The following is a 63,045-nucleotide window of genomic DNA, read 5'->3' as shown; positions in this document are numbered from 1 at the left end:
CTTCTAAAAATGATACCAGGGATATAAATGATGATACCCGGGAAATAAATGGGGTATTCCTGTCCAGTTTTTTGTTTAGGAATGAATATTTCTTACCCTCGTGAATAAATGATGACCTATCAGTCCATCATTTATTCCCTCGAGGGAATAAATGATGGACCGATAGGTCATCATTTATTCACGAGGGTAAGAAATATTCATTCCTAAACAAAAAACTGGACAGGAATATCATTCTCATTTAAACAAAAACTCATTTTTATGCTAGTAAAATGTGGTTTGATTTTGGTTTTTAAATTTCATTTATTTCCCTGGTATAATTTTTCTTTCTTTTAGTAATTAATAAAAATTATAAAATCTTCCAAAAAAAATTAAAAATCTTCTAAAATCATACCAGGGATATAAATGAGATACCAGGGAAATAAATGAATATTTACATCCACTATTTAAGGGGTTGTTTATATGGGAATGAATATTTACATCCACTATTTAAGGGGTTGTTTATATGGGAATGGGGTATTCCTGTCCAGTTTTTTGTTTAGAAATGAATATTTCGGTTCCATTGGAATTCAGCCCACATGGGATTCAACCCACGGAATTCAGCCCAGCGGGATTCAACCCAACGGTATTCAGCCCACACGGGATTCAACCCACGGTATTCAGTCCACACGGGATTCAACCCACGGAATTCAGTCCATACGGGACTCAACCCACGGAATTCAGTCCATACGGGACTCAACCCACGGAATTCAGTCCGTACGTGACTCAACCCACGGAATTCAGTCCATACGGGACTCAACCCACGGAATTCAGTCCACACGGGATTCAACCCATTATATATGTAAAATTACCAGTTTGAAAAAAAATATTTTTTTTTTAAATTTGAGAACAAAAATTTTTATGTAAATTTTTTTATTGTAGAAATTATTTTATAAAATATGCTTTATAAAAAAAATGAGAAAATGAATTATTTTCTAAAAATTTGTTTCTCAAATTTGAAAAAAAAATTATTTGTTTTTAAAACTGAGAATTTTTTATATATATTGGGTTGAATTCCGTGTGGACTGAAACAAATATAAATTTTTTTCAAATTTAAGAAACAAATTTTTAGAAAATAATTCTTTTTTTCTCAAATTTTTTTATAAAGCATATTTTATAAAATAATTTCTACAGTAAAAAAAATTACATAAATTTTATCAAAACTTATTTTTAAAATTTTCTAAAAATTTAGTTCTCAAATTTTAAAAAAATATAATTTTGAAAACTGGTAATTTTAGATATATAATGGGTTGAATCCCGTGTGGACTGAATTCCATGGGTTGAGTCCCGTATGGACTGAATTCCGTGGGTTGAGTCCCGTATGGACTGAATTCCGTGGGTTGAGTCCCGTATGGACTGAATTCCGTGGGTTGAGTCCCGTATGGACTGAATTCTGTGGGTTGAGTCCCGTATGGACTGAATTCCGTGGGTTGAGTCCCATGTGGACTGAATTCCGTGTGGGCTGAATCCCGTGGGTTGAATCCCGTGTGGGCTGAATACCGTTGGGTTGAATCCCGCTGGGCTGAATTCCGTGGGTTGAATCCCATGTGGACTGAATTCCAATGGAACCGAATATTTCTTACCCAAGGGAATAAATGATGGACCGAGAGGTCATCATTTATTCACGAGGGTAAGAAATATTCATTCCTAAACAAAAAACTGGACAGGAATATCATTCTCATTTAAACAAAAAACTCATTTTTTTATGCTAAAATGTGGTTTAATTTTGGTTTTTAATTTTCATTTATTTCCCGGCTATGATCATTTATATCTCTGATATCAAGTTTCTTTTAATAATTAATAAAAATTCTAAAACCTCCACAAAAAAAATTAAAAATCTTCTAAAAATGACTACCTCCGGGAAATAAATGAATATTTACATCCACTATTTAAGGGGTTGTTTATATGGGAATGGTTTTTTTATGTGGTGAAATAAGGAATGGAGGGGAGGGGACATTGGACTGTAAATTACAAAGGTACCCAAAAATTTTTGACCCAGTTATCTCATTCGTTGGATCAAAAACTTTGAGTACTTTTATTGAATATTGATTGGTTGGTTCAAAGCAAGTAATGAGCAAATTTTTCAACCAATAATTTTATGTAAAAGAATAATTTTGTTTATTATAATTATGGATGTATATCAATTTATTGCCCATTTTCTTATCCCTGGATGAAACAAATCTCAGTTCCTGTCTGGAATACTTTGCCACACTGTGTAAAGATGCATAATTCTGACATATGTCCCACAGAAAGTGGAATCTTCACTAAAAAAAATCCTCCCACTTACTTATGGACGCATGTGCAGACAGACCATAAGTTAAGAGTAGCTGCGCTACTATCAATACATATTTCATTGATAAATTGAATTCAGAATCTTAGAAAAAAATCATGTCTAGTAAAATTGTATTAATGCCATAAAACTGACAGGATCAGAAATATTAAAAAAACATAGGTGGTATTTCTATTATGGGAAATCAATTAATTTCCATTAAAAAGATTCTAAAAACTTTTACCATATTAAATTTATATGCAAGCTATAAAAAAATATTTATATAATTATTTTACTTGCCAGTTTTCGTTAGACAATTATACATTAAATTACAAAAATACTTGTAAAATAACAACTTAATTGGAGGTGAATGGGCTTTAGGGGTAATCCCACCCCCCAAAAAAACTTACAGGATATTTAGATTTAGATTCCCCTTGATAACATAATCAACCAATTTTGAATGTTGAACCCTCCCCCCCCCCCCTTCCCTTAAAAAATGGACGTTCCTAATGTACTATTTCTTAATTAAAAGTATTCATAATTATACAAAAAAATATACTGCAATTATTGTATTTTTTAGTTGTTATTATCTTGTTTTTCAAAGAACATGAAGTCCAGCATAAAGGTAGCTCCAAGAATCAAAACCTAAAAATAGAAGAAACAAATAAATTACAAAAAAACAACAGCCATAAAAGCGAGGCAAAACAAATCAGATAGACCAAAAAAATTTCATTTAGAAGTCTAAACAAAAAATTCCGTGTATCTATCCAAAAATTATTACATATAGATTTTAAGACTTGATTATAAAGAAGATTCGCTTATTACTTAGTGTCTAATCGTCCTAGAAATCATTATTCTAAAAATCAAGTTCAAATGGTAGCTAAAAAGTTATAAAAACGGACTTTCTGATAATGATTATAAAGTAGTTTTTCTGGAAAATGTTTTAACCTCCCATTAAAGTAAAACAATAGAGGATCAGGGGATTAACTAACTATGTTCCTACCCCGTGGACCTTGTGAAGACTTTCAATTGAGTCTTTGAATATCAACCAACAGCGTCGGAAATAGTAACACAGTAAATTCGCTACAAAACTGCAGGAAGCAATTGCTAGTAGACGAAAAAGGTCCCAAACACTGAATGCATGCAATCATCTGGATTACATATCTATACTTGTACATTAATTAAACCTACCTTATGGTTGATATCCATGTTAGGAAACTCAATGATAAATGTATCAGCATCAGTGAATGCCTCCTTGCAGAACCCTTTCCACATCTTTGTAATTGTTCCAACCTAAAGAAAAAAACGGGTTTAGTCCCTTTCGGGGCAACGCCTCTCGAGGTGCGTTTCGTCGTATTTTTACAGTAGCTTTTGATAGGTTAGGTGATTCCCCCCCCCCCCACTTCATGGGCAAGAAATAGGAGAAAAGCTATTGTGAAAATACGTCGAAACGCCCCTAAAGAGGTGTTGTCACAAATGGGACTATACCCCAAAAAAATTATTGGATTACTTATAAATCAAAATTATTATAAAACAAATAAATAAAATAATCAAGAAGTTTTTAAGTGTTTTATTTGTTTTTGTGAGGTTTTACCCAATACATTGTTGATTAATTATATTTTTTTCTTGATATTTACACAGTTTTATTTCAATGAAAAACAACTTTTGAAAATTTAAACTAATAGGCGCCCTCTCCCCCCCCCCCCCTATCACAACAGCCTCTATGAGTGTTTGAAATTAAGAATTTTTTTACAGTAACTTACAAAATTTAAAGAAGAGGGAGATATTTTGAGAGCTGATTGTTTCACCCAACAACACTGCGAATTTTAAAAGAAAAAAAGTTAACCCTTAAAATTTCACCTTAAAGTGATACTTTTCTAATAGTTTATAGTCCACTAAGTTGTAAGTAGTAAGAATTAAAATCAATTACGTCCCTTCTAACAAGATATTGGCAACTTTTTGCACACATTTTCGCAAACGGCAATTATTTCCTTTATTTGAAGTTTTGGTTAATAACATTTTCATAAAAGTTTTTAGTAATAATCATTTAAGATCCGTTGTTGAGAAAAAATAAATGAAAAAATGTGTTTCCATGCAAAATAAGCTTAAAATTTAATGATTTTAAAAATTTGCGATTTAATGGTAAAAAAGAATATTTTTTGCTTTTTGATAGCCTGAATATGTTTAATTTTGTTTTTTATATAATCTATTCTCTGAAAAGACATGCATATTCTTTTAGATTTGAAAAAAATTGGATAATAAAAAATCGGAATTAATCAAAATTAATCTGTAGCCTTTAAAAAATACTTTTGATATTTTTAACCTATATAATCAATAAAATCAATGGAAAATAAAATAGTTTTATAAAACAAACTTTTGGAAAAGGTTTAAGATAACTTCATAAAATTACCATTTAAGTAGGATATTTTTCTTGTCTATTTTAAAAATGCAATTTAAACATAGTTAACGAATATTTTATTAGCAAGAATAGTAATAAAATATTTCAATAACTACTTAAACCTTTTTGTGGCTATGTTATTTATTTAAACAGAAAATCTATTTTGTCAGAATTATAAAAATAATGAAGCATTTTCAATCAAGCTTGTAAAATAAACGTAATTTTATCAAACTTCCTCACAGTTTATAGAAGATATTGTTTTAAAATATTAACTATCAAAATAAAATCTTTAATTTACAATGTTTAAAACACCTAAAAGTAAATTCTAAGCAAAATTAGATTTATTCTCTAGATTTAGAGTAGCTGCGCTACTTAAAAACATCTAGTATTAAAACCTATCAGCTGATCAAATTTCAATAGTCATAAGTTGGTGGTTTACAGATATCTAAACATATATGTCTTACAGATTTATTTTTAAGATGGAATGTAAAGTATATTATACGAGATGCCATTAAATCAAATATTAAACAAATTTTTTTTTATTAATTCATTAACAAAAAATAATGTTATAAATTTAAACTCACAAAGAGACTATTGTGTATTTTAATGATATGTTCTTTCTGCAATTTTAATCAAAACAAACTTTTTCTCTTATTCAAGTCAGGGATGATTTTAGCACCAAAAAAATAAAACAAATTAAAAAACTTTTGATTTAATTTGATATTATCGTACAATATTTTTTTTATATATATAATTTAAGAAATATATTCATAAAATATTTACCTGTCATAAAGACGACATATAAAAACAACATCCTTATAAGGATATTGAAATCTAAGTTAAAAATTTTCAAATTCATTTTATGCTTAAGAAGGGACGAGAAGGATTTGAATCTCAACATTAACTTGTTATTTTGCTTGTATATTTATCATATTTGTTTACAGTTTATTGGTAAAGTGTGGTAATACTTTATTTCGAGTCTATGCCATTGTGACAAGAAAATGGCTGAAAATTATGGTACATTTTAAATAACAAAAGAATGAAGAACTTTATGAACAATGACACTGTTCAGGACGATTTTCGAACCCACCAAGATAGATTATCAAGATAATATTAAACCTGGTTCCCATCTAGATCCATAATTTGGAAAGGAATATCATTGCAACAGAATGTGAAACAACTGTCTCCACGAATCTTGTATATCTGAAATAGAAATTGAAACAATGTTATGACCTGATCTGCATTCATTGGATGTGATAGTTGACCTCATTAACACAAGCCCCATCGACATTCTGTTCATTTTTCTGCTTAGATTAGTTAATTTCACCTCCCCAAGTCCTAAGACCCAGAACCCCAAGAATTCGTTGCAAATATTCAGAGATTAAGAGGAAATTACTCTGTAAATTACACTGGGACCCAAAGTCTTTACAAACATGGTCTTTTATTCATTGCCTTAAAAACTTTGGGGACTTGATTTGTTTGTCTCAACTAGCAGTGTCCAATTTTTTTGGCCAATAATTCTAATCATCATTGTCTTATCCTTCAGGGCCCAAACTTTAAGAAATATTATTGTCTAATGATAATTCAAACTTCTGTATATACATTTTCAACAAATTCTTTAGACTTTATTTTTTCTAAACAAGGCTTCTTTTTAAATAAAAAGAAGCCTTGTTTAATTAATATGTTGACATACACTTGGTGTTTAATTAATTTGTTTAATGTGTAGAATTATTTCATTATGTTATAGTGTTTACTATACTTATGTGTATGTGTTAGACCTGATCAAAATTACAACTTTATCAATAACTTTAAAGGGAATTTCTAATAGAAAAAATATTTTTGTTTATATTAAACCACATAGGCATTTGACTATTGACTCTAGGAACGTGGTGACGCTTCGGGTAAAAGTCCTCTCCACGTAACCTTTGAACATACTCTGCAATTCAAATTGCAATGTAACGCGCTCAATCGCCTAGAGTATCAACACCCATCAGACAACCAAACCTTTTATTGCACGACCTTTGTCTGAGAAGTTCCAACTGTGCATGGTAATGAGTTGCGCCTGTCTTGGCCAAGGCATTCCTCCTACTCAAACTATTTAAGTCGCGCATCTGACTTACCTGCAGTAGGAACCATTTTTAACGTCTTTAGTTATGACGCGGTGTCACATATGCATGGTTGAATCCCATAGTACAGGCAAATAAATATTTACTTCCCATTGGATCATTTAGGGTATTGTTCGTCTAGTTCTTCTATACTTATTGTATGTAAAATATAACAGTATAAAATTGTAAATTATAAACAATGAATTGAACAGTTCTAAAATAGTGTGTATTTACTTGTTAAGGCCTTTTATTATAGGATTATACAGTCTTGACGTAAAGTAAAAATCAATATAATTGTGTTTTTCCCACATTTTATGTTTATAAAAAACCTCGAATAAGTGACATTTTTTCATTCTTATTAAATATTTTAAGGTTTAAACTGTTTTTAACCTATTTTTTATCATATATCAAAAATATACTATGACACCAGTAGGATCAGACTGCAGAGCCCAAATTTGAATTAAGTCCCCAATAAACTTTTTTGGGGGGATTTAAAAATCAATTTTATATGTTGCTGTGATCATTTTGATGGAAGCAAAAGCATTTTTTAGTTTGGGGTTAAATTGTTTCTTACAGAACAATTTGATGTGATTCAGATTATATCAATACAATAATAAAAACTCTACTCTGTTCGATGCAAATAATTTTTTTCTAAAACAATAATTTATATAGAAGAAATTTAACATTAAAATAAAACATATTATTCTGAAGTCTGAACCAATTAGAAGTCTCGTTTCATTTCAGTTTTTTACAATTCAAAAAAGAGTGTTTTCCACAAAGTGACTTATTTCCAATGTAGTTAAATAATTTTTATTTAATTAAAATGAAAAGAATGAAAACTATACACATAAAAGATACATGCTTTTTAAAAATATTAAAAAAAATAAGTTTGAATAATCTTTTATTTATTATATTTGTATATGTGACAAAAAAAAATTGTTGTATTGCGTAAACGTTTGTTGTCATCTTTCACTATTTAACCCTTTACAGCCAATTTTTTTGTGTTTTAAATAAGTGATGGAAAAAAAGCACGATAAAGTTAATTCATTGATATATTGTAAAGAATTAAGTTTTTAATGAATTATTTTATATGAAATCAAAAGGCCTAATTTTACTCTATACCAGAATACTATATATATGAAGCAAAACACTCTAAAAGCTACGAATTTTACCCAATTAAAAAAAGACCTTTTGCTCTGATCAAAAAAGACCACAGCAACAGTAAAATTAATTTTTAGATCCCCTCAAAAAAGTTTATCGGGGACTTAATTCAAATTTAGGCTCTGCAGTTTAATTCTACTGGTGTTATAGTATATTTTTGATATATGTTTTAAAAATAGGTTAAAAACAGTTTAAAGTTACTCTATAAATCATTGTATATGTCAGTTAGTCTGTTTATTGTCGTTCATAAGAAAATTGTGATTATTTCTGGGAGGGTGGGGACATTGGGCTGTTTATTAAACTAGTTCCCAAAGTTTTATAACAAGTTTCTTATTTGTTGGCTTAACAATTTAGATGACTTTGATGGAACTTTGATTGGTTGGTTCTTTGAGTTGAGTGTCCACTGTCCAAACGTTTCAACTACTGATTGTATTCTACAGAAGAGATGATTTTATATATCATCAATTTATCGGCCATTGACGTATCCCATTAGATCCCTGGATTTATGCACTTGTCATTCCCTGTTTAATGAGAAGTGGTTACTAGAGGAAAGGGAAGAAAAACTTAAGACCCGTTTTTAACTTTAGTTTTGTTAACAGATCTATAGTATAGATGTATAAACAGACAACTACCTTCCTTCCATTTTCAATGACCTTTTTCGTCTGATTCTTAATTTCTTTCTGCTACTTAGCTGTGAAAATATAAGCGGCACCATTGGTTGATTTTCAATGGCCCAATAGAAAGGTTGCACAAGGTGCTTGCAATGGGGAGATACAGTTATATAGTCCTTTCTCCCTCTAGTGTTTTACTCTAATGTTTTGTTTATATAGGAATGTTATTTCTAATCACTAACTAATCATACATTATTCCCTGTCTTATCAATGATCATACCTTATTCCCTGCTTGATCAAACACATTAACAACTTGATACCACCAAGTTGGATATTCCTCCACTTTACCAACGTCTTGTCCCTCGATTCTGACACTCATTTCCTAAAAATATATATTTCATTAATATTTCTGTGAATAAATCTATGATTATAGATGTATACTTCAAACAAATACCTGCCCTATTCTCCAATTACCCCTGGTATAGAGCAGAACAATAATTTTAAAGATCTTAGTGCTTGTTCACAAGCTTTTGAGAAAGTCGGATTTTTTTTCAAGAAAAGTGTAAAGTTTACTTAAGTAATTTAAGGAAATATCAAATAACTAATGAATTTTTTATTTTATATATTGATTCATAAAACGAAAAATCAAGCTTTTTGCTCGAATGCAAGCTGATAAATCTCATATTAGAGGTTGTGGTAGGGGTAAAGATATTTAAAACATCAACTCACTATCTTGCTATCCTATCTATGTATCTACCTGTGTAAAAGAAGGATAGCAACACGAGCAACAAGATCCCATACACTTCAGCGGACTATCTATCTCCCTATCTATCTATCTATGTATCTACCTGTGTACAAGAAGGATAGCAACAAGAGCAACAACATCAAATACACTTCAGCGGACTATCTATCTCCCTAATCTATCCATCTATCTATGTATCTACCTGTGTACAAGAAGGATAGCAACACGACAAACAACATCCCATACACTTCAGTGGACTATCTATCTATGACACTGTAAATCTATCTATGTATCTACCTGTGTACAAGAAGGATAGCAACAACATCCCATACACTTCTATGGACTATCTATCTGTCTATGTATCTACCTGTGTTCAAGAAGGATAGCAACACGAGCAACAACATCCCATACACTTCAGCGTACTATCTATCTATCTCCCTATCTATCTATCTATGTATCTACCTGTGTACAAGAAGGATAGCAACAACATCCCATACACTTCTATGGACTATCTATCTATCTATCTGTCTATGTATCTACCTGTGTACAAGAAGGATAGCAACACGAGCAACAACATCCCATTCACTTCAGCGGACTATCTATCTATCTATCTCACTATTTATCTATCTATCTATGTATCTACCTGTGTACAAGAAGGATAGCAACAAGAGCAACAACATCCCATACACTTCAGCGGACGGTCAATCTCTACAATTGGCTAAAAACATGTTTATTCAAAAGTCAATACAGTAAAAAATTGGATTCTAACTTAATCTAAGGATGTCAATATTTTAACAAATCAGACAAATGAACTTTAACCCTTAACGGTCGGGGGGGGGGGGGGCGTTGAACGCCCCCCCATCCGGTTTTTTCTATCTCATTTTCTGTGTGTGAAAGATAAAGAGCCCAAACTGCGTGACTTTTTAAGTTTGGGTATGACACATAACTGAGAGTTGGAATTTTTTGAATATCTCCATCCTGGCGGGCACAGGATGCCAGCAAACCTGGCAGGGTCATCCAGGTAAAGAGCAAAAAATATTTTTTTGACTTAAACAAAGTATTTTATCTTGCCAAAATACTAAAATATCCTCTAGTAGTACATCCTTATATGAAATACAGGTGTTCAAGTCACTTTCAGGTTCCAGGTATGATCCTGCAGGTCCTGATCCTCCAGGTCTCCAGAAATCTTTAAAAGGCTCCTGTGGCCTCAATTTTTGACTTAGAGACTTCAAATTTTAAACTTAAGCTTTTCTTACATGTCTACATAACGTATTAAAATTTCATAAAGATCCACCGCCGTTTTCCCGCCGACTGCGGCGGCTGGCAGCTGCCAAGTACAGCTGCGGCCGCTGAAATTTATATTTTGACATTTCAAATATAAAATTTACATAAAGATAAACATTTTCTGCAAAAAAATTGTTCTTCTAGCTTCAAAAATAAGAAAATTACAGCCGTTTGAAATTTTTAAGTAAAAAAGGACCTAAAAACAAAGGTTGTTAAATAAAAGGGTGAAGGAAGCGAAAATTGACTTTGACTTACTTAAGGTCGGAAATTCATCATAACACAGGGGACTTGTACAAAAAAAATTAGCCCTCTAGCTCTAATAGGAACTGAGATAATATGGGGGGGCGTTGAACGCCCCCCCCCCCCCCCCGGACTGATTAAGGTGCGGCAAGGGGCCCGACTGTTAAGGGTTAACAAACATATAAAGTAACTCACTTCACTTTTACAATACTATTTAAAAAAACTGAACAAAATTTAATGTAAATATTTTGTAAAATATAGTTTAAAAACAGGATATTTAAAATCCACGTACAAAGTTTTTCGTCTTCTATGATTTGCTACATTATTGTTTCAGGAATCAACATGCGAGGTTTGAAATCAATAAGACAATTACAACGTGCCTAAATTATACTGGTACCCAAAATTATATAACCACGTTATCTTAATCGTTGGCTTAAAAACTTTAGGTACTGATATAATTGTGATTGGGTAGTTCCAAACTTTTCAAACAATAATTTTGATTTCAAGACGTGGTAATTTTGTTATCATCATTGGGGATTTACATCAACTTATCGTCAACTGTCTTATCACTAAAGTTTCCAACTAATTTTTAAAATCATACCTTTCCAGTGTCATCTTCAATGGTGATTGTCAAAGGCCTAATATTTCCACAACATAACCTAAGATATTTAAAATCAAATGAGACAACAGACATGCTCTAATGCATACTTCAAAACAAAGATTTTAAACGACTATTCAGTTCATTCTTAGGGTAATAAATGTAAAGATGTATATCCCAGACAACTACCTGGCCCAAGTAGTGAGGACCTTTTTTTGTCTTTTTTGCTTTCTCTGTTTTGTAGGGGCTTGGCTGCGTTTATGATTCCCTCGCCATTAACTGATATTTATAGACCCATTAAAGTCGACATTGTGCCACCCCTTCCCCCATATTTTAAAACTTTAATTTTTGGTTATTTACCCCCCCCCGCCCCCCCCCCTATGATATTACCTGTCCCCAAGACTAGAATGTTCTCTACAGTGATAGATTGTTTCTCCCTCCGGTGTATTCAACCAAAATCTTAAAATATAAATAGATTATTAAATGGTAAAAATGTTAATTATAATTATTGAAAGATTTAAAGGATTTGCTTTTGCTATACAAAGAATTAATTTTTGATGCCTCTCATAGTTTCCGAAATGGTTTTAAACTATTTTAAGTCTTGAGATAGTATTAGTTTATATATCTGCCCTCTCTTCAGGGGCGATCTCTCTTGGATGGGTGGAGGTACCCTCCTCTAATATAGTTAAAACCTTCCCTGTACCTATGAGAAGCTTATCTGCACAAGATACCCATAGAAATCCAGCTATTATGGAGATCTTAAGAAACAGACACGCAGACAGACAGAAATCCTGTTACTTTCCAACAGGATTGAAAAATGGAAGAAGCGCTGGAAAATGTCATGTGTGACGTCATAAAAATAGGACTGTATCCATCTCTTTTGTAGGTGTTTCCTTTCCCACATCTCCTATCTTCCCTCCTATTAAGATGAATTTTCATGACACTTTCCAGCGCTTTCAAATGGAAAAGCTGAGATTGAAAGACAATACCTGTTTGCTATTTCACAACCAGACATAACCTCGCACCAGGAAATCTTCTGCTTCAGCTCAACTTTGTTCAATCGACTAAAATAACAAAAAACAAGGATGACAATATCCTTAAGTAGCGAAGCTCAAAAAGTATTGAACGATATCTGGAAAAAATGATCTATAGAGTATGTCATAAAAAATTAAATATAATATATAATAAATTAAGAAAACTTTTAAAGATGCATAATGGTCTTTTGAAGCATTAAGCTAATTTGTATAGATTAGATGAGCATATGTTATAGGAATCTTCACTAAAAATTTCAGCTGTCTATCTTTAACAGGAGCCGAGAAAATCACGTTTTCCCAATGGCGTTACGGACTGACGGAATATGTGAATTATAGAGTAGCTTCGCTACTAAAAAGGAATAATAAGAACATCCTAAAGTAGCGAAGCACTAAAAAATCATGGATGGACAAACGGATAAAGAGAAACAATGCTGAAATATTTCTGTCAAAATCTTGTGTAATGTAATTATGATGTCGATAAAATGACTGGATAAAGGATATACGTGGATATATTGACAGCGGAAAATTTGTCATCAATTTTACTTGCTAATATGGACCTCATTTATTTGTCAATTTGTTCGACCAGCAGGAGGGGAGAGGATGGGGTTTATCTTTATTTTGACAGTTGCGTGTACCATTTTATCAGAGTACATGAAAATCTGATACAGCATCCAAGTAATAATATATCGATTATAATATGTTAACCAATACCACTTTTATTGAATGCTCTGTAAGCAACTTATATAATAGACATCAATTCATATTTAGACTTTGTGTCCACTTTTTGTAAATAGTATACGGACATAGCCTAGTTATGTAGTAGCTTCGCTAATGATAATACTACTTACGCTAAGGCATCCAGACTTCTTGGGCCTTGAGACTTACTGAAACCTAAATCAAAATAAATGACAGTTTACTTACAGACTTACTTAACATACCACGTTTTCTAGACCGACTATTTACTATTAGAAGATTCATATAAAAAGGAGCAGGGTATCCGTCTATCTGAGTGTTTGTACTAAATGATCTCGGTAACCGCTAGTCCGATATGGTTCTCCTTAGGAGTGAAGATTCTTATACAGATCCAGAAGGGTTCATGAACACGTTTTGCATCCGGAAAAAAAATACCCCTACCCCCAGAAAAAAGGGCTAAAGGGGCGTAATCGCTATTTGTATTTACATTTGCAGGTATAGGGACCCATGGGAAAATATCTTCTGCAGGGTTTAGAAAACAACATATTGGAGATCCATAATAGGTATAAGTGATAACATCAGCTTTCACAAATAAAAAATGTTCAGACAATACAAGATATAGAGTTGCTAGGCTTGTAATTATAAACCTTACCATGATCGTAGGGCTGTGTCATTACAACGTCGTTCATCTTTAATCTGTAAATAACATCTAAATGTTACAGCATATTGATTTTAACATTTAACAAGGATTTGTATGTCCATGAGTAATAAAGCAATGATAATACTTAATGATAATTGATATTTATTTAATTATACTTTGACATGCCTAATATTTGATAGATATGAGATAAGTATATCCACAGAAAATCTCAATCTATAATACAAAGTAGCTTGACGTCCGTCCGTCCCTTAAGACCTAGGTAACCACTGAACTTATTGGATTTTACTCTTTAGGGAATATATCTACTGGTCCTGTGGTGGTTTTAGGCTATTTTCTTAAGGGATGGGTCACCCCCACCCGGCCCACCCCCCCCCCCCCCCCAAAAAAAAAAATCCTCTCCCATTTTTTTGTAGGCAGTTATTTATTTAAAAGTATTGGTTGCAGCTCCAGTAGTACTTAATTTTTCTTTTAAATTATCCCTTGGGGCAAAGCCCCTAAAGGCTAGGGGTGAAGCCGATAGTACACAAAAAAGTGATGAACTGAAATTAGTTTCCGAATGTGAACACATTTTCCTAGGTGTTTCCCAATCCTATCTCAATATTTGCTACTAGCTAAAAAACCTTCAAACTTCAAAAAAAAAAATCAAAATTTGAATGTATTAACGATTTCTACATTATACATTCAAAGTTTTATTTTTTCAAATTTAGATTTTTTTTTTGAAGTTGAAGGTTTTTTAGCTAGTAGCAAATATTGAGATAGGATTGGGAAACACCTAGGAAAACGTGTTCACATTCGGAAACTAATTTCAGTTCACCAAAAAAGTATATCATCTCAGATACTTAAAGCTATTTCAAAGAATAGCAGCTGCGCCCTTGGGATATCGTGGCTCAATATTTTTTAATTGGGGGGTGAGATGGCAAAAAATAGCTTAAAACTGTCACAAGATTAAAATCTAAAGATAAAGAGCTCGAAACCAATCCTGAAATGAAGACGTTTCTTCATAAATAATTAAATAACTGGGTAATAGAGTTGCTAAATTGTAATTGTGCAACCTTATCATGATTGTAGGAAAAATTTTAAAAGGTTACACCATTAAACTATATTTCTGAATACAAATGAAAATATAAGAAAATAATTGCTTGCAGAGTAGCTAAACTTGTCAAAACTAAATGCAAGGACATTTATCTTAAACAACGTAAAAAAAGTGCACTTGTCAAATCTGGAGAAAACCAGCTTTGGGCATTTTTTTGCACCATGCAGTTTCTACGTAATTTTATGCTCTGTCGATCTTGATAAATATGGGAAATGAGTGTCTTTTTGATTTTAAGACATCTTTGTATATTTTAGAAAAGCGAAGCTTTCTACATTTAGGGTAGTACTGGCCAGCCCTTATTGAAAATTTTGACATGTTATTGTTGTCGTATCGAATAAAAGGTTACGTGGATACGCCCCTAGTCTATATGGCCGGAAACCATTCCATGACTTAAATCTGAAAATAGAATGGCCTAAAACCATTACAGGAGCTATGTGAAGCTTACCTAAAAAAAGAGAGCTCAATTGGTTAAGTTTTCATGGTGATCTTTAGGTTCAGACAAAAAAAATTTACTACTTTATTCAATCCAGTTTACTTAATTTTTAAATTGACTCCTAGGACAATTAGACAATTAGACTCAATTAGAATCTCGCTTTTATGGATGTTGTCATCCTTGTTTCACAGTGTTTTTTAAGAAACCATTCCATATTTTGACAATTAGAGCTAATGATTTCAAGGTTTTGCTTGCACTATGGTTGGCTGAATCACCAATATTCGTGATTTAATCTAGATACAGAATGGTACAAGTGTGCTTATTACTTAATTACTAAATAATAGTTATTTCTCGCATCGTATTATAAACGGCTTTCCGCGGAAATAGAATGTACAAACTGGTTTTAATCTTATGATTGTACATTTTTATATTCGTAGAAAGCTGGATATAATACGATGCTAGACATAGTTTTTTCGTATGGATGAGAACCGATTCCTATCCACCGGATTCGAATGAATACGAGAAACAAGGATTACATTATTCATGAAAAATTGAAGTTCAACAAATCAGACGGAAAAAACCATTAACACATATAGAGTAACAACGCTCCAAATATTGAACATTTTTTAGAAGTATGAAAGAAAAAATCACAACACTTAAAATTACTTCAATACACTAGATACTTAAGCCCAATTGATATAGGAATCAAAAGTACAAAATCAAGGAACATCATACAATGAAATATCTTGATGCTCATCATGATTGGACATACTGACTTTCTTGTAATCAGTCACAGGAAGGACATGCTAAGTTTTAAATCGATAGGACAATTCTAACTAGCCTAAATTAACGATAAGATATATCTATAACGGGCGGACCGATCCTAAATTTAAAAAGCTTTTCTCTGAACAAACACAAATATGTCCGCAATATCTAACAACATTTAACATAAACATCGATTAAAAGCTTAAACTAGAATGACAAACGATCCACTTGTAAAGTGCCAGAACTGAATAATCAGACTATAAATGTATAAAAATCGGAACAAAATTGTAAGTAAATTTGTTTTAAAAAACTGATTAAATACAAAATAATAAACCCAGTAATAGTGTCGGACTGATTATGACATAAAAAAAATTAGCCAATTAGAGGCCATTAATGACCAATGGTAAAATTTATAGTGGCCTCTCATTGGCTAATTACTTTTTTACGTCATAATCAGTCCGACACTTTTTCTGGGTTCCAAAATAATGTTTAAGAACATACTTACATTTTTAGGACTTGATTATAGAGATGTTTCGCTTAAAGCATTGATCTTCATTGTCTTAGAAATAAGTATTCCAAAAATCAGACCAATCGAACAATTATATCCAATCAAAATTTGTTGTTAAAAAGTTAAAAATGAATATCTCTTAAAAGAACATACGGACATTCTAGTAAAGATTTAGAATAGCTTTGTTTTGAAAGCATTGTCAATAAATCACAGAATATGATAATTTCATTTTGCATGTTCCTACTTTATCATTTTAGTTATTATATATTTTTATCTTAAATCAACTTTGCAAAAAATGTTAATGGCCAATCGCCAAATTTTTTTTCATGTAATAATGCCTCGAGTAAGTTTTTAAGAAGTTAGTATTCAGTTCAAGAAAATTTTGTTAATTCGTAAAATTTAAAAATCATTTTTACATTAATCTTAACAACAAATTTGCATTTAAACAATTATCATTTTAATCTACAAAAGAGTATAAAAATAAAAGCCTATTAACGATAAATACATTATAATTATCAAACATATAAAAATCGCATTACAAAGTTTGAAATCGATAGGACAATTTTAACATGCCAAAATGAACAATAAGAGCTGTGGAAAAACTTGCAGAAGGACAGTCGCGCTAAATGTAGAAAAGCTTTGCTTTCAAAAACTAAACAACCAGTCGGCTGAATACGATTATTACAAAATGGTTAGATCATAAATTCCTTTTAGAAATTATATGGGCGAGAAATTTTGCCACTCCTTCATTTTATTAAACAAATACTTCACATGAGTGTTGAAATGCGTGGCTTCTCGTAATTTTATTTCATTATGCCTTTGAAACTGGTTGATATCCGCTTGAGAAGAACCGGTTTTCAGCCAAACTAAAAAATTATAGTATATAGCGTCTTATTACAGACAATTTTCCACGGTTATAAATGTAAAATCATAAAAATAATACCAGTTTTGTTAGACCGGGTCTCCGGTCCTAAGGGACTAGCCAAACTGGTTCTAATCTTAAATTTTTTATTTTAGTATACGCAGAAAGCTGTCTATAATACGATGCAAAATTGAACAATTATTTATTTTATATTTTTAAAAATCTAGCGGCTATCCCTCTTGCATCTATGGGCTTTGTGTACTTAAAGGTGCAAGAAGGGGACTTAAAATAGTCTAAAACCATCATGGGATTTATGTGAAGTTTCCTTAAAAAGGACCCATTGAAATCTGATGCTTCAGACAAAAAAACGTAGTTCATCAAATAATAGGATTGAATCATATCAGTTTTCTAAAAAATCTCCCAAAACCTAAAAAAAAATTAGGGAAGATTTTATCTTTAACCTTTAATTTAGTTCACTGACATAGAATAATTACAAGTCCTTTATTTTTTTACTAAAATTAAAATAGTAGATAGTTAAAACGAAAAAAGTCTTAATTTAGAATTAAAATCCATTATGGTAGTAAACAACACCGTAAAGCCTATGATATCTATATATTATGTAGTTGTCAATATTAATTTTGGGGTTAACTTAATCAATATCTATTTCTGTGTAATTATTATAAATTACAAATATAATATTTAAAATAACACATCATTAACTTTATAACGTAATCACAAATGTTTGATTAAAACAATGCCATAACTTCATTTTATCATTAATAAAATTTACAAGCACTATGTAAATTTTGTTATTTATGACTTCACTGCTGAAAGGTAGATGGTCAACTAAACAAAACAACACATCTACTAAAGACGCACAGCACAATGGATCTAATAATACTTGGATCTTACACCAGATTATCATGTACTCTAATAAAATGAACTTGTGGCTAGCTAAAATAATGACCCCCTCCCCCTCCTTCCTCCCCATTTACCCTATTCCCTCCCCTACTGGATAAACGAACGGACCAATAATTAATTTCATTTTAGCAACCTAAATCAACGTCAGATTTTTTGCTGTCATAATATCCACGTATATTCTATATCTATTCACGGCACTGTTAAGTATTGTAGTATTTTGTAGTCAAGCGAAGAATTCGACAATCTCTTCTCATATTAGCTTGTACCATAAAGAAAACCCCCCATGCATACTAATTCAATAATTCCAAAATTATAAAATACGTTATCTCATTCGTTGGCTTAAAACCATTAAAGTGTCCATACATTTTATTTGCCTTTATATTTTTTAGGGGGGGGGGGGGGGGAGTTTGGCCCAAATAGGACAAGCAAAGATACTAAAAAAAATCGCAAAGATTTCTACAACGCTCACACCCACCTATAACTTATAACTTAATGGTACAAAAATGTTCTAGATCAAAAGTGTGCTTTTAGTTTATGTACATTTATCTTCGTAGCAACATGGCAAGATTAAAATTATACCTTTTATCATTGAAAAATTTGTAATTAAAATTTTATCATGCTGAAAATTAAATGTTCAATTGATAAATGTCATTATTGATAATCAAAAATGTGTACTCTCATATTCAAAATGGTTGGAAATTATATACATTAAAACCTCTTTAAAATGTACACAAAAATCCAGGGATCTAAAGTTAGAGGACAATGGCCGATAAATTTATGTACATTTCCAATGATGATACATAAACACTACTCCTTTTCTATGTTACAATTAGTGGTTAAAACGTCTGGACATTCATCTTAATGAACTAACCAATCAAAGTTCAATAAAAGTCCCCAAAGTTGTTAAGCCAACGAACAACCTATATTAAAACTTAAGGGACTAGAAGGAAAAAGAGCCCAATGTCCCCTCCCTCCCTCAATGGAGAACTTTAATTAATTATGAATGTTTTTTTATGGAAACAGTCCAGGAATTACGAAATTTTAAAAATTGAGGAATAAGATAATTTTTATTTTCTTCAAAATTAAGGGGGGGGGGGGTTTTGAACAAAAAGCCTTTGCCTTGCCCTGCACTTTTCCTCCTTGCCGTTTTCCAGACATTAAAAAACTACCCCCCCCCCCCCCTTATTTTTGATTTTGCTCCAGTCTACCACATGTAAGCAAGTACCAATATATGTATACTGTACAAAACGGACCCTTAAGATGCCTGTTATTGTTTATGAACAGAGTGTGCAGCTACTATATCATTTTAATGTCTCAAAAGACTACATAGACAAGCTTGGATAGAAATGTTTAAATCAAATAGAAGAACGGATGGACAAAGCGATTTATAGAGTATTTGAGACGATGCTCCTTAGCAATGCAAATAAACAAAAATAGATTCAGAAATCAATCTTTAAAAGAACAGAGAAGAAAATTTAGATAATAAAATTTTAATTACTGAAAGAAGAAGATATTTCAGGGCTCGGCAGCCGAGCCTCAGCTGCGCATAAGCCTCAAATTTAAACCCTCTTGTGTGCCAAAAAAATGTATGCAAAAAGATGTATTGTATGTTTATTGTTTATAAAAAGGTTCAGAAATCCAGCTTAATTTTAAGGAATCCAGCTTAATTTTAAGGTTATAATATGACGATTTCACTGTGCTGGCTTACTAACGGTGGAAATGGCTACCGAGCCCTGACTTATAGTAGTTGTTAATATTCAATAGTCATGAATATAAAGAAATACCTTTAATATTATTTTTTTAACAGATAAAAATCATGATTACTTTTAATTGTTGCTGACGAGCAGACGTAAATACATAGTTATAGAGTTGCTTTGCTAGTAAAATAAAGTTTTAAAGAGAGAGATAACATAATCGTTCGACAAATACATTAACTCAACTAAACATTTTAAAGAAATTCATTCTATGACATTTAAATATAATGACGTATACTTTATATTTCTTCAGAAATTAATCTAAAAAAAGTGACTTTTATCTTAAACTTTTAATATTAATAAAAAATTCATATAATGAAGTAAAAGGATTTTTTGTGTGTGTTTGTACTGAAGGATCTTACTAACCGCTGAACCGATATGGTTCTGCTTTATTGGGTAGCTGCACACAGGTCCTGGGAAGGTTTATAACTATTTTGGAGGAGGGTGCCATCTCCCTTCCAAAAGATATCGCTCTTAGAAAAAAATTCCTCCACCCCCAAAACACTTATCAAATTAATCTTCCCACTCTTCCAGTGCCCCTAGAAGCCGCTAGGGGCGTAGCCGCTAGTAGAAGATATAGAAGAGAAAAGTGAAATTTATTAGAATTAAATTAAAATGTTGCTACGCTACAAGGTGATTTCCTAACCATCCCAGGTATCTTAAGGGATAAGACAATGATCAATATATTGTTATAGCCCACCTCGATTAATTGATAAACAAAATCAATCATCATGTACAGTAACGAGCAGATGGGGGGGGGGAGTCAACACCTTAATAAAAATTGAAATTTTACACACCCCTAGTGAATCACTGTGCACGCTACAACCCCCCCCCCTCCAAAAAAAAAAAATTAAAGCCAACAAAGAGCAGAACGGGTTGATAAACTTTTTTAGACAGTATAATTTACATGTTATTGTCCCTTCCCACCTGTGAAAAATGTATAATACAATTTGTTTTCAATAATGACCAATATCCTCTAAGATAAGAAATATCGGTTAAAATGTGTTTTCCCCCAAATTGCTTGTCAAGCACTGTCCCCCCCCCCCCCCCCGGCCCCCCTCCCCTACTTTATTTCTGAAACAAATTAATAGCTAATAAGGGAGGTGGTTGTTATTTTCCATACAACCACCCCCCTATCCCTGAGGGACAATCCCAGAACCCAATATAACCCAACCTAACCTGAACAAAAGTAAGAAACAAAAAAAAAACGAAAAACTTACACCCTAACAAAATATAAGTGGAGGGGGGGGGGGGGGAAGGTGTTTCTGTGAACTGCTAAACACTGCGGGAAATCGTCAAAATGTCTTAAAGATATGATTATTAACAGTACTAGTACTGAATTAGTTCATTAATGAATTGTTTTTAGAAGCGAATCTTTATAACATTAAAAAATCCGCCAGTATAACGTCTGGAGACAACATTCCTATTACAATAAGGTAAAAACTATTTTTTATAAATTTCTAGCGGCTGCATAAAAACCATAAAGGCAAAGCTTAAACGACCATAAGACAAACGAACATTAACTAATATATGTAAAGCAAATTAACCCTTTCATTTTCCTTTATTACAGGAATCATCCTGCCAAGTTTGAAAACGATAGGACATTTCTAAACATGTCTCAGCTATCTAACGGACAAACCTACCTTAAATATAAAAAAAGCTTTGCTTTAAAAAGTTTCACAACTTAGCACAGGTGTTTTTACGACAAACAGCGTATCATTACTGTACATAAAAAAAAATAACTTCAAAATCAATACAATATGAAACTTGTATGTTTTGCACTCTAAAAAAATTCACAATAATTTTACCAAAAAAATTTTCATTTTTAATCGTATTATTTATAAAGAATTTTGTTTGTCCATTAAGATTTATATAACTATTGTTTTATCTATTTGAGGAAAGCCTCACACACATCTTAGGATGGTTTTAGGCTATTTTACAACCAAATGAAAGCTATTAAGGCTTCTCCTTCGATTGCAGAATCCATAGATGCTAGGGGCGAAACTCCTTTTATTTAAAGCTTTTTAGAGAATTAAAATGACATTATGAAAACATTATTTTATAGTGTTTAGAGGTTTTCAATTTATACGTAGAAGGTAGAATAAATGTAGAATATACGAGCAAATTGAGTGCTTTAATAAACTTTGTCAGTAAAACACATTACAAAACAAGGTTTATTGAACAAGGATAGTTATGTTCAGAGGAATAAAGAATAAATATGTTTTTTTTAGTGTTCTGTTAAAAGGAAACCTAGACGTCTTATTTTGGTTTATCTCTGATCCAAATAATAATAATATAGTGCATGATTATTTGTCTCAACTAACCCCTTGATAGTAAAACCTTTGACTGGAAGTCCTATCTGTGTGCTGTAATGTGTTGCACCTGTTTTGAGCCAAGGCATTCCCCCACATGAAATATTAATTTCACTTATGTGACATAGCAGTAGTTTGAGCAATTTTCAAGATTTTTATGTTGTTTTATTGTTCTTTCAGAAACTATTATTCACTTAACACCTAAAAATTACCATAATTAACAGAACATGGAAAAAAATATCATTATAACCAAGCAACCTTGCGAGCAGCTTTCTAATATACAATAAAATAAATGTACATTATACATTCACGTTCTGCTATCAACATAAAACTATTTTGTTCGTGTTTTGTAAGTTTACGTGGATTTTAGTGTAGATTATTATACGTGTTCTATAAAACTTAGTGGTTGTCTATGTAGAAAGAATTTTTTTAGGTTTTTAAAATTAAGTAGTGTAATAAAGCTGGTTAACTTACAAGCTAATTATTGTGTTTTTCTTTCGTGCTATTTAATAAAGGCTTTCAGATTTTGTATAACCATTTCCATGAATGCAACTAGAATATAGTCTTTAACTCGCTTTTTCTTCCATGTATTGATGAGCTTTGTTACTTATGGATGTTGTCATCCTTGTTTTACTACAGCTACGCGCTGTACATATATACATTTTAAGTGTATGGCATTATTACAGGGATAAGACAATGGCCAATAAATTAATGTGCATCTCTATTGATACACAAAATTACCCCTTCTGTGGATTGCAATTAGTGCTTGAAACGTTGAACGTAATGAATCAACCAATAAAAATTTAATAAAAGTCCCCCAACTTGTTGAGTCACCGAATACAAAAACGTTATTACAAACTTTGGAGACTAGTGTAATAAACAGTCCAATGTCCCTTCCCTCCCTGCAGTATATGTATACTACAACTTCTGTATATGTATATTGTATATACCTTAGTTACGTATTTTCCCGATAAAAAGTTATTATCACTACAAAACATTAGAGCTTAGTTTCACATTGACAAGGACAATTATGTCTAAAAGTAGGACAAACAAGGATGACAACATCCATAAAAGCGAAGCTCTGAAATTGAAGGACAAACTAACATTAACACTTGGAGAGTGTCAGAACTGATTACTGAATAAGCAGAATATTAATGCATAAGTACACACAATATTGTAAGTAAATTTGTTTTAAAACTGCTTAAATACATGAAATTGTTTAAGGACATACTTACATTTTTAGGACTTGATTATAGAGATGTTTCACGTATAACATTGTACCTTGTTGTAATAGGAATCAGTATTAAAAAATTAAGAGGAATCGGATAATTTTAACATACAAAAAATTGTTGTCCAAAAAGTAAAAAAATCAGCATGTTTTAAATGGACGTAAGGACTTTTTGGTAACGATTATAGAGCTGCTGCGCTTTGTAATCGTACCTAATCAATAGGAATCAGCATGCAAAGTTTGAAATCGATAGAACAATTCTAACCTGTTTAAATTAATGAAAAAAGCTAACCGTTACGGACGTCCGGCGGTACTGACCAATCCTAAATATCGAAAAGCCTCGCTCTTAAAAAGACAAAAAAGATGTTTTATAAGAACTATTAAATATTATGAAGTAACTGTAGTAGTTTTTAGTTGTGAGAGGAAATGCATTTTTTGGGGGGGTAGATAATATTAACGAACACCCCTCTAAATAGACTAAAATGTTCCCTATATCAATACTTAACTTCCTTAAAAAATAAGAAAAGATCGGTTCTGCCATTAACGGTTTCTTTCTTGAGTATTTATCACTGCTTTGTTATAGTAAAAACAACAAATACATATTTTTTTTACATTATCAAACCCACTTAGGACTTAAACAAAACATTTGAGTTAAGTTGGATTTATAGCGCGCACAAAATAGTTATATGTAGCTCTGGAAAAAAAAACATTCTTTTAGACCATTTTTTATGAGATTATAAGGAACAGAAAAGATACAGAATTACACCTTTAAGATATAAGCAGTAATAATCTATTTTGTTCCATGTAAAAGAATCAAAAAATCCTGTAATATTATTTTCAAATAGCTAAATGACAAAGACGACATTTCCAAATCAGCTGATCTTTGTTTACATTTTAATAAAATATGGTCTGCTTGTTATCAAAACTTTTACTTAAGGCTAGAATTCTTATCTTAGACCCAAAGATTTGTTGATTTAATTCTTATTGTAATTAATAAATTTATATCTATTATGATTAGGATTATCAAAATAAAAACTAGCAAAGCTGTAAGTATAAAATAAATGAAAAAATATAGCCAGTTAAGTGATTTGAGGTTTTTTTAAACCTAAATATATATTATGTTTGGTCATATACTCAAGCATTCGAAAATATCACATTTTTAAATATAGAATTAATCTCTCTCACAATGAATGAAAGGATAGTTAAGGAATTTTTTTTGACATCTGTGCCTTTTTGGATATTTCAATCTTCACATAAAGAAAAATAAAAGTTACTTTTCCAGTATTAATTTAATTCAATGCTTTACTTTTGAATTTCAGAAAATTTAATCTATTCGTCAATGTATGTTTATAAACTTCTAAACAGATTTTGTGCTCCTAGGTTTTTATTTGACTTTAATAAATGTAAGTAAATGCATTAAGTTTTTGTTCTATGTGTAAGATATTCTAGTTTAACTTTAAGAAGGTGGCCATTTCAGGAATTAGGTAAAGCCAACAAGCGTAATAAATCTGAAATAATATTGGAGGGGGGGGGGGGGGGGGGCAGATAAAAAGGTCGGCTCTACTACGACCCGTTGCCGGCCCCCTAAAATCAGCTGAAATTATAAAATATCTAAAACAATTTTTCTTATTTGGCTCTGTCCGAAATTCTCTTATAAAATCAACATATCACTTTAGTTAAAATCGAATTTCTCATAACAACTATAGAGTTCTTACGCTTTCTAAATCACCAGGAAAAGTTTTAAATCGATAGGACATTTCTAAAATTCCAAAATGCACTTTGAAAAGTATCTTGCAAAAAATAGTGAAAAGAAAAAAAAAACCTTTTAAATAGGTAAATATTCAAAAATCTATTTTCCAACATTATTGGAATAATAGAATATTTGCAAACATTTGAAATAAACATTAAAATGTTCTAATTAAAGTCAAATGATAGGATTGTAGTTTATAATTCAGCATCTATAACAAGAACGAAAATGACATCTACAAGCCAAGGTTATATTTCATCGATTTTTTTACTTAAATCCTTTGGATCATGGAAAGAAAACGATATAGCGGGAGTCGTCGTATTTTCACAGTAGCTTTTCTCCTATTTCTAGCCCCTGCGGGGAAATCATCAACATTTAAATAACATAAAATAAAATGACCTATAAAAATACTACGAAACCCGCTACTTCATTTTCTTTCCATGATCCAATCCTTTTTCAACAATTCATTGATCTTTAGATTTAGCTAGGTCGTCTATAATAGTATTTTTCTTTGCTATAGAATATGACATATATTAAGCCATGTTTCAAAAAAGATTAAGAAGCATAAAATCTTTTTTTATTATTTTTAAATTTAACAACATCTCATAATAATAGGTATAATTGAACGGATCTTTTGGTAAATTTCTTCAATCCTTATTCCATTAAATCTGTTTTAAGTGACATTTTTTTGTTTAGAACCGATGCCTGTGAAAGGAACAGAAGAGAGTTTACCTGACTATAAAACTGTTGATTCTTGTATATTTTGTAAAATTAGAAACAAAACAGTACCTACGAATATTCTATTTGAGGTGATTTTTTTGTTTATTCATATTTAAATTAAAGAGTACCTACAGAATATTTTATTCTAAAGGTCTTTTATTAGGTTGAAATCTTTCTAAAAAGTGTTAGGTTTAAAAAAAAAAGTTTTTAGCCCCAGAAGGAGCTAATATGTGAAAAGTACATTACATTATATTTATATTTTTTTGCAGGATGACAAGTTTGTAGTGTTTCCTGATCACAAACCTGCCTCGGACAATCATTTCCTTGTTATACCCAAGAACCACATCAAGGAAAGTGTTTTAACAAAACAAATAAAATAATTCATAAAACTCAGAAGTTACAGTGCAGTGCAGTGGTGGGAATTTACATAAGTATCGGAGAAAATCTTTGATTTTTTAAAAGGATTCAATCCAAGTTTTTGATTTAGTTTAACAGATTTTCCATTACATATATCTTAATTGATATTCGCGCATCATACTGGTATTACGAATGCTAATATTTATATATCCGCGAAAATTATAACCCAATTAGTGTGTCCGTCTGTCTATAACGCTTCAGGATGATAGAATTTCTATGTGGTTAACTGTGAATTATACTGACTATATCTGTGGCCACATAACTGTCTTCATATACTCAGTTTATTTGTCTTTCTGTTCAATTTCAATGCTTTGCTACATTTGAATGTTGTGATTCATGTTTAAATAATTCAATACCTAGGTACTGATAAAACACTGAACAAATAATTAGAATATAAGAGAACTAAAGTCATCTGATACAGAGATGGTGGAACAAATGTTACAGACTGGAGAATCGGTTTTAAGGAATATATTTTATTTGACATAATAAAATAACAAGAATATTTAAATCCTTGAGGAGCAAACATTTTTTAATAAGGAGGAGGTAGGTTGTGCTAAAATTCCGTAAAGGTGCTAGTTTTAATGCTTAAAAACTATACCTAATATTCACTAAATATTTTTCACTACTATTTTTATCTATAGTTCTTTTCAATAAGGAATACTCATATTTAGTGAATATTATCGTTCTACTACTGTTTTTAAGCCTTAAAACATACACTTTTACGGAATTTTAGCACAACCTACCTCCTTCTTGGTATTTCAAATGAATAGGTACTTAATGATCAATTGTTTTTAAGTATTATTTGTAACTTGCTTGGAAATAAGTTTGGCATCTGATTCAGAGATGGTTCAGCAAATGTTACGGACTGGAGAATCAGTTTTAAGGAATATATTTTATTTGATATAATGAAATAACAAAAATTTTTAAATCTGTGAGTAGCAAAGAGACATTTTTAAAAAGGTTGTATTTCAAATGAATAAATACTTAATGATCAATTGATTAACCCACACTTCCTCACAATATATTGCAGATAACCAAACCCTTTTATTACATGACCTTTGTTTTATGTTCTATTTGTAACTTGCTTGGAAATAAGTTTGGCTTATTTATAATTTAACCTATTTTTACCTTTTGATAAGACTGTTCGCCAATTTTTACATATTGGTATTTCTTTTTCTTTAAAAATCAAAAAATAAATCTTTTCTATTCTTAATATGTTATAGAACTTGTTGTTTCGTCCCTAGACTTAGGAGGCTGAAATTCAATTACCATCCCAAAGGTTTATTTGTGTTTCATCGTTTTATCTTTTGAAAAATAGCTTGAAACTTTTACTTCTTGATACAGACGTTTCATATCTCAATAAACACACAGCCAAAATATCCTGATTTTTTCGTGTATAATTCTGATTTTTGTCCAACATCCATTTATTTACATGGACATTGTCATCCTCATTTTAATTATTTTAAATTTATTAAAATTGAATCCTATTCATTTTAAATCTAAATTGATTCGAATGAAATTTCTAATAAATTGTTTTAAAATTTTTCCAATAAAATATTGAGATAGCTAAACGAAAGATTTCTGTGTATAATAGAGCTGTTTAATTTCTGTAAATTAAACGAACCCCTTTAGTTTTAAACCCCCTAATTTAAATGAGGAGTTTGTTTCAAGAGATTTTTTTCAATAAACTTTTCATTTCTTGTTGTACGATTATGATTTTGCAGTGATTATGATTATCATAAGATAAATATCTTGGAAATTGCTGACCTAATTAGGTTGCACTTTTCTGGGAATCTTTAGAAATGCCTTGGGTTCGTATCAGACTATCATCCCGACACTTCCCCTCTGCCTCTTGAGACTGGAAGGGAACCAGTTAATATTTACCTATAAAACCCGGATCTATAACAGTTAATAGTACTTTAGCTTTCCAAAACACTATAATCTATTCATGTATTTATTGGTATTTGTTAATTGACGTCAAATAAAAATATATAAAATGTTTTTAGAGAAAAAGTTCCAGAATTTGATAAAGAGGTATTTAATCTTTTTAGTCTTTATAGCGTAGTATTATAAACTTAGTTGTTTTCTACTATTTGTAAAATAACTTCATGAAATTTAAAAATAAATTCACTACAAATGTTTAATTATGACATAAGTGTTAATATTGTAAATTTGACTATTGACAATTTGGATACTTCTGATAAGACATCCGATTTTCATATATTTTTAGGGTAGGTACAAAAGTTTATTAAACTGATGCTATGGAATGTGCCATACTTGTTTTTCTTTGTTATAAAACAATTTCTGAAACTTTTTTCGTTGTAAAATTTAGATGTAAATATCAAGAGCTTAATTAACATGTTCATCGGAATATGTTTTGTTTTTTCAACAAGGATGACAATATCCATGGAGGCTAAATAAGCTAAACAAATCAGACATAAGTACAAACGAGCATTACAAAATTTTTAGTGAATCTTTTTTATCGTTGAAAAAAAAGAAAATTTATGAGAAGCCCGAACAAAAATTAATATCAATATTAGGGTTGGGCCGGATATCCGGTGTGGCCGGATATCCGGCTCTATAATTTTTTATACTTTACACTAAAAATCTCTGCTTTTTAAAATTTTAAATGGCTATAATTTTCTTATTATTGAAGCTAGAAGAACATTTTTTCTGAACAAGTTTAACTTTATGTAAATTCATATAAGATTTCTGAAGAAATTTTTTTTTGCTACTTTAGTATCTGGTAATTTGGCCGGTTATCCGGCCGGATATCCGGTAATTTGGCCGGATAACTGGATATCCGGCGTTTGAAATCAGCCGGATATCCGGTATCCGGCCAAAAAAGTATCCGGCCCAACCCTAATCAATATATCCTGAAATGCTTAATATGGGTTTACTTAATTTTTGAGACAAAATTGTAGAGATGTGCGGTGACAATACATTAGTTTCTAATCGTTTTATGAATCAATATCTCAATACTAATTTTAATTGGGCAATTAAATCATAAAATCAATGCTTGCCATTCTTTACTTTAAATTTTGGTCATCTGTATTGCCCTAAGGACATCCAAAACAGATGTCTTCATTTTTTATTGTCTCCACTTTTTTATTGTGCTACTATCAAAGTATTTCTAGACGTTTTGTGTGGTTTTTATGTCTGTTCACGAAAAGATAATATTCTTTTTTTTTATTTCAGAAAGGCGCCAGTTTTCATGAAACTAATTTTGTTTATTTTAGTTATTGCGAACAGGATTTCATTGGCCGATTTATTCAATCTTCCATCTACACTTGCATATCATATACCCACCCCCTCAGGTAAAGGTCGGGTAGGGATGGGACATTAGGCTGTTTATTACACTAGTCCCCCAAAATGTCAACCACTAATTGTAAACTAAAGAAGTGGTGATTTAATGTATCAATATCGGGGATGTGCATAATTTTTAGGCATTTGTCTTATCCCTTTAGATCCCTGGGTAAAAGTACTTGGTGCATAAAAATATCTTTGCTTGATTTTTTAGAACTTTTAAAAAGAAACATGGTCAATCATTTGCACAATGAACTGAACATAGTTACAAAATAACAGCAAAATTTAACTAAGCTAAAATTGATAAATCACTAAGAAATTATGGGTAGCTTAAATCCTGCAGAGCTCTATCCAACCTTTACCTAACCTTACTTGATTTTTGCAAAGTTGCAATGATATAACACAATGTGACAACTCAGAGAGAGAGGGGGCAATGAATAGTTAATTAAACACTAGTCCCCAAAGTTTTAGAAAAACGTTTGCTTATTCGTTTGCTTAACAACTTTGGGGACTTTAGTTAATTTCGATTGGTTGGTTTATTAAATTGAATGTTCAAACGTATCAAACACTAATTTTGATCTACATAAGAAGGGGTAATTTTGTGTATCATTATTGGGGATGTAAATCAATTTATCGGCCATTGTCTTATCCCTTTAGATCCCTGATGACAGTAGATTTGCATACAAAAATAATCATTTCTTTTTTATTTCAGAGTCTGATTGGAAGGATGATTTTCTCTTCTTATTTCTTCAAATCTGTCGACACTGTTCTACAAGAAATTAAAAATCAATGAAAACATTTGTTGTTTGACCGGACCTGTGGCCCCTCGGGGCCAACAAAACTTGAATTATTTTAAAAAAATGTTCGTAGAAAATTGTCTAGTCTTTAATACGATACCATATGTGTTTTTTTCAGTATGGCTCAGAACTAATTTTAATTTAGCAGATATTCATTGGTATTGAAGCCATGCTGAAAATGTTATTTATCGCATCCCATTATAAATAGCTTTCCGGCGAAATAAAAATGTAAACCAGTTTTATATTCGTACAAAACTGGATATAATACGTTACGATACATGATTTTTCAGTGTGGCTGAGAATCAGTTCTATCCACCGGATATTAATCGGGTTCAAAGCCATACTGGAAAGAAAATTATAGTATTTTAAACAAATTATATTTCTTTTAAATTTTTTTTAATTACATGATTAAAATAATTACAAATTTTCATCGCATTCATTAGAAATGTAGTTAATATTTTTCAAATTCATTAAACTCATCAAAAGAAAAATGAATCATTATTTGAAAACAGATTAAAATATTTTAGGTTAAAAGGGGTAGTTTCACGAAAGGCATTTGAACTTAATTTAGTGAACCGCATTTTTTTTCCTGGCTAATTGGTTAAACTACATTTATTTACTAAGTATATTTGCGATTACTTTTATTTAATGAAATCTTCCAGTTTTCAACATGTACAAAACGGCCTGCTTAATTGCTTCAAGATCCATGTCAGATCTATATAGGAAATAAATGTCTATAAACGAGCTCAAGTTTTCCAAGGAATATATAATTAAAACTCATAGTGCTCCAATAATCCATAATAAACTCTCATTGCCCAGAACGATAAGACCCATTATTTTACTTTATTAAAAATAAATTCATTTTTTTCATTTCATGTTGCTATTTACCTTATATTGATGTATTTAATTTCTAATCATAAAAAAGAAAATTTAAATTTATAATATGATAAATTTAAGAAAACTATGTTTTAAAAGAATTCGATTGTGGCGACATTTTGTGTGTTCAAATATTAAACTAAAATTGTAATCATCATCATTAACCCTTTGGTGATGGTAATGTAAAGAAAAAAATATAATTTAAAAAAATCTTTTAAATTCATTTAAATTATTAAATATTTACTTTCTTTTAGATAGTAATGCCGGGTGAGGATAATAGATTTATTGAGAAATAGATATGCATATAGAAAACTAGCCAATAGGGAGATAATTATATCGAGCCAACTCTAGTATAGCATATATTTGAAAGAATTTCAATTTTCTACCGCGTAGTTTTTTAAATATCAAGACTTGAAAAATCGTCTTTTTAAATTGCATATATCACAAAAAGACGATTTTCAAGTCTTGATATTTTCAAAACTACGTGGTAGAAAATTGAAATTCTTTTAAATATATGCCATATAAATATAGTTTAACCCATTAACTAGCAAAAAATATGCGGTTCACTAAATTAAGTTCAAATGCATTTCGTGAAACTACCCCTTTTAATATTTTTCAATAACATGTACATATATCTATATAAAACTAATATTACTAATTCCACTTTTAAAGTACAAATTATATAAGCTTATAAATTTAACAATTTGAAATTTTTAAAAGGCTACTTTACATTTATTTTTTTGTTAATCAAAATCTCTTTGGTAGATTTATTAGAGAAAATTTGGAAAAATATAATTACAGTAAAGCTTTGAAACCGATTAATATCCACTGGATTAGAAATGGTTCTCAGCCATACTGAAAAATCATGTACAGCATCATATTGTACAAACATTTTTCTACGAATATTTAAATAGATTCAATATCGGTTATCTATGCCGAGGTCTTTGCCCCTCTACACTAACTACTGGTTTTAATCTTATCATTTTTCATTTTAATATCGGCGGAAAGCTGTCTATAATACAATGCGATAAATAGATATCTTTCTCTTTTCTATGAAGCTTCCAAGGCAGAAACTACCCTTTTTTGGAGTTGGTATCCATTTATTGCAGGGATTTAAAGGGTCAAGACAATGGCGTATAAATTAATGTACATCCCCAATGATTTTACTTAAAATTACTCCCAGATTATAATTAGTGGTAAAAACGTTTTGACACTCAACTTCACGACCCAACCAATCCAAATGAGCCAATGAATAAGAAAACGTTATTAAAAAGCTTTGGGGACTAGTGTAATAAACAGCACAATGTCCTTCCCTTCCATTTCCTTCTCGATGGCACTTAGTTTCTTCTTTGTTAATTTGATATTGCTGTGTTACTTTTAAATATTATGTTTTTATAAAAATAAAATGTGATAAAATAAAATACTAAAATGCTCTTATCTTTCAATAAAAAATGTTTACCGTAGCAAAAAAAATCTATATTTAGAGTTTGAGAGAGAAAGAGAGAATTTTTTATTTATTTAGAACGCAATTTTGTTTTACCAAATATTCATATTTTATTATAAAACATTTATTTTAATATTTTATTTCTCTTTCTTTTTTGTTTTGTTTTGTTGTAAAGTTGCTCTATATTTTGTAAATAGTGGCTACCCTATCTTAAAATAGCTATAAACCATCTTCCCAGGAACCAAGAGAAGCTTCGCTGAAAAGGAAAACCATATCAGTCCTGCGGTTAGCGAGATCCATTGGTACAAACAGACAGACAAACAGTATCCTGTTACTTTTATATAAGGATTAAATGGTCATTTTTAATTTTTTCTCTTTTTTGGCTTCAGTTCATCTTTTTAAACAAGGATGTTAACATTCAATAAAGAAACTAAGAAAGTAATAATAGATGTAATTCTTTTAAACAATTAGAAACTTAAATCCTTTAATTTACCCATATTTAAGCAACAATTTGTCTGTGTGTCTCTAGCTTAAGATATCGATAACCGCTGGAAGTTATTATTCTACTTTGCAGTGAAGCTTCTTATAGGTCCATGGAAGATTTATAACTAGTTTTGGTAAGGATAACTCCACCCTCCCAAGAGAAATCAGTCCTAGAATAGTTATTTCTCGCATCGTATTATAAACGGAGAAAAGATATTTACCTTTTTAAAAAAAAACTTTAGGAACGACTTCCCTTCCCTTAAGCCCTCTAGAAGCCTCTATAAGCGTAACCGCTGGTATGGTAAATTAATAAAACAACAGGATATTGTAAAGTTGAATTGTAATTGAATTCCTCTTTTGATGTGTATATTGTCCCACCTTTTTAAAAGCGAAGCTTTTCTATAATTAGGTTCGGTCCGTCCGGAACGGATAGCTCTTTTAGTTAATTTAGGCATGTTAGAGTTGTCCTATCAATTTCAAACTTCGCACGGTGATTCCTTTAGTAGTTCGGTACAATTTAGAAAGCGTAGCAACTCTATAATCAAATTAGAAGAGGAGCGTCGGCTTACCCACCCCCTCCCCTCAAGTGCCTCCGGAGTCCTCTCGGAGCTTAGCCGCTAGTAAATCCTAAATATGACGATAATCTTGAAATATTTATCTTAAATCTATGGATATTGGATATACGTGGACATATTGGCAGGGGATAATTAGTTCGTTGATCCAGTAAGAGATGAGGAAGTGGATGGGGGTATCGTTATATTCAGGGTTGGCAGATAAAAAAACCCACCCGGTTTTTTTGCCCTTTAACCCACCTTAAAAAAAACCAAGGGGTTTTAGGTTTTTGGGGTTTTATTAAAAAAAGTAAAATTGTTTCAAAAATAAGTTTATTTTTCATTGTTTATATAAAAAAAATATTTTTCATTGACCCCTTGCATGTATTTAACAAAGGAATAGACTGCTGTGCTTGATTTTGCCATTGTCACGGGCTCAGAAAGAGATATACCAGCAAGAAAAGCACGTACAGTTTTAGAATCTTTAGATTTTTGTTTTTTCTGTTTTTCCTATAAATAGCAGCCAATTTCTCATCTTTCTTATGTCCTAGCCTGTTTCTAAATATTAAAAGAATGGACCAAATTGGTTTCATGGGACAGTGGTTTTCTTTGTATTTTTATAGTAGCTATTAATAGGTTATTTTTGGTTAGGTTAGTTAAGGGGTAATGATTGCCCCGCAGGGGTAGAAATAAGAGAAAAGCTACTGTGAAAATACTATGAAACTCGCTGCGCCATAGAAAGAATCGTCTATTACATATTATATAATTACATATAATATATTATTCAAGCTTTTACAGTATAAAAACTATAAAAACCCAAAATACCTCAAAAAACCCCAAGAAACCCCTAAAACCCGGGTAAAACCCCTATTTTCCACGACCCTGGAGTATTTTTAAAAAAACCCGGGTTTTGCACAGCCCTGGTTATATTAGCCAGCTGCTCCATCAGAGCAAATGAAAATCTGGTGCAACATCCAATTAATAATATATCGATTCCTATATCCTTCTATCTAATTGATATTTGAAACTTATATTGTCTGACTTATAAATCATTTATTCTTTGCAGTGCGTCCTATTTAAACAAAATCAGTGGGGCTTAGAGTTTAATTTTGTCTAATTAAGACCTATACCTAAATAATATTTTATCCTTTTTCTAATTTATGATAGTTTTTTATGACATCGTTTTTCGTGGATAGTAAAATAAAGAATTGTAGGATTATTCCAGTTTTGCTGGCCATGAGGGGCCGAATGCATGGACCTTTTATTTTATTTATTTATTTTGTCAAAAATTCCATGCTTATGTTAATCTTCTTAGGCTTAATTCTATTCAGCTTTGGTTAACTGGTGTTCACCTAAGACCCACACTAAAATTGAAACCTGATATTTTCAACATTTTATCAAATTAGTTTTTTTTGAACAAATCCTTGTTATAATTAGCAGTCTTTTCAACTTTTACTTCTATTTTACTGGCCTTTGTATTCTTTCAAGTATAGTCAAAAGCTAAGCTTTCATACATTAAGATTATGTCTGTATGTAAAGTATATCTGTGGTTTTTAATGTTAGCTAGAATAGTTCTATTGATTTGAAACATTTACCATAGAAATTCTGTAATTATGAAGTAAAATCATTTGAAAGTCCGTTTATTCCTTTCTAAACTTGTTAATATATTGGTCATTTGATATTTACTGTTTTAAAATTTTGTTTAAAAAGGTTGAATTCAAGGACAAATAGACAAAATGTTATTGTATTTACAAGTTTTCAATAAATTTTAAGATATATAGTTCAATATAAAGCAACTTTAGGTACATTCTGTCAAAAACTAAATTATTTTTATACATATTAAAATCACGAAACTTCTTAACCTAAAATATTATTTCAAAACTATTTTTACATTGCGTGTTTAGTTGAAATTAAGATAATTTTAACATGAAACTAGTAAAGCTTTTCTATAAAATAATGTTTGTCCAACTGTAGATAAATTGAAATTTTGCCTGTTAGAATCTTCCTACTGACCTAAAATCCTTTACAATTATTTCGCGGAGTTTAGTAAATGCCAAAAATCTTTCGGCCTATCATATCTTCGCCTATGAATGGATCTTGTTCTTGTTTTTTAATAGACTAATATTTTTGCTCGTTTATAATAAAATTGTTAAAATTTAAAAAGTTCAAATTTTCAAATTATATTTGGAAGATTTCCATATAATCCAGTATTTTTAAAAAAATTATTTTTAAATTTTAAATGATTTTAAGTTTAAGTGCAAAGTTTAAAATTTAATAAGTTTAAAGTTTCCATTATAATAATATTGTTTTTGATTGATTTCATGGATATAAGAATCATTATAATGGTACATATTTGTTAATGTTAGTTTGTCTGTTATGTCTTGTAGGTTAAGATTCGCTTTTATGGATGTTGTCATCCTTATTTTCCATTGTTTCACTAGTACATTTTTGAGTACTATATTTGCTGCGCCCCTTGTTTTTAGAGGATTTTTTAAAGGCAATTCAATAGCCTAAAGATAGAAGTGAGTCTTACCATCCCTTTCTACTTTATATAAGTACTGGTGGGAGGTATTTTTCTCTTCGGGAGTGGTGGTACCTTCCCCCAAAAAATAGTCATAAACCTTCCCAGGACCTACTACTACTCCATGAGAAGCTACTCTGCAAAGGAGAACCATAACGGTTCAGCAGTTGGCAAGATCCCTTGGTACACAGACAGACTTACACAGATATTGTTACTTTTAAAGACTAGCGGCTACGCCTCCAGAGGCCTCTAGGGGCACTTGAGGAGGGTATAGTCGAATTTGATAATCTAATTTATTATTCTAGATTTCAAAAGAAAAAGTAAAAAAAAAATTTTTGGTGGGGAGTGAATTTTGTCTGGAGGAGGGGGGGGGGGGTGTAATTTTTTTCTAGGGGCGATTTCTCCTGGGAGGGTGGTGGTACCCTCCCCCAAAATAGTTATAAACCTTCCCGGAATGAGAAGCTACCGTGTTAAGGAGAACGCGATCGGTTCAGCAGTTAGCGCGAGATCCTTTGGTACAGACACACAAACAGACATCCTGTTACTTTAGTATAAGGATATGTAGGAAAACAAATTAATTCAAATTCACTTACTTTTCATTAGATTCATGACGGTTTCAGACTTTAGACTTTTAAGTATAAGAAGATTTTGTTATCCTCATTTTTGTTGATTTCATAAAGCAACGCTTTTTCTTCAATAACTTTTAGAACTTGCATTGCACCTTCCCAAGTTAATTTCAAGGTATCTAGGGGCTTTGTATTCAAAAGAGATAATATATCCCAAACCCATCATTAGACCTACGTGAAACTTACCTAAAATAGAGAACCCAATCGGGGGCGGGGGGGGGGGAATTTCCCTTCCCCCATTTCCAATTAATTTTAAAAAAGAGAAATAAAAAATATTTTTTTGAGGGGTTATTTTTTATAGGGGCGATTTCTTATTGGATGAAGGTGATACCCTCTCGAAAATAGTCATAAACCTTCCCAGGACCTATGAAAAGCTACACTGTAAAGGAGAATGATATCGGTTCAGCGATTAGATGAATAATGATAAAGATTTATACTTCGTTTTTTTTTTGACCCTGTTAATATTTTAAGGTTCATTTAAGGATTTATTTTTAAGGACGTGAATTACACCGTACGTGTTTATACTTAATTCTGACAAAGATAAATAAATGCTATATTTTTGGATGTTGCCATCTTTGTATAAAAAAAGATTATATTTATCCTTTTTGTTGACTTATAAAAACTTTATATTTGCTTAAATATCACATTTTTGGCGCCAAGCATTTCTAATTTTAAGGGATGTCCGTACGTTCGTATGTACGGTGCAACATTGATAGGGAATTTGGACATGTTGGAACAGTTCAACTTGTTTCAAATGCAAATTCATTCGACGATAAAGCACAATGTTTTAAGCATACATGATCGAGTAAAAATGTGTGCTGTCGAAATAATTATTTTCAGGGATTTTTAGGATAAGACAATGTAGTAATTGAACTTCAACCCCAATTATAAAAAACAATTGGTGAAAAAGATTTTACATTGATAGGCTTTGTCATTTAATCAATATTTGATGAAAATTTCTTAAAGAAAGTTTGGGAACTTTCATAATTTTTTTTATTCTCCAAAGTTTTAAAATCAACGAATTAGAGACCGTATATTATAATATACAACTTTTGTAATCAGTTTAATTTACAGTCCAATGTCCCTATATAAAGGCTTTGCTTTCTAATAGATGTTTTTATCCTTGTGAAGTTTTTTTTTCATAAAGTTTGTTTATTATTACGTAACTAGTTGCGTAGTTTAGCCACTCTAAAACTTGCTTTCTCTTCCATAAAACATTTCTATTTTCTATTATTCTTATCATGCAAATATTTTACTATTTAAAAAAATGTAATTTATCATTCTTGTTTTTGATATTCTGTATCGTTTAAATTTTAAGCATAATTTAAGCACAACAAACAATATTTTACTTTTTAAACGCGTTGCTTTTTTACATCTAGGATATGTCCGACAGTCCGTTACATTACAGATATCTATGCAAGATAATTTGGCATAGTGTAGGTTTATGTAGATTCATTTAATGATAAGGTATGATATAAGAAGCGGGTCGACTCTATATTGGTTAACAGAAGGTCAGTTAGATGCTTTAGACCATGCTATTTTTGACAATAAGTTTAATATTGAAAAAATCATGCATTTGATTTGATATTCGAAAATAAATTTCATGTGTGTTTTTTATTTTAATAATCTGTAATTGATAATGTCAGTTTGTTTTGTCATTCGTTGGCTTAAAAACGTTTGGATTCTAGGTTTAGTTTTTATTGGCCTGTAGACAGTATCCAGACTTTTCAACCAATAATTTAAAACATACCCTAACTACAGCAACAAATAAATAACAGGATTTATTTTTTGTACATAAAATACATTTTAAACAAATGACTTAAAGAGAAGGTTTAACTATGTTGTTCAAATGTTTAAAATTATAAAACCAATGATCTGACATCTTTCTTTTGTTAACAAAAGTTTTCAAAATAATGGATTTAGAACATGTGGATATGTTAACACGGGAAAATTTGCCTTCAAATTCGATTGCTAAAATGGATCTCATTTAATGGTCATTTCGTTCATCTAGTAGAAGGGGAGGGGTTGGGGTAAAGGGGGGTATCGTTATAATAACCAGCTGTGAGTATCACCTTATTAGGGTCAATGAAAATCTGGTGCAACATCCAAGTAATAATATATCTATTTCAAGACACGACCAAACCCAAATTGTGTATTCAATTTTGTGGTATTTAAAATAGATAAAACTTGTTCTCATAGCTTTCTTTTTAACAATGAGATATTAAACAAGGAAGATTTTTCCACAAGTACTGGCGATTTTTTATCTTGATTTAAAAGGAGTTTTTTTCTTTTTGCGCATTTGGGAAATGGCGTTTGTTCTCAATTTTCCTAATTTGCAACTCATTTTTCGATAATTAAGATCGATTCGTTCGTTCGAAGCGAAAATCTCTTATCGTTAGTTTTTGCTTGTTAGAATTGTCTTTGAAACTTTGCATTGCGATTCCTGTAACAGTAATTTAAAAGATTCAAGTTTTGTTAAAAAATAATATTTTTAAAACTTTAAAAACTATTTATTTGCCGAACATCTACAATTTAATATTTCAGTTAAATTTTTCTAATTAGTATAAAATACATTGTGATTTATTTGTAAAGTGGCTTGAATACAAATAACAAAACCAGGAGATACAAAAAATTAATGAATCAATTTTTTAAATGCCATCTTGCTATATACAATTTTTGGATGACTTCAAAAAAGTAATAAATCCAATTACAAAAAGTATGTCTGTAATTATATCAGCGTGAAATTGTAATAAGATTTAATTACAAATAATTAGTCTTAAAAGTCTTTACTATTTTATATTACAACAAGTGTACTGTATAGATTTACTAGCGGCTACGCCCCTAGTAGCCTTTAGGGGCAGTTAAAAGAAGGATGGTCTTGATTCAATTTTTTTCAAATACAAAAACAAATTTTTGGGGGCCCTTTCTTTCTAGGTGCGATATTTCATGGGTGCCCTTCCCCAAAACCTACCCAGGACCTATGAGATGTTAAATTGTAAAGTAGAACCATATCAGCTCTGCCACATTCTTATTTACCCCTTGAAATTCAGAGCCCCTTAGATGCCAAGGGCGCAGACACTAGTATATTTTATAATAGTAAAGTTTCTGTGTATTGACAGTACACTAAGCCCATGATTATGATACTTATTTTATAATAGTAAAGTTTCTGTGTATTGACAGAACACTAAGCCCATGATTATGATTATTATTTTATAATAGTAAAGTATCTGTGTATTGACAGTACACTAAGCCCATGATTATGATTATTATTTTATAATAGTAAAGTATCTGTGTATTGACAGCACACTAAGCCCATGATTATGATACTTATTTTATAATAGTAAAGTATCTGTGTATTGACAGTACACTAAGCCCATGATTATGATTATTATTTTTCTGTCTACGGCAGCAACTTTGATCTTTTACCAAAATCCAGGCCAATAGGGACCAGAGTAAGTAGACAAAAAAACTATTTTGCTTAAATTAATGAAAAAAATATTCGTTTTTAACCGTAAGTTAATGTTTACTCATAAATTTTTTTTTTCTAAATAATATTTCTACTAACGGCTACGCCCCTAGAATATTGGGGCAGAAGGGACTGGTACAATAGCTTAAACCTGTTTCAAGACATGTTTAAAAACCCTGTTGGTCTGTAACCTTACGGGGCCGGTATAATCATCTCGGGCTTTTCTAACCATTACTTAACCTAACCTAACCTAACCTACACTTATCACCAGAAATACCTTTTTTCTTCAAAAAGTTCCTTGTAGAAAATGGAATATGACAGAGACCACTAAAATTCGTACTTTTATTTTTGATGATATTCAATTAACCTTTCCCTCAAGGCCTGACCAATAAGCAAGTTGAGCGTCTAGAAAGAAATTTTCTTTGTCTATCATAAAAAAGCTACAGGGATTAAAGGGATGGGACAAAGGGCGATAAATTAATCTTTCCCCTTGTAATGTATTTTAAATACTGCAAATAATTGTAAGGGGGAGGGGTTGAAGGGATGAAGATAAATTTAACAGTAATCATCCCTTTACTTACTGCTGCTCAGAAACATTAAGAAACTTCGCCTTTATCAAAGATATAGATATTTATTAGGAAAAAATATAATTCACGCGACAACGTCAAATCAAAGACGTTAAAAAAACACCAATAGCTTGTTCAAGTCTTAAGTAAGGAAATTGTTTCAGTTTTAAAACACAACGAAGAAGGCTTTCAAAAAGTGGTTTAGAAGGGATCTAAAGGAAAAGACAATGGCCGATGAATAATTGTACATCCATAATGATGAAACACAAATTACCCCTTAGATTACAATTAGTGGTTTAAATAAAACACTTAACTTAATGTAACAAACAATCAAAGTTCAATAAAAGTCCCAAAAGTTATTGAACCAATGAATAGGAAAATATTATTATAAAACTTTGGGGACTAGTGTAATAAACAGCCTAATATCCTGTTCCTCCCTGTCGTTACTCAACAAGTTTAACAGTTTTCGAGATCTTACGTTGCACTTTATAACAGATATACATTAAGATACTCCGAAGATGATTAAAGTCCCTCCACAGATTATGACGTCATACGATAAAGTAACCAATGAGAGGCCAGCATAAATTTTACCATTGGTCAATTACAGTGTATAATGGCCTCTCTTTTGCTGTTCTATCTTATGACATCATAATCTGTGGAGATACTTTAATCATCTTCGATACTCCATTATAAAGAACCCTTATACTATTTCTGGCCTTTATAGTTTGAGAAAACGTGAAATTTCTCTATTCCATCCCTCCCCCCCTTCTTTTATTTTTTCATTAATTTCTCCTTTTTAATTCTACCATACCCCTTTTGTAGCTTACTCATTTTTAACAATTCCCGCAATTAAATATTGGACCATTAGTCTCCCCCCTCCTTTTTGATGAACTATAAATTGCTCTTTAAAACCTGATAACATCATGTTGACATTAGTTATCATGGATTTGAATCGACTATATGACATCTAGTAAAGTTGTCATGGCTGGCTAATTATCGACAAGAGATAATTTGCCTTGTAATTCAGTCGACGTTATGAATAACGTAGTATTTGATCGCTAGGGCAGACAGGCATCAAATTACTTTGTATTATAGACCATCACAATACATACACTAAAAATATAAAAATAGCCTAAAACCAATTCATAGACCTATGTAAGCTTCTTTAAACCTAATCTGTACAGTAGTTTCCGAGATTTTAAGCTTCAGACAAACAAATTTATTACTTTATATTATAGGGTAGCATACCGATTACAGTTATAACCACTTAAAAAATATATTTAAGGGGGGGGGGGATAGTCGCCAACGTGCAATTAATGGGATGTTGTTTTATTTTCCTTCTCGCTATGCTTATGGCTTTAAAAAGTTTTTTTTTTATCTCTGAAAAAAACAAAGAACAAGTTATAAGCGCTTCATTGCTCTACTCTGGGATCAAGTAAAAAATAACAAGTAACTTTTATTGCATCTCACGGCAAAACGGCTGGTTTAACAGCCTTACTAGCAGCTTATTAGAACTGGATTAACTTAACCTACAATTCATCTGGAATAGTCAAGATCTGTTAATGCACGGCTAAAGAAAACGCGCTAAAAATCGGATTTTTTTGCGCGTTTACGCTCGTAGCGCATTACCTACGTACAATTAAGTATTTCAGATAACCCGTAGATCTTTTTCTATCGTTCCGTCAATTTAGCCGTAAGCAGCTTTTTCAATATATCAAAAAAATAACCTATTTCGTTTTTTGAGACTTGATCCTTATTTTATTATAGCTCTAGCTATATTGTGTATAAAAATACACTGAATTTTACACTTCAACTTACACACAAACAGACACACATAATTGCACAAAATTAATGATTCTAAGACCACACTAAATAATAATACTGATACACAGAATATTAGTTACACAGACTTTTGAAAATTACACTAAATATTAAACATGAAATTTACACAGAAAATTCCATACTTATCTACACACAAGAAAAGCATACACACAGAATAATTAAAATTCCAACTTGTTTACACAGACTTTCTTCTTATTTAATAATTTATTCCTTTAAGAACAAACTATACATAATTAAATCACATAGTCTTGAATTATTAATATATACAGTTTATAAAATAGCACATAAATTGTTAATAACAAGCGATATTATAATATATTTTTTAAAAAAATTAACTAGTTATATTTGGAGACAGTTTGAAAATCAAATACTAAAATATTTTGTGTTGTCTTTATATTTCAAAACAAAATTAATAAATTTTTCAATAAGATATGTTGATATACCACCTTTATCTAATAATTTTGAACAGAATTGAGCTAAAAGCAATGTTTGAGAAAAATAATTGTTTTCATTCCATCTTGATAGACAAGGTTCTTTACTAATTTTTAGCGCCTTGTCTTTAGCTGCTAAAATGAGCATCGAAATTTGAGCAAAATCGTCACCTTTAAAGCATTCATAATAGATGTTAAAAAGAAAGAAATTTTCTTTAAGGAAAATGAACTCAGGGCGACCCTGAAAGTAAATTTCATCTAGAAAAATAGCAAGACAATGGGCGAAGTATTTCGGGAATTTGCAGAAAAAAATTGCATGATCTGAATCATTTTTTACATAACATTTAGTACAAATATCACTATCTATTAGATTCCATTTGAATAATTTTGTACAACTTACCAGTGTGCGTATGTATTGTTCAAAAAGGAATCCTTTATAATATAAAGTTATAGGTAGATCAAGAACAATCTTAAAACTATTTTGAAAATTTTCAATATCTGGAAACCATTTTTATCTACCTTTCTAGTTTCTATTAAAGGATGAATACTAGCAATTTTTTTCTTATGCATTTGTTTGAAAAAAAGCGAAAAAATTGATGGTGTCTCGTATGTAAGATAAAAAAGAGGTTTTTCTGCATTTTTATTCTTATTCAAAGATAAACATTGTAAGGAACTAAACTCAAACTCATTTGAAATGTTTATAACCACCTCTTTTAGTTTTGCATAAATTTCCTGGTGATTGTCTAAATTTTCTATCAAATTTTCTTTAATAACAGGAATATAAAGATATTTTTGCTGAATTGTTATACTTTTTAATATAGAAGCAATAGTCTTTAAATTACATCTATCAAGGATTATACTTTCTCTACTGCTAAATTTAATGTCTTTAGACCAATAGGATGAAGTAATGGGCGATTGCAAGAATGTCTTTGGATTTTTTTCTAACTCTTCTAGAAAAATTTTAGATTTTTTAAACATTGTTTTCCCCTGAGGTGGGTATAAAGACATAAATTTATTACTGTATTTTTTCAACATATTAGAGCCAAAGTTCTTAAGAATAGAAGAAATATTACACAGACTTTCTACACAAAATTAAAACACACACAAAACCCAAGTTTCAAATCTAATGCCTTATAAACAGACTAATCCACACAAAACCAGCACACACACACACACACACACACACACACATACACACACACATACACACACAAACTCACAATAAATCAAATCGAGGAGAAATCATAGACTTACACAGACAAAACCCTCATTAGATTCTTTCACAGAATAGCTTACACAAACTTAGTTAAACATACACACATAAATCTATGCGTAAAGAAAATCATTGACTCACACACACAAAACCCCTCCATACAAATCTTTTTACACAGACTACACAAAATTGAATACACTTACATTGCATTTCTACACAAAATTAAAACATTCACAAATGTTATCCCTTTTTACACAGACTAATCCACACAAAATCAGTATACACACACACACACATACACAAAAAATTTACAAATTTACTGCCGTTTTACAAACAAACTTAACTACACAGAATCTTTAGATATACTACCTTCTGACACAGACTATTTTACACAAACTTAGATACACGCACACACACACAATAAAACAATGCGTAAAGAAAACCATAGAATCACATACACACACAAAACACATACTTACAAATCATTTTACACAGACTAATCCACACAAAATTAAGATATACACTCACACAGAATCTACACAATATCATTAAACGTACTGCCTTCTTACACAGAATAAATTACACAAATTTAAATACATGCACACACAAACACACACAATAAATCAAAGCGTTAAGAAAATCATAGACACACACAAAAAAAGGAGTGGGGACAAAACACCTAATTTAAAAATGCCTAACTAAAAATGCCTAACTAAAAACACCTAAGTTTAAAAATACCTAATGTTAAAAACACCTACGTTAAAAACACCTAATTTAAAAACACCTAATTTATAAATGCCTAATTTAAAAACGCCTAACTAAAAATGCCTAACTAAAAATACCTAATTTTAAAAATGTCTAATTTTAAAAATGCCTAATTTAAAAATACCTAATTTTAAACTATCTAAACGCCTAATTTAGAAATGCCTAATTCTAAAATATCAAATATTTTCACTAAAATTCCTAAAATTTTGATAACATTAATCCAATTGGCTGATTGTTATTGCTAAAGGATCTTGCTAGTCGATGAACCAATATGGTTCATTTTTACATAGACGTCCAAGGGTGGGGGGATAAAGTGGGGATTACCTCCCCCCCCAAACGAATTTGGGGGTGTCGTAGGCACCCCCAAATTTTTTTTATTTTACCCCCCCATTTAAAATTTACCCCAACCATTAAGGAGGGGGTATTTACCCCCCACATTCCCCCTCCAAAAAAATAAAAAATCTCTAACAAAAAAAATGTTTGTGTGCTTCGCGCGCATTTTTGATACTAAATATTTAATAAAATTTAAATTACCCCTCCAGAAATTTTACCCAGATTTCAGGGGGGGTAATTACCCCCCCCCCCAAGCTAATTTTACCCCAGGGGTAAAAATTTTGGGGTGGGTAAAAAAAATTTGCCCCAACCCATTTTAACCCCCAAAAACGAATTATCCCCCCCCCTTAAAAAATTTTACCCCCCCCCAAAAAAAAGCTTGGACGCCCCTGCATTTTTACAATGAAGCTTCCCGTATGTCATAGGATGGTTTATATAAGGTTGGGAAGGTTTTAGGGAGGTTACCAACACCTTCCAATGAGAAATCACCCTTTGAAAAAATCCCCCCCCCCTCCATTTTTTAATATTTCTTTAATCTTTTTTTATCAAACTAGAACAAAAATGGGGGATGATTAACTATCACCCCCCAAGCAAAAAAAAGGGATGCTACGGCTACTTAGGTTAGGGAAGAAACCAAAAAAAATCAAATTCATTTGTTTCCTTGTCCTTCAACCTTTGAAATTCTGGAGGAGGGGGGGGTCATGAACCCTCAATCCCCCCCCCCCCTCCCCCCAAAGACTTAATTGAATTCCCCTCTGCACTGCAATCGCCCCTAGAGGCCTCTAGGGGGCATAGCCGCCGGTTTAATATATTTAACAACAGTTTTAAGATATACTTAAAATTAGGTTTTTTTAGATTAGGTATTTTAAAATTAGGTATTTTTAAACTTAGGTATTTATAGTTAGGTGTTTATAAAATTAGGCATTTTTAAAGTTAGGTGTTTTGTCACATTAGGCATTTTTAAAATTAGGTATTTTTAAATTAGACATTTTAAAATTAGGTATTTATAAATTAGGTGTTTTGTCACATTAGACATTTATAAAATTAGGCATTTTTAAATTAGGTATTTTTAAATTAGGTGTTTTGTCCCCACTCCCAAAAAAAAACCTTGCTTACAAATCTACTATCTCATTACACAGACTATTTAGCCCACACAAAATCAGTATACACGCACATACACACACAAATAAATCAATGCGTAAAGAAAATCAGACTTACACACAGACACAAACAAACAAACACACAGACATTTAATAACAAAGAAAAAAGTGAGCCCTCGTGAAATTTTGTATTTAGAAATCATACCAGCTTATGAAATTTTACTGAAATAGGAGTAAAGCCATTTTTAATTTCATAATGCATGTTTTTTTTGTTGACCAATAGAGATTTTTATTTCTAAAAATATAGATCAAATGTTCAATAACAATAATGGTTATCTTTGACTAAAGAAAAAGTTAAAGGCAATAAAGTTTTCACTAAGATGAAGCAAACAATTTATGAGAAATGTGCTATCTAGGTGTTAATGGGTCTCACAAGAAGACATCCATTGCTGCACACTGCCAGGCACGTGACATAAGTTGTAAGATCAATCATGATTTTCTTTTTTTTAATGGTCTGATACCAACTGCAAAGTAGAGAATTCGAGTATTTTAAAGAAAAGCTTGAATATTACATAATTGAAATGTAATTTTTTTTTGTTGTGCATTCATTTAGTACATAATGTACTTGTTCTTTTAAATGCAACAATATGCTATTGTTGTCAATAGTAAACCTGATTTTTTAAGGATTAGGGTTAGATATTCAGAAATATTGTTGTTAAGGGTAACCTGATTTCTTAAGGATTAGGGTTAGATATTCAGAAATATTGTTGTTAAGAGTATACCTGATTTCTTAAGGATTAGGGTTAGATATTCAGAAATATTGTTGTTCAGAGTAAACCTGGTTTTTTACGGATATTTAAAAACATTATTGTTATAAGTAAACCTGATTTCTTAAGGATTAGGGTTAGATATTCAGAAATATTGTTGTATGGAGTAACCTGATTTCTTAAGGATTAGGGTTAAATATTCAGAAATATTGTTGTTAAGGGTAACCTGATTTCCTAAGGATTAGGGTTCGATATTCAGAAATATTGTTGTTAAGAGTAACCTGATTTCTTAAGGATTAGGGTTAAATATTCAGAAATATTGTTGTTAAGGGTAACCTGATTTCCTAAGGATTAGGGTTAGATATTCAGAAATATTGTTGTATGGAGTAACCTGATTTCTCAAGGATTAGGGTTAAATATTCAGAAATATTGTTGTTAAGTGTAACCTGATTTCCTAAGGATTAGGGTTAGATATTCAGAAATATTGTTGTTAAGAGTAACCTGATTTCTTAAGGATTAGAACTAGATATTCAGAAATATTGTTGTTAAGAGTAAACCTGATTTCTTAAGGATCACGGTTAGATATTCAGAAATATTGTTGTTTAGAGTAAACCTAATTTTTAAAGGATCAGGGTTAGATATTCAGAAATATTGTTGTTTAGAGTAAACCTAATTTTTAAAGGATCAGGGTTAGATATTCAGAAATATTGTTGTTTAGAGTAAACCTGATTTCTAAAGGTTCAGGGTTAGATATTCAGAAATATTGTTGTTAAGAGTAACCTGATTTCTTAAGGATTAGGGTTACATATTCAGAAATATTGCTGTTAAGAGTAACCTGATTTCTAAAGGATTAGGGTTAAATATTCAGAAATATTGTTGCTAAGAGTAAACCTGATTTTTAAAGGATTAGGGTTAGATATTCAGAAATATTGTTGTTAAGAGTAAACCTGATTTTTAAAGGATTAGGGTTAGATATTCAGAAATATTGTTGTTAAGCGTAGCCGCTAGTATTACATAATTCTAATATCTTAATATTTATACCTTTCCATGATTTTTTAAGACTCAATTTTAATTTTGTTTGTAAACCCAAAGTTATGAAGTCAAGTCAGAAATTGAGAGATCAATAAATTGTTCTAAAATTTATTTATGGTAGATAAAGGTTTCGAGCAGAAATACCTTAAAAATGATAATTAGCATTTAGCCCTTAAAAACTGTTTAGTTAATATGTAATCAAAAGTATGTAGAAGGGTGGTGGTGCCCTCCCCCAAAATAATTATATACATAACCAAGACCTAATAAAAGCTACATTGTAATTAAAAAAGGTTTTTATTGGTTCAACGGTTAGCGAGATCCTTCGGTACACACAGACATCCTGTTACTTTTTTATTGTAAGGATTTTTTCTCTTAACCATCCTTATTTCCTTGGCCTAGGCCAATTTTGTATTTGAAGATTTAACAATGCATTCTAAAAAAAAAGACAATAGCCATTTACAATAAATACAAAAAAATTGGGCTAGCAATCTTAAAATTCCAAGAATTATGTAAATATTATTTGGCTCATTTTTTAATAGAGCAGCCACTCTATACCTAAACTCGCGATTGTAGAGTAAAACGCGCTACTACCGATCGTAGTTTGGGAGTGTGAGGTTCGAATCTTGGTCCAAACCCCGTCATAACGAAAGATCTTGAAAGTGGGACCTATTATGGGTGCTATGTCGAATCCGTGACATTGTTAAGAGGGGCATGGTGATTGCTTTGGCCAATAACAGGCAAAATTCATCACCATGCACAGATAGGACTTTCAGGCAAATGTCGTACAATTAGAAAACTTTCTTAAAAATCAAATGTGTAGATTTTTCAGTAGTTATTATTATATATTTTTCAGGCTAACAGAAAGAGAGACAAACATTGCATTACTTCATACAAGGATAATAAAGTTATAAAAAGTATTTTAAAAAGTACATGTGAATTAAACAAAAGACTATGAGATTATTATCAATCACAACAAGGACAATTATCGTCATAAGTTGCGTAACAAGTCCCTGCATGGTTCTAAACTAAACTAATTTTATGAAACTTACTTAATCTGTTATTGGATATTATTTGTAATGGGAGCTACTCTACGTTCACCAAATTTTATAGATAATCTTATGACATGTTCAGTAAATAAAGTTCAGTTGTGTCTACTTGTGTACTAGTCTTTAGATGTATGTTTTACATGTCAATGAAAGCGATAGCGATGTACTTTGTAAACTGGGAACATAAGGAAAAAGGATAAGAGGATGCATACTCACCCCCTTTTCATGGTAAAATACTACTTCCCCATCCCTAGATTTTTAAAGAAAATTTAGCAGACGAAAATCAAAAGCCGCCCAGGGCTTTTTGTATGTCAAGCATAAATAATAATGTAAATAAAAATAAAAGCGATATTTAGCAAACAGCCGTAGGCGGTCAGAATCAGCTGAATGTTAATTATGAAAAAAATTTACCCCTTTTTAGAAATGAAAGGATTCATCTTTCATGTACAAATTTTTTGAAATAAAAATAAATTCTGTGTAATTTTTAATTAAATGCGTAAAGTCTTGCCCTAAATATGGAAAAAGTAAAAAGTAAAAAAAAATATTTTAGATGTTGTTATTTTAGTTTTTTTTATATTTAATAACAAAATTTTCTTTGTATTTTTAATTTAAATATTATATTATATTCTAATTATTAAAACTTTACATATTAATTTTGTTATCCTCCCATTTGAAAAGTGGTGGAATAGCAATAAAACAGCGCTGATTAGGCCTATGGGCCCACTGCCTATTTTCGTCTTCTAGTTGCTTCGATTCCTCTCTTTTATTTTTTTCTCTATGACTGGGAAGAAAAAACCATTCCATTTTAGAGAACTTGGAGTTTAGACATAGTGACGTACGGACAGACACTAGTAAAAGAGTAGCTGCGCTACTTGTAACTTAGGAATTACAAAGAAAGTAAAATATTGTTCTATATTAATGTTGGGAAAATAAAGTACATGTGAAGACAATTTTGTCTCTTATTCTTATTTTAAAGTAACAGGATGTCTTACTGTCTATTTGTGCTGAAAGATATCGCTAACCACATTCTCCTTTATAGTGTAGCTTCTCATAGGACCTGGATAGGTTTATAACTATTTTGGGGCATTCAAAATACCTGTTTAATAAGCAGCAGATTAGATTATATGATCAGACAAAACTAATCAAAGAACAACAACCGAAGTAATCCAATTGTATGATAGCATCGCTACAAATTATCTTTTCTCGAATATTTATTTGGGAAAATTTTCAAATAATTTGCGTAAATTATACTAAATATGATATGTGTTAAAATTATTTTATCATAAGTAACCAAAACAGTTATTTTTGTTAGTACTAGATTTATATTTGATACTTAATAATTTTAAATAATAATAAATTTTTAAAAAGCAATACAGCTTTCGATTAAAATTAAAGTAGTTAACCAAAATATTTATTGATTTTTTTACTGATTATAAAAGAATAAAAGACCGCTAACTAATACTAAATTTCAGAAATCTAAAAGTACGCAATTCTGTCGATGGTAGCTAGTAAATATTACACATAAATTTATCCTCTTATCTTATCTTTTACATTGATAAACCATATCTAAGCAAATTTGAACAAAGACTTTTAAAAAGTCTTGGTGTTTGTGTTTATACCAACAACAAAATTGATTTTTTAAAATCACGAAACCTATACGTGATTTTCAGCTGTCGTTGGGGGGCAACACTTATAGAATTGACGACATTTTTATCTGCCAACCAAATATTATTTTAGATTTATTTCACTTGTTGTCTCTACCTTAATCCTGATGGTGTTTATTGAACTATATTGAAAACAAGAATGACAACATCTAAAAATGTGAAGCTTAGATTCTAGCTTAATAACAATATCTAATAGCATTGCTGGCATTCTGCTCTAAAAATTTTTTTTTAAATTTTAAAAATTTGAGTACCCTCCCCCCTCTAGGGAGCCGAGCGTTGCGGCTAGGCAGGCAAGGGGGCCGAGCGCTGCGGCTAGGCAGGCAAGGGGGCCGAGCGCTGCGGCTAGGCAGGCTAGGGAGCCAAGCGCTGCGGCCAGAGTTATTCGTTGTCGGGGGGATTTTTCTAAGAGGATATTACCACCTTGCTTTATAAAATACATATTTACCAGAGCATTGTCGACGGATAGACGGACAAGCAAACGGACAAAGTTATAGAGTAGATGCACATTTAAAACACATGTCAGAAGTTTATTTCTTATTGCAGCTTAGGAAATACCACTTTTAAGACAGACAGAAAAACATACAGACGAAATAACGGACAAAAATAGAGAAGCTGCACTTCTAACAGATCCTAACAAAGAATCTCTTATAAAATATTTCACACGAGAAACATAATTCTGAAATAGAGACAGAAAATCAGCTCTACAAAAATATATACATTTGAAATATATATTATCATTTCTATATCATCTATGTATCACAAGGACGTCCAAGCTTTTCTTGGGAGACAAAATGAGGATATTCTACTAAGGTTTAGGTGGGGGGGGGGGGGAGGAGATTGTTATTTATTATTATTGTCGGACAGATTGCCTAGGGCAGTTGAAGTGATAACCGAAGAGTTAGACAGAGTGATGCAGGTAGTTTCGGATACCGCAGACATCAATGTTAATCTCACCAAGGAATGCATCCTTGTTCATGATGCGAACCTAAATCTTGAACGTACCATGAGCGGTCTTCAACAGCTGGATGTGTTAATCCAGGATGATAATAACCTAAAAGATTTTTATAGTGACATTATCACGGCACGAAAGAACTATAGCGAGTTAAAAATTACATTAAGTGCCATAGATGAGCTAAGAGCGATAAACAATGAGGTCTTAGTTCTTGGTGATGATCTTGCAGCTCACAAAAACAGTTTGCAACAACGTTGTATGCAAATAGTGAAAGTTATTAAAGGTGATTATATACCTCTACCAACTAAAATTATTAGTGATATGACTAAACTGATGGAGACGCTGGCAAAGGCTAAGCAAGAGCCTGTTACGCCAGTCTCGGGTGCCTCGGTAGATCCTATGCTGCCGTCATTTGGCGCCCAATCGTTTGCTGCCAGTCCGATGTTTTCGTCTCATGGGTATATGCCACGCCTAGACGAAAAACTCCTTCCCAGCTTTGATGGGCAAGAATCTTCTTATGCGCAATTTAAGGAGAATTTCCAGAAGCTTACTACTGGATATGAGCCCAGCTACCTGCAGATGGTGTTAAGTTGTGAACGAGTAATGAAGGATAAACCGTTGAGGCTGCAGTTGCAACAGATTGCCACGCATGCAGCGCAATGGACATATTTGGACCAATTGTTCAAATCCAGAACCAGACAGATGTTGTGTATATTCAACAGCTGGGACAAGAAAGGTAAATTGTCCGAGAGCGGCCAGATTGTTAGCGCTCTTGCCGAGTTCTCAGGTGCCATCAACCAGCTCGAGCAGATGACCAAGGCTGATGGTAAGGACGCAGTTTCTACAAGCCAATGGCTCACAGTTTTATTGTTGGAGATGTTATCTAAGAAACTGCCAAAAGAGTTTCAGGATAAGCTCGACCTTGCACTCGGGAGCATGGACGTTCCCGACGTGCCTAAGCTGCTGGATATACTAGAACAGCAGCGTGGCGCATTATTGATGCGTAGCAGCGACGGCTTGGACACGCCGTCCAAGAAGAAAGGTAATCCTGCCGCAGCTGCGGCCGCCGTAGGTAAACCTGGTACACCTAGCAAGTTCAAGAAGAAGCAGTCCTGTCCGTCAGACGGCTGCAGTGGAGATCATTTTTTGTTTAAATGTTCGAAGTTTACAACCATGTCTGTTCCAGAACGGAAAGATTTTGTGATGAAAATCGGCGGGTGCCTTTTATGTCTTAATAAAGGGCACCGCGCCTCAGAGTGTCCGCGTGCTGAGAAGCTTGGAGGCTGCAGGATCAACAATTGTGGACAGAAACACAACTCCCTCCTCCATGAGTCCGTCGCCCAGGTTTCAGCTGTGTATGAAGCGCCATTTTTGGGTGAGAATAATTACATGTTGATGCTCCAGAAGTTGGACGCCCTGGATGTCTACAAGAGGAAGGTGCCTGTGTCTGGGATGTGGGACACAGGTGCCAACCTCACCATGGTTACACAGTCTATTGCCAAGAAGTTGCAGTTGCCCTCTACTGGACGTGCTTGCGCATGGACCATAAACAAAGCGAGCGTAGCCATCTTTAATCTTTCTTTCAAAATGTGCGGATTATCTGCGTGATAAAAAACCATGTATAGTCAGAATTGTGGTGTTGTCCGTACTGAAAAATACCTTTGAGTGCTTCCCGGCTTTACAGGAACAAAAACTTCGGTAAGAATTCTTTCTTTAAGCATTTTTAATGGAATGGAGTGAATTTTTAAAGACGGCAAATTAATCTTTCATTTTTACTTAAATTAGACCAAGTAATTAATTTATTTTTGTATCAGGATATTTTAATCGTAGTCTATAATGATTTTGTTTATGAATTTCAAACTCGTATTTAATTTTGATTAATTTTAAGCAAAAAAGTAACCTTAGCATTTTTATATATTTTAAAATATAATTTCGAAGTCACGCAACCTCTCATAATGAATATTTACTTTATTAAAAAAGACGATTGTTCCAAATAAGAAAAGATTTATTCTCTTTTACAAGATTTATTTTATCATGTATTTAACATTTTAATATTTGATTATTAATTTTGTTATTTTCTATTTCAGCATGACCATTTTCATACAATAAATTGTATTAGTAACTATGCTGGTTTTGTCTCTTGTGGGAAGTAGCAGGTTTCGTACGTCTGTACGTAAAGATCTGGTAAACGGCCAGCCAAATGCCGTTGTACCGAAACAGTCGGCTTGTCGTTAAAGATATATGTAAACTGATCTGATTTTAATTAATAAAGTCTAATGAAGGGCTCTGATGTGGGTGTGGGGCGGAGGGGGAAGTAGACCCCCCCCACCCCTCTCACTTTAAATTTTAGTTTTAAAAAAGAAAAAGTTCCGTCACCCTTGTACGAAGGAAAGTTCAGTAAGTCATTCAGTGGCACCGCCTAATATTTTTTGTTTTTTCTTTTCAAGGTACACTATGAAGGAGAATCAAATCGGTTAGCGAGATCCTTCGGTGAAGACAGACATACACATACACAGATTATGTTACCTTTATATTAGGATTACTGTGCTGTCCAATAATGGATATTGTCATCCTTGTTTTTAAAGGTTATTTATATTAATCTTAAATAAAAAATTAATTTGGAAAATAAAATCAGAAATATAAGTATTTTTTTTTCTTAAAAATAAATTTAACAGTATGTTTTGATAAATTCAAATTGACTTCGGCCTTAGTATTTAGAGGCTTCCCAAAAGGGGATGTAGGTCTTTCAGTCTTTGATGCATTTGCATAACTTGCATGGTCAGCCGTAGAAAACTTTTTAATGTCCATAAAGCATTCAACGAAGCTTCCTTGTAAAGGAGAATCCAAACAATCCAGCAATCAAGCTTTTTTTGGTGATTAAGGTTTCTTTGCCATATATTTGATTCAACCCTCCCCTCAACAAAAGTCCTAAAAAATTCTCCAGATCAATACTTCTATTACTTTTTAAATATTAATTGATTGCACTGATACTCAAACTATGGAGTAGCTTCGCTTCTGAAATAGCTATAATTTACGTTTGCATATAATTTATTCAAAAAAAAGAAAAAGATTTTGGTCGATTTACGAGACAATAGGTGTCATTTCGGGTTTTCAGGGAGTCAGGGGTGGGACAATGTGAGATAATTAACATATCTAGCCTCTAGGGGCTTTGCCCCAAGAGGTTTGATCAAACCAATTTTCGTATTTTAGATTTAAAATAAAAAAGAAAAATTTTTTGGGGGGAGGGAATTATTTTTTTTTCATTTTTGGGGGGGTTGGGGGTGTCCTACCCCCCAAGAAAATAGTTATAAACCTTCCCGGGAACTATGAGAAGCTACCCTGTAAAGGAGAACCTGATCGGCTCAGCGGTTAGCGAGATCCTTTGCTACAAACAAACAGACAAACACACAAACAGACAGACATCGTTCTACTTTGTATTATAGATTAGCGTTTCGCCCCTAGAGGATTCAAGGGGCATTGGAGGGAAGGGGAAATTTAAATCTTTCAATCTTAGTTCAAAAAAAATTGTGGGTGTTTTCTTGGAGGGTGGGGGCACCCTTCCTCTAAAATAGCTATAAACCTTCCCATAATCTATGCATAAGATGCTTCTTGATGAGAATCATATCGTTTTTAGCGGTGTACAAGATCCTTTGCTACAGACAGATTGATATCTAATTACTTTTACTCTCCATTATGAATTCTTTTTTTGGAAGCAAAACAGTTTATATTCAGATGAAACATCCCTCCTCGGGGTTTTGCATCTAAAAAAGATTTTCCTTTTTTTCCCTGACCCCAAATTTAGCACCCTTCTCCCACCCCTTGGCCTGCGCGCCATATTTTATCATTTTCCCCGCCTTTTTATATTTTCTTTAACCCCCAGTTTGCAATTTCTATCATAGCTCTTCTACAATTTACTTTGTCAGTCTGTTTGTGTTGAAAATAAAAGCTTTGTATTTAATATATGTATGTGAGTGCGTGGGAGGTCAGGAAAATAGCTTAAAACCACACTAAGACATTTATAAAGCTTTTCTGAAAAGTACGACAAATTAGAACCAGCCATTTCCCGAGATCTTACGCTTCAGACAAAAAATACTAGTTTATATTATTTCTTTAATTTAAAGTAAAATAATGTGCCGATCTTCAATTGGGTCTTTGAAAATTAGCCAATAGCGTCGCAAATATTAACACAGCCAAGTCGCTACAAATGAGCACAAAGTAATTTGCTAGCAGACAAAAATGTTTCCCACACTAGATCCAGGTAGTAATCTTGATTATATATTATCATTCATTTATTCTTTAATCAATTGAGCATAATTATTTGACTTTGTACTTTTCTAGCCTTGTTTAAAAAGAAAAGAAAATCTTGATCTATGCAGGGGGGGGGGTTGCTCTGTTCATGCCATAGATGGAAGTAGTGAGCAAAGGGAGCGCCTGAAAAAACCATGCAGGGGGTAGGGCAGGGTAGGAGGGCCCATACCGTGATTATAGAAGATTAAAGTCAGCAACCCAGAAAGATAGGGGTTGGTAAATTATAATAGAAAATCTTTTTCATTATTTCGATTCATAATCGCTGGATTAGCACCGGTTCTTAACCATACTGAAAAATCATGTAAAGCAACGTATTACTGAAAATTTTCTCCGAATAATAGAATAAAAAATCATAAAATTAATACCAGATTGGTTAGCCCGGGCCTTCGACCCCTCGGGGCTAATAAAAATGGTTAATTTTTTTAATTTTTAGCCTATTTAATTTTTCCAACATTAATATTTTAAGAGCTACATTTTTCAACAAAGAAATTTCTAAAAGCTGGCTAAGTTAAAATTAAAATTTTCCAAAACTAGCACTGAGCTACTAATTTATTTTTGTGAAGATTTTATTATTTAAACATCCAAATTTAGATTTAGATTATAAATAAATTATTCTTACTTGCATTGGCATTTACATTTAAATGTTTATTCCATTGCGAAATAATATACAAATACAGTTAAATAATATAATATTAGATAGATAAAATTAAGACATAAATAAATCCATATAGAACGAACAGGGGCGTCCAAGCTTTTTATTTTGGGGGGGGTAAAAATTTTGTAAGGGGGGGGTAATTAGGTTTTGGGGGGGGTAAAATGGCGCGCGAAGCGCCGCAAATTTTTTTTACCCCCCCCAAAATTTTTACCCCGGGGGTAAAATTTGCTTGGGGGGGGTAATTACCCCCTCTGAAATCTGTTGGCAGGGGTAAAATTTGTTTACCCCCCCAAAAATTTACCCCCGGGGTAAAATTTTTGGGGGGGGTAATTTAAATTTTATAAAAAATTTAGTATTAAAAATGCGCGCGAAGCGCGCAAAAATTTTTTTTGTTAGAGATTTTCTATTTTGGGGGGAGTATTTACCCCCCCAAAATGGTTTGGGGGGGGTAAATACCCCCCCCAAAATCGTTGGGGGTGCCTACGGCACCCCCAAGGTAGGGGTAATTTTTTTTGGGGGGGGGTATTGTTCACAAAATTTTGGGGATGCCTACGGCACCCCCAAAATCGTTTGGGGGTGCCAAATGGCCCATTATCCCCCCCCTTGGACGCCTATGAGAACGAATAAAAGAAACATTGTGTATTGTGTATATTATACTTAGTTTGATATGAAATTAATAAAATCATATATACATATATTATAATGTTATTCAAGCCAGCATTATGAAGGAGTTTACAAGTAAATTGGGATAAAAGAATAGAGTCTGCAAAGAAATTGTTGTCATCCCAATTAATGAAATCATCCTCTACGCTTAGATCTATCTTTTGCAACTAAAATTAAATGGGATAATTGTATATAAAAATCGTTTTAAAAGCCTCCATAACAAACATATTGTATAAGTAAAAGTTTTCTTGTAAAAAGATGAATTCTGGCTTACTACCATTTAGAACATAATCAAAAATATTGCAAGTTTATGTATAAAATAGGATTTATAACATTTATTTTAACTAAGAAACATTATACAAACAAGGATGACAACATCAACTCATAAATTTTAAGCAATTTCTTAATATAACAAACAGACAGACAAAGTTATTGGAGTGATATGCATTGATTATTAGAATCTTCCAGCTAAATTCAGCCGTCTGTCTTTTATAACAGCACAGAAATACAACAATTATCCAGAGAAATTTAATACCCCTTGAGTTTTACAGATAAACTGACGGACCACGAAAACTAGGCACACTAAATAAACTATTAGAAAATCTATGCTTTGATAGAGGGTATGAAGGGTAAAAAACAATGGTTAGAGTTTGGGGTCGGGGGAGGGGGGTTGTAAAAAAGGATGGGTGGGGTTAAATCAAGGCATTTGAGCGTATGTGCAGAGTTAATAGGAGGCGATTTTAGCATTTTCACTTTTACACATTTTGTCTTTTAATAGAAGTGTTCATTTATGACTTATTTCCCTGATTCGATATTGTAACATTAGGAAATACAAATGTAACGCTTTTCTAATAATGATAAAACAGCTATAAACTACGTATGGATCAATGTGCTGTAATTAAATCAACATAAGTTTATATTATGTCAGACCAGACCACTTTTTAGTCATGCAATATCGTCGAATTATATAATCCAATATTATACTGTCAATGTTATACTACAAGAGTTTCATAGGATTTATGTTGATAAAAAAACCAGCACTAATTAAAGATAAACATTGCAAATCGCTAGCCCCAAGTTCAGCCTTCTATCTGGTATATGTCAATATATATAGAAGGTTATGCTATCATTTCTAACAAACATCTCCTTTAGTTTATCTGCTACTACCGTTTACGCCCTTAAGAAGCCTCTAGGGGCTCTTGAGCGAAGGGGTAGGGGAGATTCGATCCTCCACTTTAAATTAAATTAAAAAAAAAAAAGGTTTAATTTATAATTGTCTAAGAGGTTAAAATATTTTTTTTTGTGTGATGATTCCTCTTAGAAGTAAGAATGTAGCCTTCCCCTTAATAGTTATATAAACCTTATCTGGGCCTATAAAAAGCTTAAATGTAAAAAAGGATCATATCAGTAAAGTGGTTTGCGAGATCCTCTTCAATTAAACTATATGAATATGTGATTTGCGATTATAAAAGACTTCACGGATAAAGCAATACACAGAAGTAATTGCACACCATATAGAAAATATACTAATACACTATAATATACCAACAGTATTTCATATTTCTGAATATGGTCCCTTTCTATCCCACCCTTTTTTGTTTATATATTAGAACCTTTTATGAAAAATCTTAACTTTGCATTTTACAAGTTGATCCTAATTTGAAACTAATGTCAAAATGACGGAATGTCGCGCACTTTTGCTTATGGACATCATTGTTCTTGTTTTAGAGCGAATGGGGAAGAGGGGGAAGGTTCTCCCTTAATAGATGTACATAGTTTTCCTTTTGGAAGGAGGGGGGGGTGATGGACGGTGTAATTTTTTCCAATTGGGATAATTCAATGACACATACAATACATATATGATGTCATCTTGTTTTTGCTGCGCTACCTATATATATAATTGTCCTCATAGAAGATGGGTAGGGGGGGGGGGGGGGTTTGACGGGGTCATTTTGCCCAACTAGGAAGATGCCATAATACATACATAGATTATATTTTTACGCGCACTCCTCTATTTTGCAATACGCCTATCTCATGCTCAAATTTTACAGCCCACCAAGGACACAAGATATACATATGGGAAAACAGAATTGTAGAACAGAGTATAGCATTAATTATAGTCGTAGTTAGCACAGCAAAAGCTAGTAAAAACCTACTTAGAGAAAAAAAAACGTATGAATTCCTATATGAACAAGAATGATGGACGAACGGTCGTATAGAGGATATTAATATACATAATACCTGATTTTAAAGAGGTTGATAGCCATGCTAAAAGAACAAATAAAATTTAACAGGGTGTTTTCTACACGAACAAAAGTATTGCTTAATTTAACCCACATACCCTTGACATATATTTAAAGAGATATTTAAGACTATTTTTTGTCACGGGTAAGTGGGTAAATTAGACTCTTCTCATTGTCCTGTATATTCCTAATTAAAGAAATGAAAAACATTTAAATTAAAATGAGTACACAATACATTTAAGTAAAGATGGAAGGTTACAGGAGAAGAGAAAAAAGGAAAGAAAAAGTAGATATTTAAAAAGATATCCCAAATAACTATCCAGTGTGGCCTCGAAACCGTTTAATATCCTCTTGATTAGAACTGGTTCTCAGCCACACTAAAAAAATTCATGAATAGCATTGTACTACAGATAATTTTCCACAAATATTAAAATAAAAATCGTGAAATTAATACTATGTTTTTTTAGCCAAGGCCTTCAGGTCTAACAAAACTTAAATCTTATAATTTTTTATTTTAATATTCACAGAAAGCTGTCTATAATACGATGCGATAAATAACTATTCAATATTTCTCTTATTTTTCATAATTTTGTTCCATGTGCCTGCGGCCATTTTCTTTTTCCTTGGGGATAGTAATTTTTGTAGAAGGTTAACAACTCTTTATTTCACTTTGTCCGTCCTTGCATACGCTATATTATATTTAGTAATACAGGATATTAGAGTAAAACACTAGAGGGAAAATGGGTCCCAAGGACCTTGTGTCGACTCTTAATTGGGTCTTGAAAATCAACTAATAGTGTCGGGAATACTAAAACATCCAAGTAGTAAAAACAAAAACAAATATTTGCTAGCAGACGAAAAAGGTCCTTGAAAAAGGGGGGGCAGGTAGTTATCTGTTTATACTTCTATACTATAGATCTGTTTACAGGATGGTAAATTGTAAGAATATATAATTTTTCTAGAAAATTCACAAAATAGAAAGTGAAGCAACTGCTCTCATTATTCAAATCTTTGAAAACGTTTACATTGAATTTCTAAAATAAATACCGAGGTTATTTACGTTGCAATTTTATAACTTTTAAGCCATAATTGATTGGGTTAGGGGGTGGGGAAGAAACCCTCCCCCCCCCCCCCTCCCCCCTACTTTTTTGCTGCCATCAACCCTAATATTATAGTGTTAGGCTTTATATTACACTATAGAATCTGAAATATTTTTCTTTATATTGGGGGCCGGAAAACAGCCAAAAATAGGGTCTTTACAAATCGTTTTTAGTAAAACGTTTCCTATATATAGAGGAAAATGTTTATACATCTTCAATACAACTTTACAAGTTAGAAAATTTTAAAATAATTCTTCAGTAATTATACCATGTAAAAGATTGTATTAAACTCGTCAATCCAAAAGAATTGCATAAAATAACAGCAATAATATGCCTTACAGAAAAACAGACAGGTAACAGGTAAAGCAGCTACGACACAAAAATTCTTAAATAAATAATTATCTAAATGTAATTTTAGCATGAAGTTTCTTATATGTTAAAATATGGACCTAAAATACATAAATAGTTGTATAGTTGTCTCTTTTTGCTTTACGGACCAGGGATCTAAAGGGATAAGACAATGGTCAATAAATTGATTACATTCCATATAATTATACACAAATAGCCGCTTCTGTTGAAATTAGTGGTTGAAACGTTTGGAAATATAGCTTTATGAACCAATTAACGAACTAGAAAGAGTTTTTATAAAACTTTGGGGACTAGTATAATAAACAGCCCCCAATGTCTCCTCCCTCCTTGTTTCAGGACATATAGAAGGAGTCAGGGAGTTGAAAATAGTAAAATTTGAGGAAGTATTAATCTATTCCAAAAATATATTTGTAAACGTGCAGTAAAATTTTATAAAAAAAATTAATCAAATAATACTTGAATAAGTTCATAGATATGATAATCATACATAATTTTCTTACATTACAGTGAAGGTTAAAGAAGGCTGGACTATTTTAGTTCTAATTATATAAAAAAGATTTATACATGATGATTTAAATTACTTAGTTCCAGTTTTTTATAATGAGACAAAAAAAAGAACTGATTCCAGTTTCCATTTTTTTATTCAAAAGTTGATTGGTCCTATATTTTTTTTCAAAAATACCACCATTCTTTAGAACTCAAGATGCAAGCAAACCTTAAAAGGCAATCCAGGTAAAAAAAAAACTAAATTTTTAAAAGGTATTAATATTCTATTAATGATTTTTTATCCCAGGTTTCCTGGTGTAAAAGTATGCATGTATGAGTCATTCGCGCTAAAAGAATTTCTACTACTTTGAGCATATGTGAGCCTAAGGTGTTTTTGCCTTGCAGCAAAAACTTTTTTTTATTTAGTTTATAGTTTCGCAAGATACAGAGCAAATGCACAATATTAATATAAAAGTAAATGGATGTTTGTGATTCTTTGTGTGTGTGGGGGGGACTGCCAATTACACATCCAGCAAATTTACAGTGAATGTGTTTTCGCCAGTGCAATGGATGTATTTATGACACACTGAATTTTTACTGTATAAATGACAGTAAAATCGATTCTCTTGCCATAAATACATCCAACACTGACAAAAACACATCCAATATTTTTATACATATGTCAAAAATACATCTGACACTGGCATTTACACACATCCATACTCTTTTAATTATACATATGTCATAAATACACCCGACACTGGCATTTACATATCCATAGAAATTTAAAGTAAAATGATAAGAAAACAACACACTTGTATATTATTTGAGTTACAATATATTTGTTA

At 31.7% G+C, this 63,045-nt stretch overlaps 2 protein-coding genes across 4 annotated transcripts; one reads left to right on the top strand and one right to left on the bottom strand.

Annotated features, from left to right (window-relative positions):
* Positions 1–2,429: 2,429 nt before the first annotated feature.
* On the bottom strand, positions 2,430–13,901 carry LOC145325043 (phospholipid scramblase 1-like). Its single transcript, XM_080167844.1, has 10 exons — positions 13,824–13,901; positions 13,327–13,369; positions 12,434–12,508; positions 11,835–11,903; positions 11,448–11,505; positions 9,966–10,040; positions 8,861–8,962; positions 5,823–5,906; positions 3,497–3,598; positions 2,430–2,950 (listed from the first exon to the last, which is right to left on the bottom strand). The coding sequence occupies exons 1-10, from the start codon at positions 13,858–13,860 to the stop codon at positions 2,882–2,884; spliced, it is 714 nt and encodes a 237-aa protein (XP_080023970.1). The 5' UTR covers positions 13,861–13,901; the 3' UTR covers positions 2,430–2,881.
* An 11,124-nt stretch (positions 13,902–25,025) lies between these two features.
* On the top strand, positions 25,026–33,038 carry LOC145325042 (adenosine 5'-monophosphoramidase HINT3-like). Of its 3 annotated transcripts, XR_013881384.1 has the most exons (9): positions 25,032–25,088; positions 25,644–25,702; positions 26,152–26,264; positions 26,445–26,525; positions 26,983–27,056; positions 28,599–28,626; positions 29,832–29,909; positions 30,611–30,875; positions 32,630–33,038. XR_013881384.1 is itself a non-coding variant. In XM_080167843.1 (8 exons), the coding sequence occupies exons 2-8, from the start codon at positions 25,684–25,686 to the stop codon at positions 30,689–30,691; spliced, it is 474 nt and encodes a 157-aa protein (XP_080023969.1). In that variant the 5' UTR covers positions 25,026–25,088; positions 25,652–25,683; the 3' UTR covers positions 30,692–31,942. The 3 variants fall into 3 exon arrangements, 2 of the variants coding, with proteins under 2 accessions (XP_080023969.1, XP_080023968.1); XM_080167843.1 differs by lacking the exon at positions 32,630–33,038 and having other exon boundaries at positions 25,026–25,088; positions 25,652–25,702; positions 30,611–31,942; XM_080167842.1 differs by lacking the exon at positions 32,630–33,038 and having other exon boundaries at positions 30,611–31,940.
* The last annotated feature ends 30,007 nt before the right edge of the window (positions 33,039–63,045 follow it).

This window comes from Acartia tonsa, chromosome 7 (assembly GCF_053477335.1).
Source record: "Acartia tonsa isolate MP-2025a chromosome 7, ASM5347733v1, whole genome shotgun sequence".
Lineage (NCBI taxonomy): Eukaryota > Metazoa > Arthropoda > Copepoda > Calanoida > Acartiidae > Acartia > Acartia tonsa.
The sequence above is the reverse complement of the archived record's forward strand: the minus strand, read 5'-3'. Positions and strand labels throughout refer to the sequence as shown.

Bases quoted from the DNA above. Each gene is read 5' to 3' on its own strand.
- LOC145325042 (XM_080167842.1), top strand. From the start codon at position 25,048: ATGTATGTTTATAAACTTCTAAACAGATTTTGTGCTCCTAG. The intron at 25,089-25,643 runs GTTTTTATTTGA...GTCAAATGATAG, and splicing joins AACAGATTTTGTGCTCCTAG to GATTGTAGTTTATAATTCAG. The intron at 27,057-28,598 runs GAATATATTTTA...AAATGTTTTTAG, and splicing joins ACTGGAGAATCGGTTTTAAG to AGAAAAAGTTCCAGAATTTG.
- LOC145325043 (XM_080167844.1), bottom strand. From the start codon at position 13,860: ATGAACGACGTTGTAATGACACAGCCCTACGATCATG. The intron at 13,370-13,823 runs GTAAGGTTTATA...ATTTTGATTTAG, and splicing joins GACACAGCCCTACGATCATG to GTTTCAGTAAGTCTCAAGGC. The intron at 11,506-11,834 runs GTAATATCATAG...TAAATATCTTAG, and splicing joins CATTCTAGTCTTGGGGACAG to GTTATGTTGTGGAAATATTA.